This window comes from Scleropages formosus, chromosome 18 (assembly GCF_900964775.1).
Source record: "Scleropages formosus chromosome 18, fSclFor1.1, whole genome shotgun sequence".
NCBI lineage: Eukaryota > Metazoa > Chordata > Actinopteri > Osteoglossiformes > Osteoglossidae > Scleropages > Scleropages formosus.
This window is the reverse complement of record NC_041823.1, coordinates 3,588,499-3,658,433: the sequence shown is the minus strand read 5'-3', so window position 1 is coordinate 3,658,433 and position 69,935 is coordinate 3,588,499. Positions and strand designations below refer to the sequence as shown.

The window sequence follows — 69,935 nt, the reverse complement described above, 5'->3', positions numbered from 1 at the left end:
ATCCAGCTGGCTTTCTTACAATAAAAGTTCAGCATAAAAGGGCCAGCTGGGCTGAAGCACAAAATAGCTTGAACTCTACAGTTTTTTTTAAATTAATGCTGTATCCAGGGTTTCGCTTGAGTTCCTTTGAAGCAGCTTAGCAGTTTTCTTTAACGCTTGTAAAATGTTCATTTTGCCAATAACGCAGCATCGGTTCACGGTCGTTCCTTACCAGTATGGCAATATTTAGAAGAAGAATACAAAAACAGTCTCTTTGTTGTACATTAATCTGGTCTCCAGTTAACTCACTGATTTATGGTTAATATGTGACTTTTATATGTAACTTGATAGTTATGTGACTTGAATTGTTCTGTTTAAGAACATTTTAGTACTTGTCATCAATACTGAACATTAAAGCTGATCTATGCTTTAAAAGGCAATCAGTCCACGAGATGCTATTTTATTTGATTTTCTGTGAAAGCTCACAGCAGCAGTGTATGAAAGTTTCGCTGTGAATTCCCCTTTCATCCGTCTACTTTTACAAGGTCATCACTACAGTTACTCATTTAGCTGATGGGCTTTTTTAAAGCTGCTCGCAATGTAAAGGTACCTACAGTTATTCTTGCCCTTTACACAGCAGGGACCTGCGACCTCTGAGGCCAAAGGCAGCAGCACTAAACCACCACACCACCTGCTATAATGATGGGTTTGCCAATGGTGACTTTTCTCACTGAAGTCGTTGTCATGTGTGGAGACGGAGGGTCATTTACCGGTTAGCTGGTAGCGGAGTGGTTAGAACTCCTGCATCTGGATCCAAAAGTTGCAGGTTTGAGCCCCTCCTCCAACTGTGGTACCCTTGAGTAAGGTACTTACCCTGAATTGCTCCAGTAAAATTACCCAGCTGTATAAGTGGGTAAATAGTTTTAACCTTAATACTGTAAGTCGCTTTGGAGAAAAGCATCAGATAAATGTAAATTAAATGGATTTGGTGATTTCTCTGAAATCAGCATCTCTGCCTGCTTGATTCTCACTTTGATTTGTTTACTTGCAGGAATACGCGTCTCCTGATGGATGCAGCAGTTTCTTTGTGACTTTCTCCCCAAAGAGTTTTTAAAGGGTCACAGCTAGTGACTGATTACTAAAGAAATGCAATAATATTCTGGAGTCATTGCTTTTTTTCTCATGCCTGTTATTAGTTGAAAAATTGCTCATAAAGAGTTTTTGTGTTGTATTGTTCGACTTTGAGTCACGGACCTTACGCATTGATTAATTGGTAACGTTTGTGTTCAGGTTCTTTCAGGTACATCCTTCACTCCCTTACCAAGGGATTCACTTCCAATACCCAGCAGAAAAGGTTTTTGGATATGTCTCTAGTATTCCCAGAAAGTTGTATAAGTCCCATTCCAACATGTATGGCTTATATGCATGAGGTCCATAAATACTCTATGAGGTGTGTTAGGACTCAGCACTGCAGCATGTACACTTCTTGAGATACGCTTGAATATGTCCTCTAACCCCTTTCTACACCTGGTTATAATAGTCTTCATTTCAGGTTAACTGGCTTCTTAAGAGTCCAACAACAAGGACTGCTTTTGAGTTGGTAACCTCGAAGTCCAGGATGTCCAATTTCTCAACGAATACGCCATCTGCTGACAAACGGTAAGACCGAGGAAGGTGGAGGCAGCTGTTTCTGGAAATTTCCCAAGAGCCCCTGTTTCGAAGCGCTGTGCAGGAAGGTCTTAGATTAGTGTAACATGACCCCCTACCAAGACGAACAGGAAGGTATTTGGTGTTGGCGTACTGGCAGATTTTTCCCAATTTATCAAAAAATACATTGGCGTTTTGCATTTTTGAGAGCCCCATTGGCAAGGCTTTGCTTTGAAGTTGGGTGCTGAAGGGGATGTGGATCCTTGTGGAGGCAGCTGGCTTGCTGCTCATCTCCATGAACACTGTGGAGGCCAGCGAAGAAGCACTCCCGTGAATTCCTGTGAAGTATGGGGCACTGAAGGAAGCTTGTCTCTTCTCCTTACTCCACATTGTCTTATGGACCTTCTCTTTAGCACCACATCCTTGCCAGCAGATGCTCCCATAGTGGATCTTTTGCTTAGTTGCCAGGCTTTATTTGGTGGGTTTAGGGTTCTAATTTGGATCCATGATATTTCTAAGGGCTGAAGTAGAAGGATTTCATTGCTGAGGGACAGAATAATGTGCGTTTGGCAAATGTCTGGGGAAAAAAACAAATGTTGGCCTTGAAATTTAATGGTATGAGACTGAGATCAAATCCATCTGCAGTAAACCTCCTTTTCGAAGTCCAAAGGTTTTTTTTCAGTGACCTCGTGGCCACGCAATGTCATTATTTTGGTATCCGTGTATATTTTTTGAGCTGCAATGCGAATCAGCACAGGATATTTAGTGATGCGCTTAATTATCCCTAATTTATTTCAGTATCATGCCTACCATGGAGAACGACAAGTTAGATGGTGATCAGAAGCTGAGCAAACACTGACAGAGAGAGGAAGAGCTGTGGGGTGAAGATGGGCCAAAATGTGATTAGTCTTGCATGGACAGCTGAGAAGACTCAAATGCCAGTCTCTCATACAAAAAGCAGCCACCCAGAACACAGTGCTGATGGGCTGAAGCCTTTCGATGAAACTTCGAGTGCCTGTACTATAAAGATTGTTCAACTGGAACTTAATTTGTCACAAAAACACATTTTAATAACATGCTCCTGTGAAACACCATTAGCATAGAGCTGTGACATTTGAGCCTTCTTTGGCCCAAAACAATGTTTGGGTCTCGCAGAATTCTGAGACCCATTTGTTCAATAGCAGAGAAACATGAGATTAAATTAAGTCTGTACCAGGCAGGTGTGCCACTTCATTAGGCACACCTGCCTGGTACAGACTGGTGGTAGCAGTGTAATGATGTGGGGAATGTTTTCTTGGCACATGTTAGGTTTTCTCAATACCAACTGAGCAACAGCTGAATACTGCAAAGTCCCAAAACATTGCTGCTGACCAAGTACATCCCTTCACGGTCATTCTAGCCTTTCTCAGATTCGTACTTCCTGCAGGATAAGGATCACTGGCCTGCACAGTCTGCACCTTTCCAGCCAGCCTTAGGGATAAGGTGGAACATGGTGTTAGCTGAATAAATGTGCTGCCAAAAAATCAGCAGAAAGTGTCTGAAGCTGTCAAGCCAACATGGAATAATCTTATGGATACCAAACTTTTTTCTGTTAATGAAAAATCTTTATGTTCATCAGCTCTTTCCCACCAAAGGGATGACCCTGCTGGCTTTCTATCTTTCTTTGTCCAAACTGAAGACAGAGCTTTAAACCTCAGCCTTTAATCGTTATTCTGGTGACACACCCTTTTCGCTGATTCCTACCAGTCCAATAGTCAGGCACAAGCGAGGGTGGAGCGGGGGATTTGTTTGTTAAACAGTGGCCCTGTAAAACTGCAGAAATGAACGTGTCAAACGCTGTCAATTAATACCTGGTTTTCCGCCGCACGCTTATTTACCTTGACTGGCAACAGGCGAAAACGTGAACGGAAATTGGGGGGAGAGAGTGTGGACGTGTGTCGCGCCTGACACGTGAGGAAAGGTTAATGGCTGCGTATTTCAGAATTGTAATTCAATTCTGTTCCACCTTATCTGAACCGCGGCTCCGCTTGGATTTGCATATCTTTGAATTCATTAAGGGCCGATTAATACGGAGCCTCGTTACAGGCCGCTTTATTGTCCAATTCACAATCCGGGAGCCCTTTTGTTCTTCAAATGCCAAACACTTAAAACAGCCGCTGCCACGGGTTTAATTTTATTTTATTATTATTATTTTTTTCCAGCAGCGTTTCTGAAGGAGGTCAGACAATAAATTGAAGCTAAGTGAGACAGATGCCAGGCCTGATCAGTGGAGGTGCCAACTCCTTGCTGCAGGCAAAACAGCCGGAGGGGAACTTTCATGTGCTTGTAAGTAAAAGTATAAGCCAAGTCCCCAGCGAGCATCGTTTTTATCTTGGGTATACATTGGTGTGTGTGTTTTCTTAAGATTAGCCCCAAAAGTACCCTCCGTACAACAGATGAGAGATCTCCAGCCAGGGAACGGATTTCACTCTCCTCCCGGACAGGGATGGAGCCGATCGGTGTTCCTGGGAATGGGCTCAGGAAGTGACGATGAATCAGAACAGCTGGAAGAACTTAATTTGTTTTCTTCCATCACATCAAGTTAATGTACTTCTGTGGAATGGTGGAGAATATAGTCACCCAGATCAGATCTTTTTTAGTCCCTTAATGTTGCTTTCAGCTGGGTATGAATTTTCAGGAAAATCTGTATGCAACTGAAGCATGGATCCAGACCTTGTGCAAGTGATCCAAAAAATGTGTGGATTGTGGAGTTGATCATGCATTTGCATACACACACACAGGCTAAAACTGCTTGTCCAACCAGGGTCACAGTGAACTGGAGCTTAACCTGGCAACACAGGGCACGAAGCTGGAGCGGAAACACCCAGGATGGGATGCCAGCCCATCAGAAGGCACCCCAAGCAGGACATGAATCCCAGACCCACCAGAGAGCAGGACCCAGCCAAACCTGCTGTGCCACTGCTCCATTGGTGTATATACATGCATAAATTTGTTATGCATTTAACAGATGCTTATGTCAAGCGACGCACAGTTCAAAGTAAACAAAAGTGCATTGGCGACAGGCCAGGGACTAAGATGGATACGGCTGTTCAATCTCAGCTTGTTTGTTTGATACAGATGTTGCCATAGCGCATGTATTCCAGTGACTACCTACTGAAAGGGTGTATGAATAGCAAAACAGGTGAAAGGGAGCAGGTGGTGAGGGACTAGCGTATGAAGGTTTAAGGAGCTCGGGAGAGAAGTGGGTCTGAAAGAGAAGGTTTGGGACCCTTCTCGGATGCTGGGAGGGATTCAGCAGCTCTGAGGGGCAGAGGGACTTTGTTCTACCACACTGAGGCAGAAACCAAAAACCAATTTTGGGTCGCTTGCGAGGAGGGTGAACGGGCAACCAGATGTGGATGTGCACAGTGCTCTCGATCGGTTGTGACATGGTAATATTATTGACGTGCAGGCAGTAAAACGTGTGCGTGTTAGAATGAGAAGGTGTATGTGAGAACTCCTCCTTCGGTTCCTTCTACATCTTCCGTCAATGACCCCCAGCTGCCTCCCTTGTTGGTCTGAGTGACGATGGTGCGCAGGACCTCTGGGGACTCCCCCCAACCCTACTGAAGTGAAGCAGTGCCACCTCTCAGAGCAATGAAGCTGTGTTTCCTTTTGCCACTGATGGAAAATGCAATGATGCAATGTGACACCCCATCCCCCACCCCCTGCACTCCCTCCCACTGAATCGCTCAGCACTGACTTTGGATGCACTTGAAATGATCTGCAACAGCAAACTGCACAGCAGACATCTGCAGAAATGCTGTGGTAGGGAGACCCTGGGCCGCGTTCTTCAGGCTTCTGCATCAGTGCAAAATTTGCACCTGTTTTCCCCTCAAACTTAATAATGATAATAATAATAATAATAACATCACAAACGACAATTTTCATGAAAAGTAAAATCTGTTTTTAAAATTTGGGGTTTCTGTTTGGATTTATGCTCTGCTCCTTGGCATTCGCATCGATCAGGTAAAAGATCCTCTTCTTAAGTAAAATTTATATGCTTTCGTTGCTTTTACTGAACTTTACGCAATTTTCTTACGATTTTTTGAGGCAATTCATGTATGCAGAACCTGGTCTCTCAGTACACCCCAGCCAGGCTGCTATCCTCCTCCACTTCCCATTTGGGGTTTCCACACATAAGGGTCCGAAATCAAAATCCCAAAGGTTTTCGGTGCTGGCTGCAATAAGGTGGAATGATCTCCCCCTGTCCCTCAGAACTGCTGAATCCCAACATTCAAGAAGGGTCTTAAACCATCTCTTTCAGAACCATTTCTCTCTAGACCTCCTACCTGCTCCATAGACCTCACTACTTATCTGTTTGAAAAACACACACACAGTCTGAAACCGCTTGTCTGGTGAAACCACTTGACTGGTAAAATGCATTCCTGTTTACTCCGAGTTGTACATCACTCAACATGGAGAAAAGCGTCGCACAAATGAATAAATAAATGTCAAGGGTACAGGCCCTCTGCTGGTCCTGACATCACCTGGCCCTCTGCTACATGTTCCCAGGGGGACTGTTTCACTGAAGCATTTTGTGCTGCTCGGCTCAGTGGTACAATAGCAGGACCCCTCCTACAACTGGCCGTTGGCGCTCCTGTTGACTTCACCGCGAAATTGAGTCCCTCCAGTGCTCGCACCAAAGGTATGACAGTCAAAGGCATCAGGGTTGTGGTAAAATAATGATTAATTGGTTGTACAAAATAAACTCAGCCGAAGGTCACTCGGTGACCCGCTGTCCAGCGTCCAAATGCTTGTTTGACAAGACTGAACCCGTCCAGTCATCAGACATTTGATTCCACAGCATTTCGATGCCGGAGTTCAAGGACGCAGATGCATAATGTGTCAACGGGAGACGTGTCCCATGATGCACACGAAAATGGGGACATCCGTATTGGAGAGCTCGCTGTCCCCCACCTTGTTCCCAAAGAGACATGTCCATCTGATGTTCGGTTCCTCCGACCCTGGCATTTCTCATGAGAATACTGGGCATAGATGGACGGTCCTGCTTGGTCGATGGGGCCATGATTGACCTTTATTGACCTTGGAGTCTTGCTTCTGACCTGTTTGGGCTACTGGTCGTGTTGAAACACTTCAGTGTACACAACCGACCCCCGGCAAGGCATCATGAGCCACTAAATGACCATGCCATTGATTTTATTATAATCTTGACCCCCTCCACTTACCCACAATCCTCTTCTATCATGCGTCAACCTTTCATAACCCATAATGAAACCAAGCTCCAAGGTCCCTCTTTTTTCTTCGTCATTCCCTTAATAAACATCTATCCAGCCCAAATTTCTTGGACAGACAATTATGGGCTGTTCACCTCTAAATACATCCTTCAAGTGCTCAGCAGAAATATCCGACCCTGATTCGGTCTTCCCACCCTCTGGTCCAGTTCCTTAACTGTAACTCAACATTCTCAGTTTTAAAAAAGGGACATTAAGAGTGTAAAATGAACCAGTTAGACAAATAAATCACATCTCCTTTGAATTGCAGAGTGCTTATTTGCCACTGCATCCCAGACTCACAGAGCTTTGTCAAGAGGGTTTAATTTAATCAATCTGCTATAATTGCAGTCTCTGCACTATTAAAATATTTGTTTCCTGATTTTATGCATAGGTAATTTTGTGCTTTTATGATGCTTTAACTGCTTCTTCTCCACAGGTAAAATGACTTTTTACTGACTTTCTGCAGTTTTTTCCTCTGGCTGTTTTGTGGTCCCATTCAAAAGGGTCCAAAACCAAAATCCCCATGATTTCTTGATTTTTCTACTGATGCCGTGTAATAAGCTCCCTCTGTGCCTCAGAGCTGCTAAATCCCTCCCACATTCAAGCAGGGTCTCAAACGATCTCTTTGAGAGCCACTTCTCTCCCGATCTCCTGACAGCTCCATAAATGAGTCCAACACCATCTGCTATCATTATTTATGTATTTTATACCTCAATCTAACTTCCATAGGTAGAGTCGAGTGAGCTCCCTCTGCCCCTCAGAGCTGCTGAATCCCTCCCATCAACACCAATTTCTGGTTATCTATGTATTTGCTATTTGAATGTCACTTCTGTAGGAGCTACTGGAGGGATATGATCCAGCAACCTGGTGGTATCAGACACACAAGCTGTGTGTTCATACTCCCGTGTCTGTGCCTAAAGCTCTTCATCTGTTGCCTTTTGTTTACTACAAGTTGTATGTCACTCTGGAGGGAAGCGTCTACAAGTGAATAAATGTAAATTAGGAGTAAAGAGAGCTGCCTTGTGTTTATGTCTTTATTGCTGTTAATGTACCAGCGAACGCGGTAACAGTAACATTTCAGCACTCAAGATTGCACAGTAGGGAAAGTGTCAGGTGACTGAACTGAAGTGGATATGTGCCACGGTGTAAATGGCATCTTAGACTGTGTTCCTCCTTAGTAATGGCTCTACTTCATCTAAATTATGTTTTAAGTAGGTCAAAGACATGACCAGCATGATAGCAATTACCCGCTCTGACAAATGGTACGAGATGGATTACCGAGCTCAACCATTACTTTGTAATGCACTGGTTTTGTTTTGCAGATGATGGAAAAACCCTTTCATAATATAATGAGAAAGAACTGTCGGTTCTTCACGAGCAAAATAAACAGAGACAAAAAATAAATTGTAAACACCGGCCAGCTTCGCCCATGAAATAAAAGGGTAATTGAAGTTTTTTTCATTACCGAAAGAGGGAATGATACACGCTCCCCTTCGAATTCACTTTCCCGGTGAGACAGAGGAAGTTACGAGCCTGGATGGATGTCTCCTATGTTGGAGGAGTGTAAAGACAGTCGAAGTGTTGCATTGAGGTCTCACACGGTTAACGATGGCAACATCTACTGTAAGATATGGCTGATTGATCCCTTCACTGAGGGGCAGCAAGTGGTGTAGAGTTTACATTTATTTATTTATTCAGCAGACACTTTTCCCCAAAATGACTTCCAATGAACTCTATGTAGTGTTATCAGCCCACACACTTCATTCACCGCGGTGACTTACACTGCTAGATACACTACTTACACTGGGTCACTCATCCATACATCGGTGAAGCATATTCTCTCTGTCACGCAACCTGAACAGCATGTCTCTGGAGTGTGGGAGGAAACCAGAGCACCTGGAGGGAACATGCCAACTCCACACAGACTGAGCGGAAATCGAACCCAGGTCTTCTCGCACCACCCAGGCACTGTAAGACAGCAGCGCTACTCGGTGTGCCGCCGTACTACCCAGTTACAGCATTCACCTTGCAATCTGAAGGCCCTAAATCCCGCTCCTGCTGTATCCTCTTCTGTTACATACTTGCTCTGAACAAGCACAGCTAAAAAGTTACCCACTGTAAAAGTGGGTAAATCAGTGTGAAGTGAAGTCACTCTGGAAATCAGTGTCTTATTAATAAAGGTTAATAATAGGGTCGGTGGCACAGTTTGACCAGCAGGACCCCAGTGGGTGGAAACACCTCTGCTTTTGCTGATGATTCACAGGTGCCTTTTAAAGTCGATCGCCAGGTTACGCTTTTCAGAAGTCAACGTGTAAGAATCGCTCTTACCTGCCCTCGCAGTGGAGCTGTGTTTCCCCACGACGCGGAAAAGCAAACATTTCCATCACCGAATTAGTGTGTCGGGATCTGGGAGGCTCCTGTCCGTGCGTAAATGTTGACATGGTCTGATAAAGACTCGACCGGTGTTTTCAGAAATGACACATGAAGCAGGGCAAAAAAACGAAAGCTGAGTTGAGAATCGTGGTTATTGTGTGTAACTTTGAGTCGAGTACTTTGACAGTGTTACACACAGCGCATCGATTTATCTTTACTGAACAGAACTGAACTTATGGGATGTCGGCAGAATTCTGTACAGGCAGTCCCCGAGTTACAAATGTCCAACTTACATACAACCTGCAGTTATGAACCATTCCCGTAAAGTCTACTGTATCAAAAATTCGAGTGACATACTCTGATTCTTAATAACAAACGGTGCTACTTTGCTACTTTGCAACGCACATCAAAACATTGTGCAAGCGATGGTGATGCATCTAAGAAAAGGGAAACAATCACGAGTGAAACTAAAGTGGAAATAATAAAGTGATCGGAAAAAGGTGAAATGCCAATGAACACTGGAAAAGTGAACGTTAAAGTGTCTTTAATATTTTTTATACCTACACACACACACACATTCTCTTGCTCTCTCCTCCTCCCCCTCTATCTCTCTTACAAATACTGTAGTTACATTTATTATTATTATTATTATTATTATTATTATTATTATTAAAGATGTTTTACTGTGTCCAGAAAAGTTTTTTTTACTGTTTTTTATGCAGAGAAAGGTAAACGATATATGATATATTAAGACAAACATTTGACAAACTGACATTAGATACCCACGTTCTCAACTGTTCCGACTTACGTACAAATTCGACTTAAAGACAGACTGAGGACACGGAACTCGTTCGTAATCCGCCGCCCGTACAGAGTTCCTGCTAATGGGCAGCAGGTACCATGGCGTTTACAGTCCTGGCCTTGCTCTCCAAGATGCTGGGTTCAAACTCCACTTCTGCTCTAGTACCTTGACCAAAGTACACACACACACACACACACACACACACATTTTCAGAACCGCTTGTCCCTTACGGGGTCACGGGGAACCGGAGCCTACCCGGCAACACAGGGCGTAAGGCCGGAGGGGGAAGGGGACACACCCAGGACGGGACGCCAGTCCGCCGCAAGGCACCCCAAGCAGGACTTGAACCCCAGACCCACCGGAGAGCAGGACTGCGGTCCAACCCACTGCGCCACCGCACCCCCCTTGACCAAAGTATTAACCCGGAAGTGATACAGTGCGAATACCCTGCTGTAAGTGGGTAAATCACTGCAACACTTTAAGCCGCTTTGGAAAAAGGCTTCGGCTAGAGGAATAAATAATAATAATACTAATAATAACAATGTGGGACGGTGGTGTTTCAACACCTCAGAGTAAACATGCGCACCGTGTCAGGCGTGTCGAGAGCCATTAACTGCCTCCCTCCTCCTAGTTATCCCTCAGTCTGCTGCATCCACAGGTTTTCGCTCTAAATCCCGCAAGATTAAAAACAGCGATAATGTGCCGTCTCCCCGCGGGTTGAAATATACCGGCATTGAGATGTAAATGGAACAGGCCGAACACAAAGCTGAGCTCGACGGTAATGGAAAAGAGTCGGTAATTACGTTCCCGAGCGGCGGCCGACGGGCCTTCTGAGGAACATAAATTGTTCAAGCTTGTTCCTGCTTTCATTTGTGACCGTGCTGCAGAAAGAGCTCCTGCCAGACACCAGGAGCAGAGACGCATTCTACAGAATGCTAATGTTCAAGGCGATTTGTGGGACACCGCCGCGTCCAGTAGGAACACCGTTAAATTTATTTGTCAGACACTTTTCGCCAAAGCGACTTCCACTGAACTCTATGTAGTGTTACCAGTCCACACACCTTATTCACCGCGGTGACTTACACTGCTAGGTACGTTGCTTACACTGGGTCACTCACCCATACATCAGTGGAACACACTCTCTCTGTCACTCACACACAGAGGGGGAACCTGAACAGCATGTCTTTGGAGTGTGGGAGGAAACCAGAGCACCCAAGGAAAACTCACACAGAGAGAAGATGGAAACTCCACACAGATCAAGGAGGGTTTGAACCCACATCCTCTCACACCACCCATGTGCTATGAGACAGCAGTGCTGCCCAGAATGTTCCGCCATCAAGGCCCCAGCAAGGATTAAACGCACAATCCCTGGTTTATAAGGCCAGTGGTCAAACCACTGAGCTACAGAGCCCTTCTTGTTTTGGCTAAAGCTCGGTTGGCAGGTATATACTTATTTGCGTCATATGGAAACAGCAGAGATTGCGAAGCCGCCCAGTGATAAACACTGGTATTCTGGAACTGACGGCCACATCATTTCTATGCGTCCCAAATGTGGCCACGAGATTTTGTGTGTGTGTGGAATCAGCAGCTGGATGTCTTTGGGAATAAAATTAACTACGGTCGTCCTCCACCCTGTGAAAGTAACATTTTCCCAGGAAAACTCTTCATTAGGTGAATCTCTGAACTCAGACATTTTTCCCATTAAATTCAGCGGTGAAAATGGGCCCCATAATCGACACCCGGCTATTCAGAAATATCATCTAATCTCATAAAAATGCTCAGTGACTTCAATATCTAAGATTAGTAATCATGACACAATACTGCAAGGCAATTTTATTAATTGATTAATTTTATTAATTTATTATAATACTGTATGTCTGCATACCTGAGCTCCTTTGACCCAGCTATTATGTACCATACACTTACCATACTACGAGCCTGTGGGGGGTCTGACCCAGGCAGGAGGTGGGGGGGTAACAGGATGGACAGATCAGAGGGACCCTCCCCTGTCAGCCTTTTTGATGTTGACAACCAGCTGCTGGCCTTTCGGGACCAGTTCCATGGACTGTAAAGGCAGCTGGCCTGAAGACCCAGGCAGTGGTGTTTTGTGGGAGAAGAACCTGCGCTCATGACCTTCAGGATAAGTGTTTCATTTCATTCTTGCCTCAACTGTTGCCTTATTCCAGAAGGATCCGTTTTGTTTGCCTTTGTTGTCAAAACCCTGCTGTTTCTGTGCTTAGTCCCCCCCAGCCAGTGGCCTCCTCTGCCCCACAACCAGTCACATTACATACGCATGATACTCAGTGTTTGTCTCTTATTTCAAATCTCAATGGAAAAACAGAACAGTAAAGACAAACGAAATCACTGCAAACACACACACACACACACACACAATGCAAATAAATTCAAAGTCACTGAACAAGTTGTTGGGTTTGATCCCGGCTCAGTCTCTGTGGGCTCTGCGTGTTCTCCCCATTTGCGTGGCTTTCCTCCGACAGTTCGGAGACGTGTGTTTATCTACAAGACCTAATAATCTGCAACACCCCAACAAGACCACTTCGCTCTTCCACATCTGCCACTTGGTGGTCCCACGCACGAAAGGTAAAGCACGGAGGTTCTCGGTTCTGGTTCTGTTGTGGTGGAACAACCTCCCCCTGTCACTCGGAAATGCTGAATCCCTGTCCACATTTAAAAAGGGTCTTAAAACTCACCTCTTCCAGACTCACTTCGCCCATCATCTCTTAAGTTCGTGTAAGGTGTAAATGTTCTTGCTCTATAACTTTAAGATCATGTCCCGATAAACCTTTACACAAGCTACTCCTGTAATGTAGTGTAAATGTTTATATGTATCTCAAAAAATTATTACTAGGAATGTGATTTGGATTCGTTGATATTCTGATAAAGGTTTTAAACAGCTACTCCTGTGATGCACATTGATTCATACGGTGGAAAGAAAGAAACTGTACTTCAGAATCACACGTCTGCATCTAAGTGTCTCTTCCTGCTAATGTAATGAACACGTTGTATTTTCTATGAGATGTTCGTCGCTTTGGAGAAAATCGTCCGCTAAATGAATACATGTAAATGTAAATGTTTTCCAGCTAGATCGACGACTCTGGTTTGCCTCTAGTCTTTGTGTAGTAATGTCGCGAACTTGGTCCTTGTCAACATGAAGAAATGCCTAGTAACACAAAGCAAGGACTAAATGAAAGTCTTCGCAAAGCCACCTTCTCGTAACTCCAGTGTGTGTATCTTGGGTGTCACAATTGACATATTTTGCATTTTGTACAGATGAGTAATTGTTGACTTTATGCAGGAGTGTCATTTCATTCACTGCTCTAATGCTCCCTGGTCTGACTTATTTTTGTTTATTTTTTTCCAACCACGATTTTCCCGCAGAGATTCGTTCGTGAGAACAGAAATCAATTGAAAGCTGAGCTGCAGCAATAACACTCGGTGTCTTCCTGATGCAGGGTTTAGAAGCCCATTCCAGAGCAAGAACTGTTTCTCAATAGAACTCAGGCCCCAAAAATCTGTCCTTTAAAGTTTGACCAAGCTGAAGGTTGACCAGACTAACATGGCCCTTGCAGGGTCTTCATTTAGTTTTTTCTTTTGTCTGTCTCCTGAAGCTTTTTCTGTTGTGAGCACTGGTGCTGGGTGATCCAAATGAACAAGTTATGAACTCTCTGATATTCTCCTGGTGTTTTACTTATTTTCAATAGCATTTTATTGACTTAGTTTCTCTATGATGGAGCACGTGCCACCTGCATTTACCTGCCAAGCCAATAGATGGCAGTAAAGCACCCAAACAGAATGTGGCCATGCAACTGGCTACATTTACATTCATTTATTTTCCAGATGCTTTTCTCCAAAGCGACTTCCGATGAACTCTATGTAGTGTTATCAGCCCGCACACCTTATTCACTGCGGTGACTTACACTGCTAGATACACTACTTACGCTGGGTCACTCATCCATACATCAGTGGAACACACTCTCACTCTCTGTCTCTGTCACTCACACACAATGGGGGAACCTGAACAGCATGTCTTTGGAGTGTGGGAGGAAACCAGAGCACCCTGAGGAAACCCACACAGACAAGGGGAGAACATGCAAACACCACAATGACTGACCAGGGCTCAAACACATGTCCTCTTGCACCACCCTGGCACTGTGAGACAGCAGCGCTACCGTGTTGAACCCTGCTCACTTTCCCAGTGTTTACAGCACGCGCCTCGTGTTCCTGAATCTCACCCATCGCTAACAAGATGACGAACGTCTCACAGGTCCTTAAGATGAATCGGTGAACAGCTGGTCCTGCGCAGGAGTTTGTGGAGACGGCACTTTTAAGTCATTTTAATTTTAGTTTTATTTTTTTTTTTAATTTTAGTTTTAATTTTAAGATAACTTCAACTTTATAAAATATGAAAATAAAAAATATTTCAGTCATTTAATTTATTGTTGTTATTATTACTTTATTTTATTTATTTATTATAGCTGTAGCTTTGTACGTAGCCCAACCTGTAAATAAATCAGGACGTCTGTATTTCTGATGTTGTTTTAATGATGACTTAGCGGGAAAAACGACTTGGGTTGTACAAATAAAGCAAACACGAATGACGAACAGGCTTCTGGACCCGCTATTGTTCGTTAGCTGAGGAACCAGGGGTTGCAACGCAGGGTCGAAATGATTACAGGGGTGTCGGTTGCCCCTGGCGACCGTTTACGTTTACGTTTACTTTCACTCACTTGTCGGACACCTTTGACGCACAACTCAAAGTGAACACAAGTGTGCTTTCACCAATAAGAGGGCATTCTTTGGCTGCACCACGGCTGCGCGTGTGTACCCTGAACCCGACCGAAATCGAGTCGACGCAGATCGTTATTAGTGGCCTTTGGTGGCACCTCAATTCGAGGGCAAATTTTGCGCCATCCACAAAGGTGCAAAATGTGCTGACAGCCATGTAAGCCTGTGATGGAATCACAGAGTGTTGTAGTCCAGAAATAACTTTAATTAATCCTTCAGTGCGTGACCTTATGCTACAGAATGATCCTCGTAAAAGTGCGTGTAGTAAATAGGTTTGAAACCCACAAATAATGCGCTCATGATTACGGGTTGTGCACCGTTGTGGGAAAATGCCTTTTGAAAGAGTCCGATGCACTAAGAAGGGAGTTTGTGGATCCAGCGGGGAAGTTAATTTGCATAAATAGGAATGACGACGAGGACGACAGACAGGAAGCGAAGTGTCTCTTCCGATGGGACGCGGGTTCGAGTGTCTGAAGACGCTGCTTTCCCGGTTGTTTCGATTACTTTTTCGCCCAAAGCAGGATACATTTTACTGAACGCTTGCAGCAACCCAATATTTTGTGCATTCATAAAACTCGAAGCTGTGAACGCGCAAAGCCGTAAGACTTTATCGAAGAGGTTCTGCTAAGCGCGTTCCCGCGCGGTCGCAAATCCAGGTCCTTGAGCGCCCTGCTACCCGGTGCCTTTTCAATTTCGGCGGAGGAGCCGCTGTGCTCTTACATCACAGGTAATGAGCCAGGATGTTTCTTTAGGTGGCGAGAGCGCAAACAAAAAGCCCGACAACCTTGAAGCCTGGCAGAAAGGTACTGCACCCCCCCTCCACCTCCCCCGCTCGTTCTGCTCACCTTGGGGGCGCGAGGACCGCAGTGCCGAATGCGACACGTGCGCCGGGGTGAGCGGGTCCACGAGCGATCCCATCGCCCACCGGGCTCGTCCGTGCACGAGAGCCGCATCGCCCAAGCGGCCCCTGAAAGCACGCGCTCCCCCGGGGTGGACGTGTGGGGGGTGGGGGTTCGGCCTCGTCGGCAGATGCTTGCGGCTGCGAATTTGCAGCGAGGGAGGGATGCGCCAGGTGAGCACGTCTCACGCCATTACAAAGAGCAAACGTGAGGTGCGACATTATTGGCCACTGGGGAAGCAGGATAAAAATTCATGCGCCGTCACCCGGGAGGACACGCTTCGTTCCCAAGGGAAGCAGCAGGTCGTTTGCAACCCTCGCTGCTCTTGCTCGTTCCTTTTTTCACGCTTTCTTTTCACCAAGGTTCTGCGAACCTCTCGCCTCTCGGATTCAAACGCCACCCGAGCTCATCTCGGGGTGATCTATTACTTCTGGGGCTCGAGGGCTGAAGGCTTTTGAACGGCCGCGTTACCGCTGGGAAACGGGAGAGTGGCAACAAGAGCAACTGCCGAGAAGGGGGAGGGCGGAGCGAATGAAAGGATGAGGGATGGCGTGCGCTGGGAGGAGGCACTGCGGACTTCACTGAGGCGCACACACAGGATGGGTTCAGTGATCCATCTGTCTATTTTCAGTGACCACGTGTCCAGTGCGGGGTCACGGTGGCCCAGAGTCTATCCTAGGAGTATAGGGAGTGAGGCAGGGCAGGGTACACCCTGCTTAGGATGCCACTCCATCACACACGCAAAGCGAAATTTGGAGTCACCAGTTCGCTTGAAAGAAATATTTGGACAGTGAGTGGAAACCAGAGCACCCCGAGGAAAACTATACAAATGCCACGCAGAAGGAGGCAAGTTCGAACCCACATCCAGAACCCAAGGGCTGCGAGGCACCAGATGATGCTTTTAGTTATTTATGGCGGCACGCTGCCTTCGGGTGGGTGCTGCAGACTGTCGATCCCGGGATGCCGTGCTACCAGTTGATCCGACAGGCTCGTGGACCTGGGGATCAGCAGAAGATGAACCCACGGTCATCCATGACATCCCAACAGCCCGTTGGTATTTCAGAATTTATCTGTTCAATTAGATGATCTGGGTGAAAACTGAAATGGCGCCGAGATCCTCAATAATAGTGCCGACCCCAGATGAGGCGTCTCGATGGGTCTTCGGCTCCCATAATCCTCCAGGGTCTTCGGGGCAATCTTTCGCTTGTGCACAACCGCATGGATCAAGACGTGTGTCAGGGATGACGGGCGAGGCAAACGCCGGATCATTATCTCATGACACTTCAGCGGAGGTGTACCTTCCCTTAATCCCTTTAAGCCCCGGCGCGTTTGACCTTTTGTTTTATTAGCATTTCGGCTTCTGTGCAGTGCGGGCGGAACCGAGGCCGGCGAGTCGGAGGAGTCGGAGGAGTCGGAGGAGGAAAGGAAACGCAGAAAATGTTCTCGTGGGCGTGCGGATGGGAGTCGCTGCCTTTACGCAGGGAGATGAGGGCAGACGAGCCGCTTCCATCGAATACACGCAGCCGTGTGAAGGAGCGAAGGTGCAAATTCGCTCCAGTTCATTCCCGAACCGTAAAAAGTGAGACGGTGGCACATCAGCGGTAATGGGATGGTCCCTCCTCATGCAGGATGCACGTGAGTGCCCTCGCGCTCGCACACGCCCATTTCTGTGGGTCTCTCATCTGGTCTCTCTCTTTGGTGGCATCCGTCATCGCCAAGATGGTTTGGATGTGGCCGGAGCCGCCGGGGCGGTCGATGGAACGAACCCCCCAGCCCTTCTAGGAAAGGAGGAGAAACAGGCTCTCGGAAGGGGTTCGGCAACCGCAGTGACTGCACTTAGTGCACGTGGTCCTGGTGAAAAGAGCCAAACCCTTAAATCCTCTCGACACAGAGCCATTCATCCTTGTCCACTGTAGAGGACACACATTTAGAGGTGTATCTCCCCAACTCTCCACCCTTTCTGTACACTCTACAGATATGCGCACCGGACCGTGCACATTTTTCTGGGTCCTCGTGCACCTTATAGAGGACATTCAGTGCTTTTAACTGATGTCATGGTATATGATATCACGGTATACTGTAAAGTTACAGCGTGCACACATGTAAAATGCGTACCTGCGGTTTCGACGCTTGCTGTAATGTAAATGTCTAAATATCTATATACGTATAATGAGCGTGTTTACTTCAAGGTGGGCTTAGAAACTGTTTCATTCTATGTGAAAGATTTACCTTTTGAATGTTATCTGATTTTATGCAAATATCAGTGTTAATAAACAATTTCCTGTACCGTACAATGTTTTTCTGAACCGCCTGTCCCATACGGGGTCGCGGGGAACCGGAGCCTATCCGGCAACACAGGGCGTAAGGCCGGAGGGGGAGGGGACACACCCAGGACGGGACGCCAGTCCGTCGCAAGGGACCCCAAGCGGGACTCGAACCCCAGACCCACCGGAAAGCAGGACCGTGGTCCAACCCACTGCGCCACCGCACCCCCTTACCATGCAATGTTTTATCCCTTGTTTTGCAGCTACAAGAAGGGCTTTATCTGTTAAAATTATTCAAATATTCAAACTGAATTCAAATATGTATATCTTTCAACTGCTTGTATTTATGAGTATTCATGCCATAAATTTATATGCAAAAGTTGCAGTGTTTCTATGCCTCACAGGCATGTTGCAGTCATGTGACGGTCAGCTGAAAAGAGCCTTGGAAAATTTTGTCCAATGTCTAAAGCACACGTAGACTTTACAAAAATGGTAAAACGGTGCCTAATATCTGAGATGTTGTGGTATGTTTTGGTCTGTATAACATATCGCTGTAAGTCGCCTTGGACAAAGGTGGCACCTAAATATGGAAGAATAATGTCACGGGTTTGGGGGCGGAGCTTGGACCACTTCTGAGAAATCTTGGGAAAAAAATTGTTAAAACCTGCTTTTTTGGTCTCAAGAGGTTATTTACCAGCTCTGTCACCTGATAGCGCTGCCAGTGCATGTCGGGGGACAGACGTGTGGCATTTTTTGAGACGTGAGCCTACAGGTGTAGCTCCTACGTTCCGTCGCCTGTCGACACACTTTCATAATAGACCAATAAACAGCAGCTGGATATGAATATAAGAGCTTCATGGTTCGACGCCTTTCTCAAAGGTACGACGGCAATTTTTCCGCCGGGATTTCCACAAGTTGACCCGGGTCGCGACCGCATCGGAACCCTGGACCGTCGTGGGAATTAACCGGATCATTTGAGGCTCCTCTCCAGCTTTGCTGCACCTCTCTGCACTCACGACATTGCATTATACGCTTCGGGAGGCAACAACTTGTCTCGTTTACTCCTCAGTTAAAGGGGGTGTATCGCTTCGCCGGATGCGAACGATGCCACTGTTGGGAGGGTGGAGGAGCTTCGCCGGGGGTCAGCAAAACTCCGGGATATTTGTAGCCCCGAAGTGCTGAAGAAGTGGCGGGTTCGCAGTTTTCCAGCACCGGTGTGTTGAAGTGGCCCCGGAATGTGCTGGAAAGTGTTTTCCCAGTGAAAAGCGTAAGGGGGCACCTGGGAAACACCTGTTTGGGACGTGTCTGACATCCCTGGGAAGGGCTGGGAGGGAATGAGGCCTTGTTTCCTGATCAAAACTTCCAACCAAACACCTTGCAGAGGGGGGACAAATATGGTGTCCAGCTATTGGACTCACGCTTTTCATTTGTACCGTGTTTTCTACGGGCGTGCGGTTTCCGAAGAGCATCCTGTGCCCCTGCGGCACGTTTCGGTGCCGGAGCTTCGAGACGCTTCGTCCGAGCGGCGCGGCGAACGCGGGATCGGCGGCGCGGGAGGCCTCTGCGGATCAGCCGAAGTCTCGGGTCGGAGGAGACCCGCGGGCTATTTATAGCGCAGGCGAGCAAAGTGTCTTCCAGGAAATAGGAAACGGCGAGAGGCCGTGCGGACTGGAAGATGATCCAATCAATGTGGCTTCGCTCTGGGAGTATAACCGCACACAGCAATCCCGCAGGTGTCCTTTCGTGAAGATCTGAGGCTGCAGCACGCTGGGCTGAAGACGGCGACAGCAGGGATCATCGCAACGGACCCCGGTTCGGTATCGCCTCCACGTGAAGCGATCCGAAACGGTACGGCTGGAGTCGTGTGGGGCGGGGACCCCCTCCGTGGCCCCGGGAGGGGACCCACATGTTTGCACCTGGGAAGAACGAGAGCTCACTCGGACCGTGGAGATGAGTCGAGAAACCAGCCGCAGGTCTGATCACTTGATCCAGAGTTAATTCATGGTAAAGGACCCAGGCAGAAGAGCGGGGTCTCTGGGAAAGGAGTGGCTGTTCCTGGAAGGCACTGAGGCTTTTTGGCAGCTCTTCCTGCAGAACAAACCCATGAACAAGCTTTACGATACAATGGGGGACCATACTGAACAATAGCTTCGTATAAGCATATTCTACAGAGCGTAAATTACAATACACTCTTTATATTTCGCCATAAATATTTATGAGAACGACGTCCTTCTTTGAGAATAAAACTGTGGCGCATCTCGTCTTCATTGTTAACCCTTCAATGAAGACTCGTTGCACTCGAATGAATGGCTGCAGCAGCAATCAGATTCACACACAATGCAGCGAATAATTGGGGCTTTGAGTGAAGAATGAAGCAGTGATTGGTTTTTAATCTGAACCACAGCGATGAGAGAGCAACTGCGAAAAGCTCTCTGTGATTGGTTAGTGCTTTCAAACCGCTCTCTGTGATTGGATAGTTCTTTTAAAGTGCTCTCTGTGATTGGTTAGTGCTGTAAAACCGCTCTCTGGGATTGGTTAGTTCTTTAGAACCTCTGTGTGTGAATGGTGTGTACTTTCCAGTCTTTGTTATTGAGCTCAATGGATAGAATACTGGTTTTGTAAACCGGGGTCGTGAATTTGATTCTTGCTAGGGCTTTAACTGTTGAACACTTTGGGCAGCACAGCGAGTGGGTCTGCTGTCTCACAGCGCCTGGGTGCTGGACACGGGTTCGATCCCCGCTCAGTCTGTGTGGAGTTTGCATTTTCTCTGGGTGCTCTGGTTTCCTCCCACAGTCCAAAGACATACTGTTCAGGTTCACCCATAGTGTGTGAGTGACAGTAGTGGTTAGAGCTACTGGCTTGGGCTTTAAAGGTTTGATCCCCACACCTGGCTGTAATACCCCTGAGCAAGGTACTTATCCTAAACTGCTCCAGTAAAATTACCCAGCTATATAAATGGGTAAATAATTGTAAGCTTGTGATAATTGTAACATTAACAGTATAAGCTGCTTTGGAGAAAAGTGTCAGCTAAATGAAAAAATGTAAATGCACTCCGTGTGATTGGTTATTTCCTTGTAATCAAGTGTTGCAATTGGTTAATTTCTGCAACCATGAGGGTTGTAATCGTGGTCCGTCTCCTGCATCGCTTTCACGTTTGTATTGAACAAGGGGGAATTTGCAAGGATGAACATGACAGCTCTCACATAAATAAAATAAAAAAGGGAAGTTGAGTCTGCACATTCAACCCATGGCTGCATTTCTCCGCTTGTCGTCGATTTTTTCTCTTTTTTTGTGCAGCTGTTTGTGCTTCTGAAATGAGCCTTGTCATCCTGTGGGCCGGTGCTGCACCGGTATTGATGACAAGTAAATGTACCGCTGGACTTTGCATCTGAAGTGGCTCCAAGGAGGCAGCAGACGGCGGGTCCGATTGCCAGTAGTTTTCTCCGTATAGATTTCTTCGGGGCTGGTGCAGGTCAGCGGGTCTTGGTGATGTTTGGCCGGGAAATTGGACCGAGGAGTGGCGAAGCCCGCAGCCACAGCCAGCACCCGACCACTGAGATGTGTAAAATGTGCAGAAAAGCAAAAACCTTGTTCAGCATATATATGTATTTGTATATATAGACTCCAGGACAAACTAAGGTTAATGTAAAACAATGTAAAGGTATATAATATTTGTCATAAGTGCACACACATGTGTTAAGTATACGCACATGGACAATAAACACAGCACAGGTCGTGTAAACGCTGAGTTGCCACGAAGAGTAGCAAATAGAGCCTTGTGTGTGTGTGTGTGGAGACCCTGGATGTCGCCTACAAAAGCATCAACAGAACTGCTCCCAGCAATTTACAGGTCTTGATCAACTGCTACACCCCAACCAGACCACTTCGCTTATCTACTTCTGCTCGATTGGTGGTCTCACGCATGCAAGGTAAAGCACGGAGGTTCTGGGTTCTGGCTCCGTTGTGGTGGAACGCGCTCCCCCTCTCACTCAGAACTGCTGAATCCCTGTCCACATTTAAAAAGGGTCTTAAAACTCACCTTTTCCGGACCCACTTCGCCCGAGATCTCTCCAGCTCATGTACGGTGTAAATGTTCATGCACCGTAACTTCACGATCATCCCCAGATAACCCTTTACACAACCGCTACTCCTGTATTGTAAGTAAATGTTTGTGTACCTTAACCTTCCTACAAATTTTTCTTTTATATCAGGATTCATCCATCCTGCGTTTTATGCACCTACTCGAGCGATGAACATCGGTGCATCAAGTGGAAACAAAACAAAACAAAACAGCTTTGCTTAGGAGTCACATTTCTGCAGCCGTGTCTCTTTCTCTTAATGTAATGAACACACTATATTTTCTCTGAGATGTACGTCGCTTTGGAGAAAAGTGTCTGCTAAAGGAACAAATGTAAATGTAAATGTAATGTGTGACGGCTGAGGTCTCTTCTATGTGTGCTAACACATCACCTTCATCTTAAATTCCAAATTCATTCAATACAGATGATGATAATAACCCAGATAATCATTTATTTAGAAAGGTGTATTTTATATTTCAATGACTGTGGGACACGTCTGTCCAGAGGCGTTTGTGGAGATTTCGGCTCCGCTCTTCACACACTTACATAGCTGGGCGTTTTGATTTGGGCTGCAGATGTTGCCTGAGGGTCCAGTTGCAGGGAGGATCCTTGGGACCCTTGGATCACCCCTTGCTGCTCCACAGCTCCTCCATCCATCCACTCGCCTTGAAATAACATTTATCAGCCCTTCCTGCTGCTTTTTCCCCTAACTAAATTTAAGATTGTTACGCACCGGTCCCCTGTTGCTCCTTTCGCTCGCCATATCTGGCTTCTTTCTCTTTCTGTATGGTCAAATCCACATGTTGCTCAGCTCTTCCCTCCTCCCCCTGGCCGTTATCTGGCCACCTCAAGTTTATCCTTATTGGCAGTTCTGCCTTATCAAACCCTAAATATGTCTCCTAGACGATAAAACTCGTTCGGCTGCAGCGGTAATTATCAGCCGGGCCGATCTGAGCTTTGCCCAGACTGGTGGTGCGATGGTGTCGCCATGCCAACGGGTTGGCGGATGAGTCACGGGCCGAGCGGTGCGCTCACACTCGCTGTCGACGGCTCAGGTGCCCCGGCCTGAACTCGGCGTGGTGTTGCCGTGGCGATGAGACTTGCGAGCGACGGCTCGCCAGCAGGTGACAGTCGTCATAGGGAGGCAGCTCATCAAAAGGTGCAGGTGGGGGGCGCGAGACGTTTTACCGCTCGGGGTTAACACAGAAAGATCCAGACTTCGAGATAAAACGGAAATGGTAGTTTCACACCGTTTTGCACGCAGTTTCAACTTGATCAAACCGAATAGGGTTTACAAATTTTAAATTTCAGCGCCACAGCACCGCCTCGGGGGCCTCTAGATTTTTCCACAAGTTTCCCATGATGCTCAGTGGCACGCACACATAGTGCTTGTGCTCCTCAACAGGCTGCCGTGGGGGTTTGAGCCACTGTTGCGCAACGTCAGCTCCGCATGCGAGTCCACTGGAAGATCCCTTCCGGCGACGCCCTCCCGATGCGATCAGCGGCGTGATCCGTATGTCGGCATTTGGTCCAGGACCTCAACACCTGTACGCCGCGAGGAAATTCCCAGGTACAATACACACGGGCGCCGTGAACACCGTGACTGGCGTGACGTTAATCATTTTAATGAACCCTCCAAGCTGTGTCTCTCAAGGGGACACCTCCAGCGGCTTATCCCCCACCACATGTCTAACTGTCCCACTGAAACGGATTTTACCACAGTTCTCTGGCAGGAGGGCGAAAGCTCATCAAGACCATGGTTTCAGTGCCTGGACCAGCTCACTTGCTCTGTAAGGACCCTGGGTCCTGCTACTTTTGCCCACACATACTCCACTGCATCTTGTTGCTGGTGTCCTTTACTGCTGTTGAGTCTGTGTCAGCTGTTGGCGACCACAAGTATGGACCTCCTCCAGAATTTTATGGCCTCCACTTGTGCCCTTAGTGCTGAAAAAGGTGTGTTCATCGCCTCTGCGATTAAATACATCCATCTGTTTGTTGCTCGCCCTCTCTTTCCTTCTTCCTCCCGCAGTTTTAGCAAGCATCACCATCTTTTCGAGGGAATCCGATCTTCTTATGACGCGTCCGAAGTGTGACAACTTCAGTCTCATCGTTTGTGCTCCTAGTCCGAGTTCTGGTCTGATTTCTCCAACGTCCGTCTCTTTGTTTTCCTAGATGTCCATGGCGTCCTTAGAACTCTCCTCCAGTACCTCAGCTCAGAGGAGCCCATCTTTCTTCAGTCCTGCTTTCCCACCCATATGGTGTTATAGAAATGACCAGTGACACTTCTAATTTTCAACTTTGTGGTCATGTTGGTACATTTGAGGACCTTTTCCAGATATAAAACAGTGTTGTCCTGCTTTCTGTGAATTTTAATTGTTCTTGCTTTCATATTTGTGATAACTGTGCAGCATCCCGTCACCTGTAAGAAATGAATACACAAACGAAAATGCAAAGCACTGATTACGAGCGAAGGATCTTCTAAGAGGGAACGCAACCTCCACCTTTCCATTCACCGACAATGCATGCTGCACCTGTACACTTTGTGTGAGATGATGGTGTGAGACGCAGAGAAACGGTCTCCGCAATAGCATGGAACTGAGTAATTGAGCAGAGAACCGAGCTGTGATTGGTCCGTTTCCAGAGAGAGGCGGAGTTTCAGGATGATGGGCGTAGAAAGGCTGTGTCTTTGATCTTTTTTTTAAAAAAATCTTTCTCCGCACTCAAAATCCACTCTTCTCCCGTGTTTAATTTTATTAAGGTAACAAAAGCCCAATCCCAGCCTACCTGAGGTTTTGACACCCTGCAAATCATACTGTACTCTGGTCTGCTTTGCTTTCAAAATGCTTGTGCAAAAAGGCTAATTCATGAAAATCATCTTACTTCTTCATTTTAGACTATGAAATCCATTCAGAAGAGAAAAAGCATGTAGGGGATAAAGATCACTGCGATATCGCCGTGTCAGCGAGTGGTTCCTGAGATATAGAGTGAAATGAAGCTTGAGCTTCTGTGCTGAAGGTGAGGAGCTTATAGCTTCTGTTACACCATGAGTTCATTCACAATAAATGGATAAACGAAAACTGCTACCGGAATATATTGTCATACTGGTAAAAAATTACGTGTTTTCATCCGTTTTTCCCCAATACAGCTTGATGTTACACAGTGTTTTTGAACCCTTTGAAACACAACACCCACACTTTTACATTTATTTATTAATCGGACACTTTTCTCCAAAGCGACTTCCAATGAACTCTATGTAGTGTTATTATTCACCGCAGTGACTTACACTTCTAGATACATTACTTACACGGGGTCACTCATCCATACGTCAGTGGAGCACACACGCTCTCTCTGTCACTCAACCTGAACAGCATGTCTTTGGAGTGTGGGAGGAAACCAGAGCACCCAGAGGAAACCCACACAGACATAGGGAGAACATGCAAACTCCACACAGACTGAACAGGGATCGAACCCATGTCCTCTCGCCCCACCCAGGCATTGTAGGACAGCAGCGCTATTCACTGTACTACCATACTACCCATTATTAAAGCATGCATCGCCGTTAGTGGAAACGGTAACTCGGGGAGCGCGCCATGCCGCTAATACCATTTTTAGATCCTCTGGTGACTCTGCGCCGAAGGATTAATTATGCAAATCAGCCGGAGTCCAAGCTGGAGAAAATTACACTGGAAATCATTCCTGTGGCAATAAACAAGTCATAACCATGTAGCACCAAAATGTGTGAGCCTGGGGGGGGGGGGAAATGAAGAGGCCAAAGGAGCTTTCAGAACTAAATGGTCAGTTTAGGCTCCTATTATTCGGTGATTACATATTCAATTTAAGGATTGTTCCGCTGCTGCCATTTATGATATTTGCGTGAACACACGAGGACAAATCCCGGTCTGGCACGCCGGGACGGCCGCCTGTGCCACGGCGCTTCCGCGCTTAATCACAATGCGAGGGAAGCGCTCGTCTCTGGGCCGTCTCTCCGCCACCAGCTGTCCCGTTTCCAGCGCGCTGACAGGTTTCATCCGCGGCCCTAATGGGCGACGCAAAGAGCCGCGGCCGAGCCCACGCTGGAAGCCCTGCCAATAGCAAATAATTATTCTTGTCGACAGCAGGCTATCTCTCCTAATTTCCAGATGACTGTATGGGCATATTTTCATTTCGCTTGGATTAAACAGCAGAGGAAATGGGAGCGAAATCTGTTTCCCGAATGAAAACACAGCGCTGCTCTCGGGATTTGCTTTTAATGTATTTGATTTTTTTTTTCCCAGGGAGAACATTCCTATCGGTGCGGTTAGGCGAGATTGCCCACGGTTTCTAAGGAGAGATAACTAAACCATTGTTGGCTTATACAAATAAACAGAAGCAGAAGACAAAAAAAACAGAGAAAAAAAAATCCAAATAGTCAGGGAGACGTGTAAACATCGTTGTTAAACTGAATTTTACGATCACTGTGTGTGTTGTGACAATAAAGAACAAAGACGCTGTTGATTCTGATCTGAGGTTCTTTACTTCTGAAGTTATCTGTCTCTTTGGAGCGCAATAGAAACGATTCCCGAACAAGACTTCGCTTCCCTCAGCTCTGAGATTTATACAGCACAACTGCAATCAGTTACATGGAAAATATAATTAATCTTTAATGAATCCCATTAACACACGAAAAACAGTGAACATATTCCTGTGCGTTTGTTGCTCTTATTTTGTATTGATTCCAAGGATTTAGTGTTTAAATAAAAAAACAACATTAATGACATAAGTAACTGCCAGAAAAAAGACCACAGAGCTGGCTGAGGATGGTCATACCGCAAGATGATATTATTATTCTTATTATTATAGAGAATATCAGGTCAGGTCAGTATGCTACAGGATGGACATGCCATTATCCCTAGACTGCCCTTAGATTCCAGACTGCTGTGTGTGTTTCTGTGTTTTGCAGACATATATCAGCTTTTTAGAGGTCACCGCAAACTGTTAAGCGTTTGTAACTGAGCCATAGGAGGGAGAAACTGCGCTGTGCTTAGAGCGCCCCCCTATGGAGGGGAGGATGAAACTGCAGGGCATCATGAGAAAAATTCAAAGGTAATAATATAATGCCACTTTAGTCTAACCTAGACCCCCAAAAATGTGTGAAAAACATTAAGTGGCACCGTGTGCAAAATGATCATGTTTGCTGCTCGATTATTACGCTGTAGGTTGCCTTTTCAATTTCCCCACCCTCTTCCGTCGCCTTTTCCCACAGAGAACCAACCAGCGCTGTACAGGAGCATCGCAAGATCCGATAGGAGGAGCGACACGTCCATCAATACTACGCAGCCAATGAGAGTGCACAGAAATGCTTCTGAAACATGTGAATGAAACGTATAAACTGCCTGTATACGTTGGCTGAGAGGAAGGGAACATATTTTTATATTTTAGTTTCTCCTTAAACCTTTTCGAAAATAGTCCAAAGGTGTTATAACAGTGTAACATAATCATAACTTCTGTCTTAAGTGGTTTTTTTTGTCAATGTTATCTCAAATCCTGGTGTTTTATTCTGGAAATTGTGATTTATTTTATGTTGAACTTGTGTTTTGGAGGGAAAGTATTTTACTGTGTGTATTGTGGTAATAATGCACTTTATAGAGGTCTCATTGCTCTTAAAGCACATATCCATAATGTACCATGCAGTGCAACACAGCATTGCATCTCTCCAACTCTAGTGCACTAATTCCTAAGGATTGAAATATTATCGACAATAAAAATAACTAAAATAATAACATCAAATTAGCGTAAGACTTGGCACCCGCTTTACTTCTTGGGGTGACTTTACACAGGAGGGAAGGTAAAGTAACCGTGTTCATAAGTTGTCCGTCTTCTAGCATCACAGTGACAGGTCACTGCGGTTGGACAGCGAAGGAGCACAGGATGCCCCAGTGGTCACTAATGAAGCGTCCGCACCGGAGTCTCTCCGGTCCAATGAGGCTCATGCTCTCCGGGACCATCTGGGCGCCGTCCCTGGCCGCCCGCAGGAAAAAGCGGTCGAAGCGGAGCTGTACCCGGTGGGGAATTTCTCTGTTGTCATTGGTCGTGGTGTCCCACGTGTACCTGCAGTCCTCCGGGCTCCCGAGGTCCTCCCAGACATCAGAAATGCCTTGAGGAAGACCTCCCAACTTCTGAACCTGTCCATGAACCCAGAAAAAGTGACACACAGACAACTTGAGGAGAGTGAAATACAATGATCAGAACAGCCATAAAATATGACCACTGAATAATATTCATGGCTGTCATAAAAAGCCGATTTTCAACGAAAAATATATTGGCCCCTTATTGAAGAAAAGGGTTTGATGCCCTTCAACCGTCCCCAAAACGTCTCAGTCCTTTAGAGGTGTGATTCGGACTGATGATGTTTGGAGTACCCCACTGTTGCAGCGTCCATTTTTCTAGAAGAAGCCCGACGCCGAGAGAAGACATCCTCACCTCCCAGTCTCTCAGGTTGGTGTCGCCGCCAAATATGACGGTGACGTTATCCGGTGCCTCCTTCATCCTCTTCCACATCCTCCTCAGCTGGTTGAGGCGCTCCTGAGAGTTGGCCCTGCAGCTCTCCAGGTGGGAGGTCATCACACAGAGCTCACGGCCAAAGAAGTTCACCTTGCACACAGGGAGGGGAGATGGACACATTCAGATGGACAGAGCACATGGGAACGATGTACATGTCCCTTTTAATAGCCTTTCCGGCTGTAACCAGTGCAAACGTCTGGAGTTTTCAGCAATTTCCTGCCCTTTTTACCATCCCTGTTTACTTGCTGGAGCGATTTCATTTCTGCTGCATCTCATGAAATTATCGCTCACTTGGAAACACCATAATTCACCAGAATATAATTTCCTATCTACTAGTATGAGCTAAACAAAGGTCGGCTTTAATTAGTTTAATGGCAGCAAATGGGCTAAAGGAGCACTGTGATGGCAACAGGGTGCCCTTTTCTACTGTCACCCCTTTTACAGACCATTTTGTTATGTGATATACTGTGACATTATCAGATTCTTCAACTGACATGGCTGGATGGATAGATAGATGGACAGACAGATGGAGTGATAGACTGATTGATTGACTGACTGATTGCCTCCCACAGCCATCCTACAGAGGATGCATACATTGGCCATGAGCAAGTTCCTCCCCATCTCCGTTGTTGGGTACTTCACGATGTTGCTCTGCAGCAGCTGCACTCGAGACTTCCTCAGCATGATGCCAGTGAAATACGCAACTTCGCTTCCTGAAATACAGCAGAGCTCAATAGACAGTCTGGTATGTTTATCAGTTTTGCTCATGAAATCCATTATATTTACAAATGACAGGCTATCAGTGTTGACACACTGGTTCCTCAAGGTAGAAAGGCAACTGGGACCAGAGAGCCAATCACAACTCAAAAGTTGCTTTTACCTGTTAAGTCACAACCAAATAAAGCTTAATAATACAGGGATCCCTCAATATATTTGCACATTTCCTTCTGCGGAAACTTTGGAGATAGCTTTAATACTTGAAAAACCACTCTGGGAAAACTTAAACTTATCAGCTACGGTCTAATTACAAGTAATTTTTAAAGAGTGAAAAAAAAGTATACTGTCTGCAGAAACTCCTATTCAAGAAAGATTTTTAACTGATTTATCCCATAAATGTGTGCGCTGTTTTTGATCTTCCCATTATTCATCTTTCTTTATCGTCTCCCTTACTGTGTCCATGGTAACAGTGTCTCTTAGTACTGGCACTACTGTAATCATCGGTAGTGATGAACACCAGACCTATGCTGTAAACACTGTGGAAGTGAGTTGAATTAGTGGTCCCAGAGTCCTATTATTTTCTGATGCTCTTTGCCACCATGTACGTACTTGGCAGCTAAACGCAGTTTATGTTCATTCGGTTACAAACAGTCAATAAGTTAAAAAATTCTGTCTAAAAAATTATTTTTGTTGTTAAGTGTTCATAATACTCTAGTCCATGTGTTGAAAAAAAAAAGATTTTTCATTGATCGATGAACAGTTTGAAATAAAATGTAAGTGCTTAAATAAAAATGATTTTTAGAAAATTAATAATGGACTTTTCATACCTTGAAGAAAGTCATAATTTACTAAACGTTCCTTCAGGGTTCTCAGATATGATGGGATAAGTTCCTGAAGCAGAATGACATCTGGATGGTACCTAAGTGAAGAAATAAGAAAATGAATGAGTGGTGATGAGCTGTCTGCTGTGAGAAAAGTGACATGTTCAGTGAATTTGTTGTCCCTCATCTTCCTTATGGACTTCAGCCTTCATAGATACCGAGGGATCTTTCTGTGCCACGAATGCCAGAAATGTTTGGTGAGTGAACTGATGTGTTTGTTGAAATTCTTACTTCTTGATGTTGGAGGTTAACCCATGGACATGCATTCTGATGTCTTCAGTGTCCACCCCATCAAGGTTCCAGGTCAACACTGATAGCCTGTCCTGGTCCTTCATGTCTTTCTCAAGAGGTTGACCCTGGAGAGACTCAACATGTGGGATTGGACCCTCAGGGGAGAAATCGTGGTGCAACTCATCCTGGAAAGACCGACCTCCACAAAACTGCCTCTGGACAACTGGCCCCTTGGTAGTCTCCTGCTGTGGGGAAGGACCAGGTGGCGGTTGTCCCTGAAGTGACTTGCATGGTTTCTCATCTTGGGTGGGTATGTCCTTTGGCCTCATTTGCACCTTGATTTTCTTCACATTCCTGATTTCAGACAGCATCTCCTCCTCCTCCACCTTCTTTATTCCAACCCTAGGTTGACCCCGGAATTGTTTGTCTACCTCTGACCTTGGTCCTTTGGAACTCAGGCCTTCATCTATGTCAGTCTCCACAGGTTTCCTCACACTGAAGGAACTGCAGCCTCTTTTGGAACAGAATAAACAGCATTACTTAGATGCACAACAAGGCTACAAAAATGTATTTATCATGCTTGATTCTCTGGGAAGAGTATAAATATTATCAGTATCATAAATATCAATGGCATCTGGGGAAGAGGCATCCTTAGGAGTTCAGTCCCAAAATAGCTGCAACATGCAATATTATTTCCTTAAATATAGGGATCACAACCCTAGATTGTTGGTCCTGGTGTGCTGTACTGGCCTTTCACATAACATAAGCAGTCAGTGCTTCTCCACCTTTCTTCTCACTGGTTGGATGCACCTGGTCACCTGTTCTAAAGACACTGAATTCTTTTTCCTCAACAATAAAGAGACCAGACAACTTCACGTATGGACCCCCAGGACCTCTGCTTTGAAAGACACTTTGTTCCCCTTGACCTCCCTCCATCCAACCACAAGTCCTTAATCCACCACTTTTATGGTGTGTTTCAATGCCTGGGGATTCTCAACTGAAAGGTGGACATGAGGGTTGAAACCTTCCCAACGAATCTTCTCAGGAGGTTCTCCCTGCTTGTTTTAGCCTTGTGGGTCCATCCAACTCTACATGTAAGGTCCTACTCGACACACATCGGTCACCAATTCAAAGTTGGCCTTATATCTGTTAACAGAACTATAAATCAGATCACTGACCTTTGGCCCAAGATACCAAATGCATCTATAGACCCTTTTGTCTTAGAATAGCCGAAAGCTCCTCTTTCTTCTCTATTAGTCTGCTGACCAGTTAGAAAATTTCCTTATGACATCAACAGAATTTACAGCTCTTTGCCGTTTCCTGTCATGCTGGGCCGAGAGAACCAGGACGGCAGGACCCAAGTGCGAAGTTGTTTGTCTGGATTCAGGGGATAAGGCAAGTTCTCAGAGTCGGGGACAGGCGACTGGTCAGTCGATCGGCAATCGGAGTCAGAGCAAGGATCCATGGACGAGGTCAGGGAACAAAGTGAAAGGTCGGTCAGTTGGCGGTCAGCGTTTAAACAAAGATCCGTGGAAGTGGTCGGGAAACAAAGCGAATGGACAAAAACCAGCAGACGAGCCCAAAGAACAAGTTTTGAGTGTGCACTGGCCGTCACGAGGGAGGGCGGTTGCCTCTGACGAGATTCCACAAAGGTAGGGGAGCTGAGGAGGGTCTTTTAAAGGGTGAGCAGTTAGCCAGGTGCTGGACCAGAGTCAGGTGCTGTCAGTTGAGTTGTGGGCGTGGAGGTGACATTTCCATATTATTGTCACGTCCATGCCCACAACTCAACAGACAACACCTGACTCTGTTCCAGCACCTGATTAACCGCTCACCCTTAAAAAGACCCTCCTCAGCTCCCATACCTTTGTGGAATCTCAACAGGGACAACCGTCCTTCCTTGTGACTCCTCGCTCAAACGCATCTCCAGTTCTCAGTTCACGTTCTCCAGTTTTGACCCCTAGCTTTGTTTCTTGACCACGTCCACAAATCTTTGTTTCAACTCCAATCGCTGTTCGACCGACTCTTCGCTTTGTCTCCTGACCTCGCCCATGGATTCTCGCTCTGACCCCGACCGCCAATCGACCGACCCTCCGCCTGTCCCCGATACCGAGAACTTGCCTGATCCTGACTCCAGACGAACGACTCCACACTTGGGTCTTTCAGTCCCGGTTCTCTCGGCCTGTCGTGACAATTATACATTCAAAAAAGTAATTAATTGTTTCTCAGAACAAAGCAGATTCAGGTTTCAATGCAGTTAGTTTACCTGATGTTGTTTAAAGTGTCTTGAGGCGGGACAGCGAAGGTGCACAGGATGCCCCAGTGGTCACTGGTGAAGAATCCACACTTGAGTCTCTCCAGTCCAACGAGGCTCATGCTCTCTGGGACCATCTTGGCTCCATCCCTGGCCGCTCGCAGGAAAACACGGTCGAAGCGAAGCCGCACATCGTTAAGAATTTCTTTGTTGTCATTGGTCGTGGTGTCCCACGTGTACCTGCAGTCCTCCGGGCTCCCGAGGTCCTCCCAGACATCAGAAATGCCTTGAGGAAGACCTCCCAACTTCTTAATCTGTCCAGGAACACAGAAACAAACAAAAATTCTCATCACAAGCAAAATGAAGGAACTTACCTTAAATGGTGTTTTGAAGTACCCCACTGTTGCAGCGTCCATTTTTCTAGAAGAAGCCCGATGCCGAGAGAAGACATCCTCACCTCCCAGTCTCTCAGGTTGGTGTCGCCGCCAAATATGACGGTGACGTTATCCGGTGCCTCCTTCATCCTCTTCCACATCCTCCTCAGCTGGTTGAGGCGCTCCTGAGAGTTGGCCCTGCAGCTCTCCAGGTGGGAGGTCATCACACAGAGCTCACGGCCAAAGAAGTTCACCTTGCACACAGGGAGGGGAGTTGGGGGACATTGACATGACTCTTCCACCCCACTAAGTTCCCAAATTGTTGTTCAGATCAATAAAAGATCAAGTGCAGTTTTATTCCTTGTAAAGATCATGTGCTGTCAGCTCTGTTCGTTATCAATAACGACGAGGAAATAACAGAAAGAGCAACGCAAGGCGCTCTCGAACGTGTGTCTTCCGAGTCACCGAGTTCTTGTTGTCCTCCCAAAGACGCGAGAAGACATACGTTTGCCATGAGCAGGTTCCTCCCCATCTCTGTTGTCGGGTAATTGACAATGTGGCTCTGCAGGAGTTGCACTCGAGATTTTCTCAGCATGATGCCAGTGAAGTAAAAGAGCTCACTTCCTGGAATACAACATATAAATATTAGTATAAATACATTAATACATGTATACAACATATCGCATAAAAGTTTAGAAATAAAATTAAGAAAAATCCACCTAATAGTCATTTTTATCAGTGAAGGCAAATCTTGTACCTTTAAGAAACTCATAATTAACAAAATGTTTCTTCAGGATTCTCAGATAGGGATCAATAAGTTCCTGCAAGAGGATGACATCTGGGCGGTATCTGTGGAAAAGGAGAATCAGTGTTACACCGCGGTACAGGTTATATCTTTGACCACGCCCGTTGTAGTTGACTGGTCTGGCTTGTCCTCGGCCCCTTCATTCCTTTGCTAGCTTTCCACAGATGGTGCCATGTTCAAAATACACTCTTCATCCTATGGACACAGTTGAGACCAGAAGTTTGTTTGTAACTTGTTTTGTTTACAACTCCAGAGTCGTTTCAACCACTAAATAAAAAACTAATTTAAAATGAATGCAAATAACAATATCATCACAAGCTCCTATTCAGCCCTACTGTTAACCAATTGTCCCATAAACATGTGAAACACTCGTAGTTTTTTATTTATCGATAACACTTGGCAATAAAAGACAGTAGCTGTAAACACTGTAAAAGTGAGATGAACTGAAGTGGTCCCACACTCCAATTGTTTGGTGCTCAGTACTGCCATCTATGGGCTCGGAGAGGAAACGCAGCTTGTCTCCGCTCTACTACAGGTAGAAATTGGAAAAAATCTAAAAGGGAAGAAAATGTTCTTAGAAAATTTATAATAAATGTCATGAAAATATAACAAATTCTTGAAATATCACTGAACCAGGCTGCTACTCCTGTGTTAGTGCACACCTAATTGCCACGCCCACGCTACCAGCACAATGAGATGCACCTGGGAACCAGTCAGGGCGGGAGCATAAAAGGTAACAACGAAACCAAGTCTGATGCGGAATCTTGTTTGTCATGTGCCCAAGCTTCCCATGAGACACTTGCTCTACGACTCCTTGCTCCTTGTTCCCCGATCCCTGTACCCTCTTACCTGGCTGGCTTTCCTGTGTACCGGCCCCTCGCCTTCCTCTCGACTTCGCTTCCTGGATCATCCCCTTGAACGACGTTAGCCCCTCGGTGACCCCTGCCTGTCTGAGATTACGACTTTTGGATTTCCCTAATAAACTTCCTGTTCGCCCTGCACTCGGGTCCGTCCTTTCTCATCCGGACACGGAACATGGCACTAATGTCAACATTTCCCAGCTTTAATGCACAATATGTTTGTTTAGCATGCCGTGTGACACAGAACAAAGGGTGTTGGACTGGGAATAAGCACTTTTGCTTACTTAAGATGTGTGTCATCAGGTCTTGTTTCTTACTATAACTTTGGGAAAACATATTTGTCAAATGTGGAACCTCTTCTCCCAGTTAGCTGATCAAGCTCAACCCAAATAATGAGCAACTGCAATAATATGATAGCAAGTTCTGTGGTCAGTTAGTGCATTTAAGTCAAAGTGCACAAAGCTGGTCCTCAGAGCCTTCAAGTTTTGAAAGATGTTGCTTAGCAACAGCTATATAACTTTGTTAATTATGCACATATTTTAGTAGTGTCACCTGATCTCATTAGGATGTGTTTTAACACCTGTGAACTCGGTCGCTTGAGGGTCAAAATTGTGAGTTCTTGATCAGCCCAACAGGTGTAGTAAAGGTCTTACTTTTTGATGTTGGAGAACAACCCGCCAATGCGTTTTTTGAGGTCTTCAAAGTCCAGCCCATCAAGGTTCCAGGTGAGCACAGTGAGCCTGTCCCTGTCCTCTGTCTCACAGTGGAAGGGTTCACCCAGAAAATACTCAACCTCTGGGTTTGGACAGTGAGAAGATGCATTTTGTGTGGGAGGACAATGTGAAGTTTGTCCCCGAAGAGATTTGCTTGCGCCTTCATCTTGGGTTGCCATGCCCTCCAGCCCCTGCTGTTCATCCTCCTTCTCCACCTGCTTTGATCCAACGCCTTGTTGACCCTGGAAGATCTTTTCCACCTCCATCCTTGGTATACCCATGTTAGCTTCTGCTGGTTTCCTGTCACCGGAGGGACTGCAGTCCATTTGGGATGAGAATAAAGAGTGTCCATAAGAAGACCTCACCCCAACCAGTCACATCTGATTTAATCGCAATGGTCCTACAAGGAGCTCTGGGTCAATCTACAGCAACAGCCACACACAAAAACACTCAACACAAAACAATGTATATTTCAGGCTGGATTTGTGACGAATGAACAGTTGGTTTCAAAAATCTGGGGATTTAATGAAAAAAGTTGACAGACAGTTCTAACTTTTTTAAAAATAATCTCAGTATTTAAAATAACATGTGTTACAACAGAGCATTATTATTGTTATTATTATTATTATTATTCTTATCCTAACCCCATGGTCAACTACAATAAATGACTCACTTACTTTGCTTCCCTTTCACTTTTGCTCGGTGTCCCAGCCAACCTTCCTATTTAACTGTGTCCCATGTAATACAGTCACATACAATGTGTGACCCAGAGCAGTTCAGGTGAAAAACCTATGAGAAGAACAGACTGTACCTTCTCGCAGCTTCTGCCTCATTCTCCATATGTCCAGAGTGGGAGTTTCCTTGTACCAGAGTAAGAGTCAGCTTTGGAGAGGCGGGCCGAGCGTCACACACACAGAAGGGAGTGCGCAAGGAGAAACGAAACCGAGACAAACACTGCTGCAGAAATTAAATATGTGTGTCTCTGGAAAAGCTTCATATCATAATCCAAACACACAACTCCCCTAACCTGTGTTCCTGCTGCAAACGACTTAATAAATACATTATTTTCCTTAAATCAATAAATAAAGAAAATTTTGATAGGTTACCCTGCCCTACAGCCTGCTGTTTATCACACCGCTCTTATTATTTCATATACTAGAGAAGGTGCCATAACTCCATCAGAATGATGAGACACTTTCGCTTTCGAGCTCACAGCCTGAATCGACAGTTAAAACCAGGTAAAAGCGGAACCGAACGCGCACTTCCGCAGCGCTTCGACCGGCTTCGGCGACACCAGCGCGCGAGCGTCACGCGCGCCGCCACGTGTCCCGCCGCCCGGTACCTTGGCAACGGGGCCGCCCGCCCCCTAGCGACGACGTTCTCCGCAGCATCCGCGCGCGTCGCCGCGCAGATCCGTCCCCACGCCCTGCGAGCGGCTCCGGGGGCAGCGACGGTGAGCGGCGGTGACGATGAGAATGAGAAGTGATGGAGACGATGATGAGATGACGAAGACGAAGACGACGACGACGACGACGATGACGACGACGATGCCGCCGTCCCTTTGAGACCTGGACCAGGCTCCGCTCAGGTGGGTGTGTGTTCGATCGCCTCCCTACCCGGGCCGACGTGGCAGCTGCTTCAGATGCTCGTGCTGTCGCTTTTCTTCACTGTGACTTTCATGAAATTTATTGTATCAGATTTTTTTAACAATTTTTTTTTTAACAGAACTGATGTCACGTCTATAAATATATACAGTATTGTCCATATCTCCCCTGAATGATTCTAACTCATTTAATAATGTGTTGTTGAATTGGGGTGGCGGCTGTGTGGGAAATCACTGTTCAAACAGAGGGTCTGTCGCAGGCCTGCGCTGCTGTTTGTCTTTCCTATGCAGTACAGTTATTACAGTAACCAGGGTATCACGTAAACTAATTAATCTATTAATTAACCTTCCATAACCGGTTCCCTCAAAGGTTCACACTCTGGGCTGACGCCGGTGTTTTATTTGTCCGGAAAGACTGCCGGGTGCCGTGGGTTACATTATGTCCAGAGACGTAGTCGTCTTCTGTGTGGCCTGTTACACTCAGCAGAAGGCTGTGTTTTTACCCTGTTCCACAGCAGAAGATAAGCATCCATGCAGCAATCGCAGAATTCACATCTCTTTAGTCTTGAGGCAAGTGGACAGAGAGAGATGTGGTTCAGGGTTCCCAGTTCTTAAGGATTTGTTTTTGGCACCAGAACGAAAAATTAAGAACAGTAGATTTATTATTATGATACTTTTTACCAAAGCAAGTTACAATTTAGAGCTACTTATGCTGGGTAATTTTTTACTGCATCAATCCAGGGTAAGTACCTTGATCAAGAGTACGCCAACGGGAGGTGGGAATCAAACCTGCAACCTTTGTATTCGGATTGTGCCACCTACTCCCTCATTATGTGCCCTTATCTCTCCATTCTTGTACCCTTACCCAGCCCACAGGGGGTCTGTGGTTTGCCACTTGTCTGGGAAAAGCAAAGTTCTATCAGTTTTGTGGTACCCAGGAGGCTTCAGGGGGTGTAACGGTTAAAGACATCACCTTGCAATCAAAAAAGCCCTAAGTCTTCTGCTGTAGTACCCTTGAATCGATGCAGTAAAAATTACCCAGCTGTGTAAATGGGTGTAAATCATTGTAAGAGTACAAACCCAGTATTTTAGGTTCGGTCAGATAAATCAATAAGTAATAACTTTGTGGAGAATGAGACTGCAGAACGCTGTGTGTTGGTGTTCGTTGTCTTTTTATCGGTTCGTTTTTGCGAGGAAGGGAGAGAGGGAGACTGAGTAAGGTGGGGACGTCCTGCTTATTGTCACTCCCCCCACCTTCTTTAAGAGTGATGTCTTCACCAGGGTATCGAACACACAGTGACCTCACGCTAGAAGCTGTTTCACACAGATATCAGGCCTATTTGCCTGATGTCCCTCATAACTGTTGTCTTTTCAGTTTCATCATTTTAAGAATGAGTTTAAAATTTTAAAGAAATATTTGAAAGTGGAGTTTTCACACACTCCCTGCGCAGTTAATCCAAGTGGATGAAACCAGTTGTCATCCAAAAGCTTAAAAGAGACCCAAGACCCCTCTGGCCATGTGACAGGTGTTCACAGCATCCCTCCTCCTCCCACCTCCACCTGTTCTCCCTCTTTCTGATGTCCTCACCAGGAGGATGGACAAATTCATCTAAAGGGCCACATTCCACCCCTGCAGCAGAGTCGAGCCCAAAGGTGACTCTTCCACTGTTGGTGCTGTTCCTGGGTTTTCAAGATTGCAATCCTGGTCCTGACCCTCAGGGCTGAGGTGAGCGAAGCAGCGTGTTGCAGCGGCCAAATGAGAGAATGGAGCTGAAGAAGGCAAGCGGCACTTCTCCCAGAATCTGCAGCATCATGGAAGTGGCGCCGTGCATGTTTCTTATCCTCCTTGTGCAGCATGTGGACGGTAAGGATGACTACTCTGTGGTAGCAGTTTGTCACTGGGTGGTACTGGGCGATACAGCGGTACAGCGAGTGGCGCTGCTGTCTCAGCGCCTGGGTGGTGCGACAGGACGTGGGTTTGATCCCTACTCAGTCTGTGTGGAGTTTGCATGTTCTCCCCGTGTCTGTATGGGTTTCTTCTGAGTGCTCTAGTTTCCTCCCACACTCCAAAGACATGCTGTTCAGGTTCACCCATAGTGCGTGGGTGACAGAGAGTGTGTTCCACTGATGTATGAATGAGTGACCCAGTGTAAGTAGTGTATCTAGCAGTGTAAGTCACCGCGGTGAATAAGGTGTGTGGGCTGATAGTAACACAACATAGAGTTCATTGGAAGTCACTTTGGAAAAAAGCATCTGCTAAATAAGTAAACGTCATGGACAAAGCCTGGTGACGCACAAGTACTGTGTGTTATTATTTATTCATTTAGCTCACACTTTCCTCCAAAGCACAGAAGTGGAATTTAATAATATGTCTTTGGATAATATCCCCTAAAGAAAGCATATATATGAAGAAGAGTAATGGACCTGAAATAGTGCCTTGAGGTACTCCATATTTGACCATATTTAAGGAAGAGTTGTGATCACTAGGTACATCAACTGGAAACAGGAGTAGAACAGTGTGATCAGTGCTTTCAAAGGCTGCACTAAGGTCTGGGAGGAAGAGCATTGTGGGAAACTCTGTGTCAGCAGACCAAAGTTCATCTTTTCTGACTCTAATCAAGGCAGTTTTCATACTACGGTATTGATGATACCCAGAGTGAAAATTTTATTCAAGTTGTTGGTGTTGATTGAAGTAGGAGTGCAGTTGTTAGGTTTGCATGTTATGTTACTGCAACCATTCACCCATTCATAGAGCAGGGTAATTTTTACTGTATCGGTTCGGGGAACTATCTGGATCAAGGGTGCTCCAGTAGGAGTGGGTAACGTAACATAACCGGGGTACTTTGATTTCAAGGTTCCGGCTCTAGCCAGCACGAGACCGGATGCCCCGTTGTTTCATCCACCTGTATTACCGCAAAAACATGGTGTATGCCGCAGTTCAGTGCACATTCGGTGGTTCGGCAGCTCAGGAAGACATGGAGAGCAAAGCGGCCTTTGAATAATTGATGGAATCTGTTCTCTTCCTTTCGACAGCAGATGCAGCCACCTGTCTGCTGCTCACGTGACCTACAGCGGTGGTGCCCTTGCCATCAGTTTCCCTAAGGGTCACGTTATGATCATTACGTTAACGTAGCCGAGCTGTCAGTCTGCACGAGGTAAAGCAGAAGTTTACCTCTGTGTGCGTGTTCTTTTTTGGTCAACGCCGATCAGCCCAAAATCTGTGCTTGTGGGAATAATGAACGTAACAAACAGCTTCCTGACAGGAAAGTGGACTGTGACGTGTTACTTGCCGCGTTTTTAGTCAACATGGTGTGGATCTTGTCGGGGATTGATGCAGTTCTTACAGCGAACGCTCACTCAGACATATTCACACCTGAAACACACACACACTGCCCAAACCGCTTGTCCCATACAGGAGTCACAGGGAGCCGGAGCCTAACCCAGCAACACAGGGCATAAGGCTGGAGAGGGAGGGGACACACCCAGGATAGGACGCCAGTCCATCACAAGGCACCTCAAGCAGGACTCAAACCCCAGACCAAGCAGAGAGCAGGACCTGGTCCACACCACCGCGCCACCGTGCCACCGCACCACCACCTGAAACACCCAATAAAGACGAGTTCATGGATGGTGGAAATTACCTTCCGGTATCGATATGCTGGCGGTCCTCCGCTTACAACGGAGTTCTGTTACGACAATCTTGTTCTAAGTCGACTTTGTCACAAACCCCCTTATAACTCTGTTATATGAACCATAAGGATAAACAATGAACATGCATTAATGCTACATATTATAGTCGGGCTTCCTTGTATTTTTTTCACTAATTTCACACATTATTAATGTTAATTCTGATACATAATAATAATAATGATATCAACGCAGTACATTATTATTTACTGTGTTCTTTAAAATAAGAAGAGATAAAGTTCCTTACATTAACCACTGCAAAAAAAATAGAAGTGACTTGAATGGAATCACAAAGGAAATGTTCTGTAAATATACAGTAAGAAATATGGTGCCTTGCAGCAGTGCGGCCAACCGGTGTTATTGTACAGGAAATGGAGCCGTTGTTCTTAGATGTCGAAATTCGAAAATGATATAATGACATCAGTGGGACAGCTGTCATGAATCCGGGTTGTGGCGAGTCAAGGACCACCTGTAATACTATATATTAAAATAAGGGATCACTGATTTGCATATGAGGGGGGTGCGGTGGCGCAGTGGGTTGGACCGCAGTCCTGCTCTCCGGTGGGTCTGGGGTTCAAGTCCCGCTTGGGGTGCCTTGCGGCGGACTGGCGTCCCGTCCTGGGTGTGTCCCCTTCCTCCTCCGGCCTTACGCCCTGTGTTGCCGGGTAGGCTCCGGTTCCCCGTAACCCCGTAAGGGACAAGCGGTTCTGAAAATGTGTGTGTGTGTGATTTGCATATTTATGTAGGTAGATATTTTCACTGAAACGGTTTGGGTTCAGCACTCGGTACAACAGCGGTGCCCTTCCGGCTCTTTCTCATTCTGTCCAATCGCTGTCCTCCCACCATCCTGCCCTGCAGCTGCAGTTGGTGACCAGTGCTGGCAGGGGGTGACGTTCTCAGAGACCATCATCTCTCCCAACCTGAAGAGCGGCAACATCCTGCGGGTGCCGGAGGCGCCGTCGAACGCGCAGTGTGCCGAGGCCTGCTGCGAGCTGCCCAGCTGTGATCTGGCCTGGTTCTTCGAGCGCCGCTGCTACGTGCTGAGCTGCCTGCACTCGGACGACTGTCAGCCCCGGCAGCGGCCCGGCGCCGACTCCCACGTCACCTTCCTGCGGCGCGGCCTGCCCCCGGCGCTCGTGCTGCAGTCCCTGGTGCGCGGGCAGCCCTACGCGGGTCGCTGGAGACCCCTCCCTCAACCCAAAGGAGCCGCCACCCTCAAGGACCTGGCTCTCTTCAGTGGGATTCGGGACTTCGACGACCTCGGCCCCGTCGATGCGGAATACCCGGAAGGCTACAGGAGCATGGAGGACAGTGGCGGTGTCGGCTCCGAAGGGAGAGCCGGGGCTGAACCGGTCAAGGTTCAGCAGAAGGAGAGTTCCGGATATCTGGATTGGCCGACGGTGCTCGGGAGGGAGGGGCTCAACCTTTCGGAGGCAGTGGGAGGAGTGGTGGACAGGGACTCTCTGCAGGACATGTCCCCGGATGACCTGCCTTTGCATAGCCCCTCCCCTACGGACATATATGAAGATGGGGTGCCGCCCACCGTCCCAAGCCCCGCCCACAGCTCAGTGCCATCGCTACTCCAGGACCTTGGCGTAAGTATCTGCTCATGGTACCCGTCAGTCCGCACGGTAACTCCTTAACCTGTGAATCATTTCCGCAACCTTTTATAAAGAGGAAGCGGTCATCGTCCTGCTGTTTCCATATGGATCGATACTAATGAGTTAACCTCAGGTTGTCGTAGTTTTTCACAGCTGTAGACGAACAGCATTAGCATTAATTTCCGTGCAGTTCCGACAAATTTTACCGGATCATTTCATCGGGTTTGAAAAGAAAGTGCAGGCAGTCCTTGGTGTCCTCGTGCTGCCTTTCACACGAGGAAGTGCCACAAATAGCCCTAGACGGATGGACGCAGATTGACCATCTGTCAGTGCGCTGACTCAGCTGTTCTCAGGAGCTCCAGCTACCGCATCGCCGTCGAGGCCACGAGAGAATCAATACACTCTGTCGGACGTGTTCATTAACCGGACTTGGGGAAGTTGGCGAATAGCCTCCGCCTCCTACAAACAGCACAAACAAAACTCGTCGAGCTGCTTTGCACCGTGAAAATTATAACCTCTGCCGTTTGTGCTTTTAACATAATAGCAATTATTATTTTCAGACTGGGATGTCGTCCAGCCCTTCTGTAGCATTGACTCAAAGCCGGGTTCATTAATTTGTGCTGCCGTTTAAAGGGACACTGTAGCTCTTTTTTGACATCCATGCATCCGTTGTAAACAACCGCTTATCCCAAGCGGGGTCGTGGCGAGCCGGAGCTTTACCTGGCAACACAGTAATAATTTTTAATTATTTCCATACTGTGAAATGGGGAAGGGGGGGTGGAGTGATGCCACATCTTCTACTACTAACCATTAACAGGGGGCAGCTAAGAGTGTAGTGGTTTGGGTTTCTGCATCTGGACCCACAGGTTTAAATCCCACCACCAGCTGTAGTACCTTTGAGAAAGGTACTTACCCTAAATCGCTCCAGCAAAATTACCCCGCTGGGTAAATAATTGTAGGTACCTCAATGTTTTAAATCACTTTGGAGAAAAGCATCAGATAAATATAAATTAATATCTCATAAAGAGATACACTGTTACTTTAAAAGGTACAAAGTGGAACAGATGAAATATGCAGGATCTTTGTTTGCGCTATTTGTAGGTAGCCTCTTCGCAGAACTCTGCTTTTGTTCTCCTAGCTCAGAAGATACAGCAGAAGGTCAAGAACGGAGAGGATTTTGACGCCTTACCTGTGTTTCTCCTTCAGAACAGCAGACTCTCTCAGAACGACTCCTCCTCCAGCAGTGCCCCGCCCACAGCTCCGCCTCCAAACAGCACCTCTGACCCCACCTCTCAGGGCCATATAAGGACTTCCCTTCCAACTGAGACCCCACCCCCTGCAGCCACTACAGCCCCACCCACTGCTGCCCCACAGCAAGGTATGGTATGCTAAATGAGAGAAAAGGACCTTCTGTCTCAGATGCCCCATCTGCCCCCATGCACTGACTAGGATGTGCCCCACCTACAGTGAGAACCCTGCTGGTTTCGGTGGGAGACCCTGTGCAGGTGACACTTCCCTTGAGCACAGTGGAACTGGAGGCTTCTGTGACCCCTGAGCCCCAGACAGGTAAAGACCCCAGGTGTCCCCTGATGCCTCCTCCATGGGGAAGATTATGAGCGTGAATGTTAACATTGTTACTATTTACTTGTCTTTTCAAACATTTACAGCCGAAACGTAAAGTGACTGTAAAGGGAATTTCACCCGAAATGCTGGAGTCTTCATTTTTGTGTCCCAAAGGCACCTACGAATACGAGTGGAGTTTGCGCCGTTTTCCACCCGGCCACCGGGGGGCGATAGAGGGCCAGCACAGCAAGTCGCCGAAGCTCTCCGGGGTATAAAGCACTTTGACATGGGCACAGATTTCTCATGTGTTCTCCTTGTGTGACTCAACCAGTTGTCTCGGCTAATTATACATATGGTGGGACCTTTCACATTTTGAAATTTTACTGTTGGAAATCCAGTCCAAGTTCTTGATCGGTATCTTTGCGTATTTATGCATATTTATACAGTTTGCGTGAATATTTCACCGGATTCTTGATTAGGCTGTTGTGCATGTGTGCAGCTCTCTGCAGGTGAATATGTGGTGAAGGTGACTGTGACCGGGGACCACGCGTACGGAGAAGCACTGGTGAACATCACCGTAAGGCCTGGTGCGTAGGGGATCCTGGACCTCAACCTCTGGAGCAAATATACCGGGAAGAATGGGGTAAAGCCGAACTGGGGTGAATTTGACATCCGGCTCTGTGTCGCCCTGCAGCTGCTCGCGTGAACCGGCCCCCTACTGCAGTGGCGTCCCCCCAGACGCAGGAAGTCCTGCTCCCGGCCTCGTCCGCCACCATCGACGGCAGTCGTACGCCTCTTTTGCCAAGATACACCTGAAAGACATATCAGACACCTGAAGCGTACCTGACAAGAGCCAACAGGGAGTCCGGTGGTGAAAAGCTCAGACTGGTAACCTGTAGGTTGCTGGTTCAAATGGCAGGAAGGGTCTCTGAGCTCTCGACATCTCTGTCTGGTTGCCTCAAGGTAGAGAATAATCGTCAAGTGCGGTCCCTGAAGAAAACAGCGGGGAGCGTGGTTGTGAGAGGCACAGACTGGTGATGTATAGGTTGCTGGTTCATATCCCATGTGGGGTCCTTGAGTCAAGGCACTGAGCATGAACTGCTTTAGTTGTACGTGCAGCTGTTTGGAAGCGCGAGCATGTTGGTAACCAGGACTAGCGATGGCAACCTGGGTGCTTTTTCATCACCGGTTCATAAAAAGCTTATCGACTGTACTAAAGTTTTCTCGTTTCCTCGACCCATAGCACTCATGTGTTCCGGGGTAATTTTACCCTGCTGAGCTCTCTCTCTTAGGGAAACGCGCCTCCTAATCCAGGGAATGGGTTCGATGGGCGCATTGCTGTCTCATGCGTTGGACCCTACAGCGCTGGAGGAAATAAAGTGAGACAGACTGGATGTTATTTCGTTGCAGGAAGCACAGACGATGCTGCGGTGGTGGGGTACCGCTGGGAGCAGCTGGGGGGTCCGGTGCTGGAACGCGGGATCCAGGTGGACACGCCCTCGCTCCACCTATCCCATCTGCAGCCAGGGGAGTACGCTTTCAGGTACACCGAGTTATGCTAGTGAGTTGGCTGGATCGGGTCATCACCGGAACTGCCGATGGAATGGTTTACATTTGGTTATTTGTTAACTGACACTTTTCTCCAAAGCGACTTCCAAAGAACTGTATGTAGTGTTATCAGCTCACAAACTTCATTGACCGCGGTGACTTACACTGCTAGATACACTACTTACACTGGGTCATGCAATGCCAGTCGATGACCGTTTCATTCTGTCGATAAACGTGACCATCATGTTCCTCATCTTTTTACTGGTCACCGACACTCTGAAATGCCAGACATGAGCTGTGAACGCTGTGAGTGAGTCGAATTTAGGAAGTGCTGTGAATCACACACTCGCACTCCTGTTCGGATGCTCCGTACTGCCATCTGTCAGCCCTGGGGTTTGTCTTTTAGTGTTTTAAAGGTGCTGCCATGCAGTCTTTGTATTAGTTGGTTTTACTGATTCTTGTTTTATTTTAGATTTTGTTATTGGCATGACACTTTTTAGGATTTATTTATTGAATAAAGATTTTGATTGTTGGAAACGATGAATGGAGAAATTTTTACCTGTCGAGTTGGACAGCGTGTGGAACCAGACACCTTTGGTGGGCTGGTAATCCGTTCTGATCCGTGGAAAAAAAAAAACAAAAAATCCGTCAGCTCGGCAGGTAAACACAAGTCACGTTCCCTCTTCTAGAGACAGAATTTTTAGAAAATACTTCACTGATGAAAGAAAGAAAATAAATAAGTGAACTGGAAAATGTTTTTCTTTAGAAAAAAATTGCATCTTCAAGGTTCATAACACAAGGAGTTTGTTACATATAATAAAACGCATTAGTATGTATCCATTTAACACAATTGTATAAATTCCGTTAATGGTGTCTTCTGAAGGGGGTGGGGGGGGGCATGGTGGCACGATGGGTTGGACCAGGTACTGCTCTCCAGTGGGTCTGGGGTTTGAGTCCTGCTTGGGGTGCCTTGTGACAGACTGGTGTCCTGTCCTGGGTGTGTCCACTTCCACTCCTGCCTTATGCCCTCTGTTGCTGGGTTAGGCTCTGGATCCCCATGACCCCGAATGGGACAAGCGGTTCAGACTGTGTGTGTGTGTGTGTTTCCTGAGTGAAGGGTTTAAATTCTACTGTTACAGCAGCACGCAAACTGCCGATGATGGGGTGATGGAGACGGTCGCTCTTGTGTTTTTCAAGGTTCACCGTAACAGATTCGGAGGGGCTGGCCGACTCGACCGTGGCCACCGTGAAGGTTGTGAAGCCTGCAGACCACCCCCCAGTGGCTGACGCGGGGCCCAATCAGACGGTCTCGCTGCCCTCTGACCACGTGACCCTGTACGGGAACCGGAGCGACGATGACCACGCAGTCGTCGACTACCTGTGGACGCTGGATCCCAACAGCCAGGCCAAGGAGGTGACCATGCAGGTGAGGAGGACTGAGTAGGTACATTGTAGCATGGAGATGACCTCACAGATGATGTTTTCCAAATGTGTTGGTGTGGAGCAATTATGCAAATTATAAACAGTCATTAGAACATTCATTAGTGTTGCTGTGTTTCCCTCGGAAACAGTATTTAACCTGAATTTTACCATTAAATGTGTCAGCTTTATAATGGTAAATACTACATAATTGCTTGGGGCCAGTAGGTGGTGTTGTCACCCAACAGTCTGAAGGTCTTGGGTTTGAATCCCCACTTCATGTGTGGAATTCTGCAGTATTCAGACAGCTGCAAGAATACAAAGAAACATGATTTACAATAAATGCATCCACAGTACATATAGAGTGTACACTATACAGTATGTAGCATCTGTGGGGCAGCAGGTGGCATAGTGGTTAGCGCTGCCACCTTGCACTAGATGGACCTGGGACTGAATCCCACTTCCTGCTGTAGTACCCTTGATCACGGTGCATACCCTGAATTGATAGAGTAAATATTACCCTGGTATATAAATGGATAAATCAGTGCAAATGTCTTAATGCAAATATCGTCTGCTTCCCATGTGGTTTTTCAGAGTGTTTTGGTCAGCAAATCTGTGTAAACTTGACTGAAAAAAACTGTAATGCCCACTGTAATTGAGCTCGTTTCCGGAAATATCCATAAACACCGCCCTCTCCGCCCCACAGGGTACGAGGACTCCATTCCTCCAGCTCTCGGACCTCCGTGAGGGGGTCTACACCTTCAAGCTGACCGTCACGGATTCTGCCGGCCAGCAGTCCTCCTCCACAGCCTTTGTGATTGTTCAACCAGGTGGGGGGGGGGGGGGGGGTGCGCACTCGAACCCATGTCCATGAGGTGTGGAAGGGGTGTGGCAGGATGGAGAAGCCTGCAATGAATCGCAGTATGAAACAACACCAATAAACCTTTCTTTCACAAAAAGAAGGTAGACGGTACCATAGTGGTTAAGGACATGAGCTGGAATGTTGCGGGATGTAACCCCAGGTGGGACTCTGCTTTTGGACCCCTGAGCACAGTACTTTGCCAAAGTCACAGGGGCAGCAGGTGGGTAGTGGTTACAGCCATTTACCTTATTATATGAAGGCCCCAAGTTTGAATCCCACCTCCTGCTGTAGTACCCCTGGTCAAGGTACTTACCCTGAATTGATACAGTGAAAATTACCGTGCTGTGTGAATGGGTGAATCAGGGTACGTAGCTTAACCCTGCAAGACACTTTGGAGAAGATGTTAGATAAAAAAAAAGTATGAAATTAAATGTCCTCTGCGGTGTGTGTTCCAGGGAGCAATGGTGCCCCCCGGGCCGCGGTGGGTCCCGACAGGCAGCTCACCCTCCCCGTGAGCGTCGCCCAGCTAAACGGGAGCGCCAGCACAGATGACCAAGGCATCACGAGGTTCCACTGGGAAGCCGTCAGGTAGCCACCACCCCAGCACTGAGCGATGCTCTGATCTATTAATCTATTAATGGTCTATTAATATACAGGCGGTCCCTGATTTTTCGATGGGGTTACGTTCCACGAAACCCATCATAAGGTGAATATATCGTACGTCGAAAATGCATTTAATACACCTACTACAGACCTCTGCTTGACAAACTGGGAGATGCGAAGCGCTGCCGCTGCCCAGAATCGCGAGAGACTATCACTCCGTATATTGCTTTCCTGGGAGAAAAATCAAAATTCAAAATTCGAATTTTGGTTTTTACTGAATGGCTATCGCCAGCTCTCCATCGTAAAGTGGAAAAAATTGTAAGTCAGACTATCGTAAGTCGGGGACCACCTGTATTAACGGTATCCAGGGTCACTCTGCTTCGTTAGTGAACAGAGCTGTGTCACAGAACGAGACACCACGAACATGTCCTCGACCACACTGTGGGTCTTCGGGGTGGGAGGTATAGCGGTACCCAGAGCAATCCGTTCAGGCATCGCTCGGTGCCGAAGTAGCTCTAATCTGCCCTCTTTCCTCAGCGGTCCTCCCGGTCTGAAGATCGAGCACGCTGACAAAGCCATCGCCATAGCAACTGGCTTCCGGACAGGGAGCTATACCTTTCGACTAACTGTGGAGGACCAGCAGGGGGCGACAGACAGCGCCTTCCTCAACATCACGGTCCGAGGTGAGACCAGAGGCGGCGAATGAGGCGGAGTCTGTGGTGTCGGTAACGTCCGTTCTTGTCCAGCTCGCTAGAGGCCTTTTTCATGCCCTTATGGTTGAGAATAGGATTAGGGTTACAGTCAGCGTTGGGTTTAAGATTAGGTCTACGGATAAGGATACGGTTAGGGACAGGGATAGGGTTAGAGATACGGATAGAGTTAGGGTTAAGGACAGTGACTGGGTTAGGGTTAGGAATAGAGCTATGGTTAGGGATAAGGCTAGGGCTAGGGTCAGAGATGGGGTTAGGGTTAGGGTTAGTGTTGGGAATGGGGTTAGGGTTGGGGTTAGTGTTAGTGTTAGGAATGGGGTGGGGGTTAGGGTTAGTTAGTGTCAGGGTTAGGCTAAGGAATAGTGATTGGGTGTGGGTTAGGGTTAGTGTTGGGAATGGGGTTAGGGATTAGAGTTATGAATAGGGTTAGGGTTAGTGTTAGGAATGGGGTGGGGGTTAGGGTTAGCTGTGAGAAGCTGTAACCTCTGTGACTTGTTAGTGGAGCGGACAGGTATCGTGTCATGATCCCCACCTCATCCATCTGGCAGGTGAAAGTTCTCCCCCAGTGGCACATGCTGGAGGCAGCCACACTCTCGTCCTACCCAACAACTCCCTTGTCCTGAGAGGAGGTGCGTCCAGCGCAGACCCGGCTGCCGTGTCTTTCTTGTGGGTGCGGGACGGACAGAGCCCCGCGGCGGGGGTAAGTGCGGAAGTGTGGACAGGTCAGGTTTCGGGGGGGGGGGTGGGAGTCTGACGCAGGCTGTGTGACTTACCAGTGTCCCACAGGACGTCCTGTACGGTTCGGAGAGCTGGCCCTCCTTGCACCTGGCCAACCTGGTGGAGGGTACCTATCTGTTCCAGCTGCGCGTGAGCGACGCCCAGGACCGTTCGAGCTCGGCCACGGCCAGCGTGGAGGTGCTTCCTGGTAGGACTCGGCACCCTTCTTCACCGCACCTGCCATTAAGGGGCGGACCATATAGGGTTAGGAACCCGGTAGGGGTCCTGATCCTGGTGCGTGTGCTCTTCAGACCCCAGACGACAGACCGAGGTGGAGCTGGAGCTGCGAGTGCCCCTGTCCCAGGTGAGCTGGCAGCAGAGGGACACACTGAGGAGGCAGATCGCCGCCCTGCTGCACGTGCCGGACACGGACGTGGATCTGCGAGGGCTGCGCGCCGCCTCAGAGATCAGGCGAGCGCCGTTATCCCTATTTAATGGGATTTCACACCACACCTTTAGGACTCCCGCCTGAGCTGGGGTTTCACCTCTGCTCCTTTGTTAGCTTTCTGTGGTGAAAATGTTTTGTGTGTGTGGGCACATTCACAGCACGGTGCTCCAGCTCTGTGTGGGATCCCCGGGGAAATCAGTCGCGGCCCCTCAGCTGGCACGGCGGCTGCGGACACTGCTGCTCCAAGAGAGGGCTGACCTGCTGCTCTTCCGGGCACTCCGTGTGGAACCTACAGGTGAGTGGCCCCGCCCCTTCAGATGTTGGCTCCGCCCCCTTCACTGCCGAATGCATCATCATGATCATCATAAGAACATCCAATTACAGCAAAGTTAAAGTGTTTCATTTCAAGATGTATGAGATGTGCGGTACGTCCATTGACGGGAGTCACGTCACTTGCAGCTTTTCGGTAATCGTGTAAATTTCTGAATTGCAAAGTAGGGCTCTCTGCCCTATCCCTAATCCTATCCCTAACCCTATCCCTATCCCTAACCCTATTTCTAACTCTAACAACTAACCGTAAGCCTAACCTTATTCCTAACCCTAACCCTAACCCTACAGGTGTGCATATAGGAGGGAATCACAGTACTTTTCAGGGTCACTGTCCATGGTGACACACGCTACTCAGAGCTGGCACCCTGCACTCGAAGGACCCGGGTTCGAATCCCACACCCTGTTACAATACTCTTGATCAAAGTAGTGATCCTGAATTGAGACACTAAAAGGACCAGGCTGTATAAATGGGGAAAACAGTGAAAGCATCTTACCGCTGTAAGAACAGTGTGTTACGCTGGAGAAAATGAATAAAGAACTAAAGTAAATAAAGCAAGAGAAAAGGGGAAGGTTAGCTTTGCTAAGTGTGAGTTTTTGCATCCCTTTCCCATGATGCAGTGTGCCTGCTGAGCTGTTCAGACCACGGTCGCTGCGACCCCCTCACCAAGCGCTGCGTCTGCGAGCCGTTCTGGATGGAGAACCCAGTATGGCGCCTCCTACAGGACAGTGAGAGCAACTGCGGTGAGACCTTCATTAATGTACCATTAGTGCAGATGGGGCTCCAGCCAGTCTCCCGGCATCCCTTCTGCTCCTTCTTCGCCGTCGGCGGTAACTTGTGATGTAGAAACCTGCAGTTCGCACAAACGCCTCCAGGAGGGAAGCGTCCCGTCGAGAAGCTGCTCTGATGTGTGTTCCTGCCCCGTGTTCTTCTGTGCACCAGACTGGAACGTCCTCTATGTCATCGTCTCCTCCTTTGCGGGCGTCGTCCTGATCCTCTCGGTCGGCTGGGCCTGCGTCTGTTGCTGCAAAAGGTACCCGTCCTCCTGTGGGCGTGTTGCGCAGGAAGTGACATCACGGCGAGACTCTGGGCTCCTCGTACAGTGCGGCGGCGCTGCCTACGGAGAACAAGGATGACCAGATAGATGAACGCAGAATGACTCAGAAAACACGTCACCGTCGATGCTTTTAACGCTGTCATACCTGCACGTTGCTTTGAGTTGGGTTCTTAAAGAGGTCAGAGATTCTCGACGGTTCTGACATTATTCCAGGTCATTTATTTATTCTAGCCTGCATTCTCTTCACTCATCGCTTTGCTAAAATTCACTTCACAGCAGAGTAAACGCAGACCTGGACCATAGTAATTCAACTGAGTTCCGCAGTGTTGACAACTCGTGTCTGGTGTTCCTGCAGTTGGCGATCAGTAACAAGACGACGAGTGTTTATGGCATTAATTGGTCAAAATGAATCTTTGTGGAGGTCACATTTTTATTTTATTTTTAGTTTGTCATTTAAATAATGATAATAATAATAATTTTTATTATTCAAATTTTTTAAAAATTTAATTTAAAAATAAAAACAATATATTTTATTTTATTTATTATAGCTATATCCGAGATTGTGCCTGAGCCTAATCAATAATTAAACTGAGCAGTGTCTACTATTATCTTTTCAGTGATTGTGACCGAGGAGGTAGACGTGACTTTGGAGTTACGCACAAAATGAATTACAAGCCACCTTTCTGTCCTGTTTATTTTTCCTGGTCGAAGAGTCACGCTGTTTTATTGCGTTAAAATGAAACGATCGATTGTACATTTTCATATGTTTTTGGTCAATTCTCAGGAGGAAACGAACGAAAGTGAGGAAGAAAACCAAGTACACCATTCTGGACAATATGGATGATCAAGAGAGAATGGAGCTGCGGCCAAAATACAGTGAGTCTTCGTCCGTTAATGCGGCGAAGTGCTTTTGCTCCAACGTTACACCTGATGCCTTTTGTAATCTGTGGACTTTGTCGGGAATAAGGTAGAAAAATATAAAGTGGCAGCAGGTGGCGTAGTGGTTAGAACCCCATTGCTTTGTTATTGGAAGGACCCAGGTTTGAACCCCACCTCCTGCTGTAGTAGCCCTGAGGCAAGGTACTTACCCTGAACTGATGGAGTAAAAATGGGTAAATCGGTGTCAGCAGCTTAATATGTAACATTGCAAGTCTTGCAGAAAAACATCAGACACAAAATAATGTTAGATACCAATATTAGATACCAATGTTAGCTGACTTTCCCATTAATTAATTTTTACTGCGTCAATTGAGAGTGAGCGCCTTGATCACGGGTATTACAGCTGTATAAATGGGTAAAAATTAAGTAAACAACTGAAGATATTTGTAATATTGTAGCTGCTTTGGAGAAAAGCGTCAGATAAATGAGAAGTGAACAACGAAGTAATACTTTGGCTGCTGACGCACATGGATGCGTGACACGGTGAGACCGGTGGCTGCTGCGCCGGTGTGTGGACACTCCACGTGAGCACGTCGCAGGACACGTAGCTCTCATGTTTGTCTCTCGCCCTGCAGACCTAAAACACCGGAGCACGGAGCACAACTCCAGCCTCATGATGTCCGAGTCGGAGTTCGAGAGCGATCAGGACACCATCTTCACCCGCGAGAGGGGCAAGAACCGGTCCAACGGCGCCACCAGGAACGGAGACGCCTTCGGCACCCGGCCCGTGGACGGCTGACGACGGGGAACTCGTCCAACCTCGGCGGCAGAGGACCGTCCATCCAGAGACCCACTGAGACACGGTGGACACGGCTCGTGCGAACCGGACCCTTCCCAGAATGCCCTGGGAGCGCTGACTGATGAATGTAGATAAAACGCCAGCTGGCAGGTCCCGATACCTTTTTATTGCTCTTAACTGCTAATCACTTGTAATGTTTGAAGAAAATTCAGGTCTGTCCACTGGCGGGCTGCTGTTCAGGAACTAAGCTGTGAAAGAGTGAGTTTTGGGGGTCGTGTTGGACGCAGACGATGAGACCCGTCGGCAGGGAAGATGAGCGAAGACAGAATGAGTATCGAAGGAATGAATATTGATCATATACGTGTAGGGCTACTCTTTAAATATCTGTTTGCACTCATGATGGAAGTGTAATGAGACCAGCGGCAAGACCTTGATGGATTCAGGACTTCGGAGGAGCCTCGAGGACTTGAATCACGCACTGTAGACGGGCCCGTGCTCCAAGGCCAGCCTGTGACGTGACCCTTTTCCAAGAGAATGTGGCTTCATGTCAACTCCATGGATGGTGAAGAAGCCTAGTAGGAGGAGCATGTTGCTTTCAACACCCATGCTGCTGCTGCTGCTGCTTCGAAACAGAGGCATTATGGGAGAGCGATGCGCTGGACTAACAAGAGATGATGGAGAAGGGCGTTAAGAGCTCGAAAAACGGGTTCAGGTGACCCGATGTTTACAGATGTAACCCGAGCATTAGAATTTCTGAACACGTGCAAATAAGTCATGAAATATTAATATCAACGCTAACCTAATATTTCTGAAATATATAACCCCCCCCCTCCCCATGGTGTCCATTGGTGGCCACCACTCTTGCAGTGCAGTTTGAACATTTACCAGTGGACTGCGGTACTGCTCACGTCTCACTGCCCTGCTGTACTTGTCTCGGTGTGCTTTTTCGGATTTTTCTTTAAATAGAAATGCATAGAGGTGCTTGATTCGTAAATCTATTCAATTAAAAACTAACTGGCTCCCATCACCAAGTGCGACATTTCAGGTGTGTACATAGCGGCAAGTGGAGTTCAAAACTCTCTTCACCTCAAACACAGTTATTTAAAAAAAAAAAAACACTACTACTACAAGGTGTTAATAATTCACTTTATTTATATTAACTTTTTATTTTAAAACAGAAGAACTCATATGGCACTTACAGGACTTCCAGAGAACCAGACGGCAGACACCGTGCTCCGCGTCGGCATGGCTCTGCGTGCGTCTTCCCCGTGGTCAATCACAGTAAAATAGAAACTCGATCTCACAAAATTCATGTAAATCCAAGATGTACTACATTTAAAAAAAATGATCAACAGGAAAATATATCCACTATAACCAGCGAAGGGTCGAGGTTAACCGGTCATACACAGGCATTCATCATAAATCAGTACAAACATGTAAATCACATAGTGAAACATCTATTTTATGAATATATCAACTTTTCAATTAGCACATCACTAATTAGTGTTTTTCTCTGCATGCTGATGAGGTTTCTGGGACCATTAAATGGACAGCGAGAGTAAACTGCACTTAAGACAAACACGATGACCCTGATCAGCAGCATCTTGTAGGTGAGGGATCTAGTTTTCTAACACTGATTTACCTTAGAAAAAGGTACAAATCTGTTGCTCACATGTCTTTGTAATCAGTAGAGCGAAGGACAAAAAAAAAATTCTGAAACATATTTCACTACGGCTGGACTTTCTCTTCATAACACATAGAGGGTGGACAAATTAGTGAAAACATGACATGAAAAAAATCTCAGACTTGAGTAAATAAACCAAATACAAAGGCAGCTGTAAAAGGAAGCTGAGTGGCTGAGGTTCACCCTAACCCTAACCCCTAACCTTAACCCCAAGTTACACGAAGTTGAATTGACTGAGGCTGTTCCCAAGGCAAAGGGAGGCCGTACCTGTCAATGCTTACTTCATATTCGCATTATCATTTCCATTGTGTGTCATTTCCTCAACGAGCCCCGGAACCTCGGCGCGCTTCGATAAACTGGTTGGATGTCAGTGCAGGTGTGTGTGAGGAAAACGGCTAGCGGAGTGAATGGGGGTTGCAATTCGACACAGACATCCCAAATTTCCTTGGAGTTCCCAAAGTTTTCCGGAAATCACTGCCTCCTCCTGCAAGTATTCATAATTTGCCCAAGTTTTTCATGGTAGGGACACCCCCTCCGGAGTATTTTTTTTTTTTTTTTTTTTCCAGGATGTCTGTGAAGTTCCTTTTATTTGCAAGGGGGGACCCAAGAAATATTCTTTCAGAGGGAGCAGAATTCCTAGCTACAGCCCTAGTCAGGAACCTAGTTAAGGTGGCACTGACTGTCATGGTGTTTAAGGTCCATGCTGTCACCGCTGGCCATAAAAAGCCACCATTAATTCCGAATTAGTTGCAGGAACATGGAAGAAAGACTCCTTTCAAACTGCTGTGCATTTACGATTGAATGGTTTGTGAAAAACCACGAGGGCTGAACCATAAGGGAGGGAAAAACATCTGAAGCCAGTCCCCTCCCCCCCCACCCAATGTCCCACCCACCACCGCAACGCTGCCCCCGGTGGTCGTTCAAAGGGTCAGCCCTCCAAAGCACATGTATTTGATATCCAGGTACTCCTCGATGCCGTACTTGGAGCCCTCCGTGCCCAGGCCGGACTGCTTCATACCCCCGAAGGCGGCTTCGGAGGTGGAGAGCAGGCCCTCGTTGACCCCCACCATGCCCACCTCCAGCTGCTCCGCTACGCGCCAGATCTGGCTGACATCCTGGGAGAAGAAGTACCCTGGGGTTTGGGGGCGGAAGGAACAGTTACTCAGAGGACACATCAAAGACAGAGGAATTCGGAGAACAATCCGGAACATGGAGCCTGGCACCGAACCGCAGCGTTCGGTTGCTCAGGGGAAAAACAAAACATCATTCATTAACTTAATTATGCAGAAAACTCCCAGTTCAGGTGGAAAACAGAAGACAAGACACGATTACCTGCCAAGCCCACATGGGAGGCGTTGGCGATGGCGAGAGCCTCCTCCTCCGTGTTGAATCTGAGACGAGAAAACGTTCAGTACAGAATTCACACACAAAAATTGTCTTTTCAACACCATTTCAGTTACTGGTTTTATGTTTGTGTTTGTAGTTTTGGCAGCAGGGGGCATAGTGGTTAAGGCCTTGCAACCTGAAAGTTCCCAGTTCTGTTCTCCAGTGCTACTGTAATGCCCACAATCCAGGCACTTATCCTGGACTGATACAGTAAAAATAATCAACTTTTCAATTATTTTAACATTGTTATTAATATTACTTAGCCGATGCATTTCTCCAAAGTGATTTACAGTGATTTACCCAGTTATCCAACACTATCAAAGCAGGGTATGCACATGGATCACACAGCATAAGGTGGGATGTGAACCCCAGCCCAGCTCTAACTACTATGCCACCTGCTGCCCAAAGCCACTCACTTTGGACCAAAGCACCAAATTAATTAATGTTAAATACATACAGTGCTGATATCTGGCTCCAATCATTTGGCTAAACAAGAAATATTGTTTCATGAAACCTAAAAGGTTATTTTTGTATCTAAACAAGAACACAGCTTTATAATACATTCCTAATAAACCACAAAAACTTAAGGTACAATGGCAGGGTCCCTATGGGACTCGAACCAGCAATGTTTTCCTGCGCTGCCACACTTCCCATCCTCTGACACTCGGTTTGAGTTTGTTTCAGTCAATCACTTGTGCACTTTGCCCTGCACTGTCCCCTCACCAGCCCCACCCCCTCCAATTGCCCCACCCTTTAGAACACCTCTCACTTGAGGACGGGAACTAGGGGTCCGAACGTTTCCTCCTGTGTGCAGAGCATCTCCGTGGTGACGTTGGCGAGGAGGGTGGGCTGCACGAAGGAGCCCTCCAGCCGCTGCCCCCCACGGACCACGGTCGCCCCGTGGGCCACAGCATCGGCGATCTGGTGCTCCACCTGGGGGCGACAGGACCCCGGCACCACGCAAGGGCCCCTGCTCAGTCCTACTTATGACAAATACTTCTCTATACCTCTGAAATACCTCTAGCTGGGTAGCAAACGTACATCACATGCAAGAAAAACACAGAACTTTCTACAGTTCAAATCCCTTCAAAATCCCCCAAAGGCACATGTTTGAGTTTTAGCAAATTCTGGAAGAGACGCAGAAGATTTGAGACCCAAATGAGCCAAAGCCGGGTACCTTTTCAGCGGCCCGGACGTTGATGAGGGGACCTTGCGTGGTTGTGGGCTCGAACCCGTGTCCCAGCCGTAGCTCTGCGTCCATAACCTTCGCCAGCCTCTCGATGAAGCGCTTGTAGATCCCACTCTGCACCAGGAAGCGGTTGGAACACACGCACGTCTGGGGTGGAGGCGCAGAAAGGAATGCGGTTAACAGGACTTGCTGGAGGTGAGAGAGCAGGTCGCTGCCTAGCTGGTCAAACTGGGACTCAACCCGGGGGCTCCTACCTGGCCCGAGTTCCTGAACTTGGAAGCCATGGCTCCTGCCACGGCCTTGTCTACGTCAGCGCTGTCGAAGACGATGAAGGGGGCGTGGCCACCCAGCTCCATGGAGACCTTCTTCACGGTGTCTGCGGCGTGCTTCAGCAGGATCTGGGAGGGCAGCAGGAAGAGAACTTAACACCAGCTTTCCAGTTTTGTTTTCGTTCGGGAACCCAAAGGCACCTAAAAGCGCAGCCGCCCTCACGGGATCTGACCCCACAACCTTCTGCTCACCAGTCCAGTTCTTTAACTACTACATACTACCCCGTTGCTCAGACTTTCCCTGACGTCATCCATGGGTCACGTACCTTTCCGGTGGCCGTGGAGCCGGTGAAGGAGACCTTGCTCACCAGAGGGTCCGTGCAGAGGACTTCTCCGACAGCAGGAGTGCGCTCCCTGGAACACGGCACCACGTTAAAAACGCCCGCGGGGATCCCAGCCCGGGTCGCCAGCTGCGGAGGACACACCACGTCAACTCAACGAGACCCTGAGGCTGTGACACAACACACTACTGCAGCCTGGTATTTTCCTGGAGAAATGCAGGGTAGAGTAAGGTTCCCAAGGGTACAACAGAGCCCTGTCTCAATCTGGAACCTACAACCCTCAGGTCCTGTCCTTAGTCCACGTGGCACTTGGTAAATTTTAGGGCAGCAGGTAGAAGGGGATTGCAGCTGCTGCCTTTGGACTCGAAGGACCTGGGTTTGAATTCCACCTCCTGCTGCCGAACCCTTGGTTAAGGTACTTACCCTGAATCTAAAAATTACCTTGTTTTATAAATGGGTACATCACCGCAAATACAAAGGTCACATTAAGCGTTAAGTGTTGTCATAGCAACAGAGGGCCGAACCTCAGCCAGAGCCAGGGCGGAGAGGGGCGTGTCCTCGGCCGGCTTCACCACGACAGTACAGCCGGCGGCCAGGGCAGCGCCCACCTTCCTGGTGATCATGGCGCTGGGGAAGTTCCACTGGAAGGAGAGACATGGTGGGGCTTCGTCAGGTGGGCACACCAATGGGCTTCCCATCACCTCTGGTGGGAGGGGCTTAATGAGATCGGCACACCAATGGGCTTCCCATCACCTCTGGTGGGAGGGGCTTAATGAGATCGGCAAACCAGTGGGTTCTCTGTGTTCCTTTGTACATCCTGATTTATCGACGGACTCACCGGGGTGATGATGGAGGCCACGCCCACAGGCTGCTTGAGCAGCAGAATCTTCCGGTCCTTGAGGGGGGAGGGGACGATGTCTCCGTACACGCGGCGGGCCTCTTCTGAGAACCACTCCAGGAAGGAGGCTGAGTATGCAATTTCGCTACGGGACTCCTTCATGGGCTTACCCTGGAACACACACATTTACATCACATCTATTCATTTATCAGACACTTTTCTCCAAAGCAACTTCCAATGAACTCTACGTAGTCTTACTTTCAGCCCACACACCTTATTCACCGCGGTGACTGACACTGCTAGATACACTACTTACACTGGCTCACTCATCCATACATCAGTGGAACACACACACTCTCATTCTGTCACTCACACACTATGGGTGAACCAGAACAGCATGTCCTTGGACTGTGGGAGGAAACCAGAGCACCAAGATGAAACCCCCGCAGACACAGGGAGAACATGGAAACTCCACACAGACTGGGCGGGGATCAAACCCACGTCCTCCCGCACCACCCAGGCACAGTGAGACAGTAGCGCTACACACACACACACACACACACACACACACTCAATTTAAAGAGTAGTAATTTCATGTAAAACAAAGAGGAGCATTTTTGATGCTTTTATCGCACCGAAGATGCCAAGGACACTCTAACAGTGTGTTATTAGAAAACATACAGTGATCCCTATCGTACATAATTTCTTTTTCAATATCAAAAAGACATGTTCAACTCGATGGGGCCCAAGTGCTGGAATCCCAACTGTGTGCAGTGGGAAACTTTGTACATCCATGTCTTAAATACCAAATCGCCCCATGACATGAATGAAGAGAGACAATCATACCATTTTTCATACTCCAGATCATCCCCAGTTAATTATTTTTTATAACTTTATAACTTGTCTATTAATTTTACTATTGTAACTGTATTTATAATCCATTTACTGTCTTTGTTTCCCAGTGATTAATATTTGCAATCACTGAATTGTATAATTATGACATCACCATCATCTCTCTCTCGACCCAAAGGTCACAGGTTCGAATCCCACCTCCAGCTGTGGTTTGTCTCTGTCTACATGTAAAGTTCTGTGAAAATTAATCTGTTCGTCCTGTCTACAGAACTCCATCCGATACAAATGCAGACAACACCTGGAGTGGAAAAAGTTGATATTTTTGCCACGTAAAAGAGCAACATCTGGACCAGACACGTTCCGTTCTCTCAGTGTCGAACACCGGCGCTCCTGGGGACGTTCTACTCACACACTCGGCCGTGATGAGCTTGGCCAGGTCCTCGCTGTGCTGCACTAGCAGTTCGTACCATCTCCGCAGGAGGACACTTCTTTCCTGAAAATGACGGAAAATGACCAACAAATAAATCACCTAAGAACACCTAGTCTTGTAGCCATGGAAACAGGCAGAAACAAACCAAATTTAGACGAGACTGGCAATCACAGTGTTAAAAGTGCAGTGCATTGAGCACTCTTTTATGACCTTCTGTAATAAAGTGTAAGTCATTATGTTTAATTTCAGGCAAAGCATTCCTGCATCATTGAAAATCTGTCGAAAGAAAATTAAAGAAATTAATATTTCACCATATTGTGGATTCTTACTTATCAGTGATCTGAGTTCTGCCAGGACTCCCATGACTGTACGGCGGCACAGCGAGTAGTGCTGCTGTCTTACAGTACCAACGTGGTACGAGAGGATGTGGGTTTGATCTCCGATCTGTCTGTGTGGAATTTGCATGGTGTCTGTGTGGGTTTCCTCCAAGTGCTCTGGTTTCCTCCCACACTCCAAAGACATGCTGTTCAAGTTCCCCTATAGTGTGTGAGTGACAGGGAGTGTGTTCCACTGATGTATGGATGGGTCATTATGTAAGTAGTGTATCTAGCAGTGTAAGTCACCATGGTGAATAAGGTGTGTGGGCTGAGTTCATTGGAAGTCGCTTTGCAGAAAAGCCTCTTCTAAATCAATAAATGTACTGTGAATAAAAGGATGCAGCCGGATGGCATCCTTTGAACAACTGATTTACAGTGATGATCACCCAGGTTCATCACTGGTTTATGGCTGTTTTAAATCTTAATGTTTGTCTGCACCATAGCATAGTTTGTTTGTATGGAATGACACTAATCTACCTTTGGTCCATCTATGCTTTTTGTACCATATTTTTCCTGCCAAGATTCTGTCTTTGTGCCACTTTTGCCCAGTCATGCATGGTAGTGGCACGTTCCTTACGACATGTTACTCACGTTTGTTTGTTCCTGTTTTTTTCGTGCCATTATGATTACATGTTTTATTTGTGCGATGTCAAGCACCACGTGTCACTAGCCTGTCCACTCCGCGGCGCGTGGCCGGATCGCCTGTGTCCGTGACCTACGTGACACGCACACTCGGCACCAGTGCGTAACGGGCGCGCGCCTCACCTTGGCCGTGTGCCGCTTCCACGCGTGGAAAGCCGCGTGCGCCGCACCCACGGCGGCGCGCGCTTCGCGCCGCCCGCAGTCGGCCACCTCCACCAGCTGCTGCCCGCTGGCCGGGTCGAGCACGGGGAAGGAGGCCGCGGCGGACACCCAGCGCCCGTCGATGAAGCCCTGCGTGCGGAGCAGCTCCGCCGGGACGTCCAGGCTGTAGCTGCGGGCGATCGGCGGGGAAGCGGCGCGGGGGCGCGGTGGCACCTGGAGGAGGAGGAGGCGATGGAGACGACGGAGGGAGCCCATGCTGCGCGCGCGCCTACACAAGTGTGGGTTACGGGTCCAGCTCAGGCTGGCCGTCGATCACGTGACCGCCTTCGGTTTAATTCAGGGCGTCAGATAAGCGCGCGTGAAGCCCTGTGACTGTGTGCGAAACGAAAACGAGGAGGGCAGCCAGCTGTCACCTTTACTGCCAGAGCAAATATCTTTTCGTAACAGAGGACGTGTAGTGAACGAACCTGATTGGACCTGTGCCTCAACATTTAACACATTATGTGCACTTATGCCTAAATTGAAAATACCGTTCGATGCTACTCACTGGGTTCTGCGCTTCCATGGTCCGTGTCCGGTAACCTCTCAATCCGTTCCGGGTCTTACCGGTGCTTCTAGTGTGAGGCAGGCGACACTTGTCATACAAATGGTTGAACTGATTGTCGATCACTAGTTTCGACGCTGCGATTGGCCTATACTTTACTTCCGGTACCTTGCCAGCGTGGTAGGCGGGATACAGGTGCTGTTTAATTTCCGGAAGATTGAAAACTCGACATGGAAACTTACAAAGAAGTCATTTGTTCCTGCATTCTAAAGGTTCAGATTCGTTTATCTGACGCTTGTTATGCGTTATGCTTCTTACGCGGATGTACACATTTTGTGTCATTTCAAGGCAAGTACCTTGATCGAGGGTATTCAGATGTGGCTCTTTTCACAGTGCATCAGCTCTAATCACTACGCCCCCCTCGTGCTTCAAAATGCCATGGTTACTTTATTCTGTACAAAGCAGGATCATTCAAGATGATAAAGGACATTTTTATGTTTTACACATTGCCAGTCTTTAGCACATGCTTCCATCCTTTGGAGTTTAAATTTTAGAATGACTTGATTCCTGAAAGTGTGCTTTTTCTGGTTAAATATTTTTTTAAAGATATGTTAGTTATCTTGGCATTTAGCAAAAGTTTCAGTGTTTCTTTGTCTTTGAGACCTATTACTGTGCTCGTGACATGTAGATTCGTGTAGTACATGTTAGACCAGGGGGATGCAGGAGCTAACAAGAAAAGCAAACTAAGACTGGCAACCAGGATAAAATGACCAATATTACAGGTTGGCAGCTAAACATATTTAGGATAACTGTGTGACGCCTGTCAAGGAGTACTGATACATTCTCAGTTATAATAGTAAACAAATTACTTGTAGAATAAAACTCCCCTGTAACTCTTAACTTAGCTTCAGTATCCCTGAATAGGTAACAAGCCAAGAAGTAAAACAACACCAGATTCAAATAAATTTAATTAAAACCAAAAATTCACTAACAAAAAGACAATGAAAAATTTAAATGAAAAAAGGACCCTTTCAAATAAATGTTCAGAGCTGAATTTAAGCCATTTGTCCTGAATATACAGAGCTCATCTTCTTGCTCCTGGGAGTGTGGTAAATGTATGACATCACCTCTCCAGGTGTCACCTGCCGAGGTAAAAATGGATTGAGACGACTAAGATGTCAACATCATAGAGCTTGTCCACCCAGCAACACTGCTGTTGATGGTGGCTAAAATATTTAATAAAAATAAGACAGATGGACAATTTTATCAATGCTGACAGTGATTCCCCACCCGAAAAAAACTATCCATGTTTTAGGTAGGGTTTTGACAAGTTACATCAATAAAACGTTGACAAGTTATATCAATAAAACCATATTAAAAAAGTAAAAGCTATTCAAAAGTAAACAATACTTCGACAAGTAAAGCATTCCCAGAGTGTTCAACTATGACATGTGGATAGCTGCTTCACTGTTACCTTCTTTCAAACAAAGTATCATGGAGGGGAAAAATGCTTATGAAATCCATTATAATCTGTAACAGACACACACATAGCTTATCCAATACAATTCAGCAGCTGGAATTCATTAGCAAAAGGACAATTCATAGATCAAGAGGAATTAAATAATTTTAACAATATCATTTGACAAAAGGAAGTTGTCATTACATAATTAGGTTAAAGAATTCAAGACATACTGAAAGAAACTGAGAAGATACATCTGAATTTACTCAAAACAGCTATTTATTCACAGCCCGTTATTTCACTGTACAACACCCTCTTTAAGCAAAAAGTAAAAACAAGGCCTCTTGTCATTAATATACAAAGAAGCAAATATAAAATGATTTTAAACAAAAAAAAAATACTTAAGACACAGTGAAGAAAGATTAAAAACTGAGAAAAAAAATCATAATTAAGTACATACGCATTTCTGCCACCGCCAGTATGAAAATCATTCTCGAGCCTTTCAGAAAATCCACAACTTACGTCTGATGGCAAGCTTTTTCAGGAGATAAACTGTTAAAAAAAGCAGAACCACTAATTAGGAGCATAATTAGCATGTTCTTCTGGTGCACAGTAAAGGCAAACAGATGGGGAAAAAACCATGAGCTGCTCACACCAAGTGCAGCAAATAAATTCATACATATAAGCATAAATCTTAAACCTTTAAGTCAGTGCACATAAATGCAGAAAGACATTTTTCCCAAGCTTGAAGTGAGCCGATTTCTCTTCAATTTCACAAAGACCAGTTGTTTAATCTTGTCTAAAAACAATACCTTTTTCACGGTCTCCTTGATGAAAGGTTTCCTGCTTGTGAGGTCGTACTCAGGATAGGTTTCAAACACCTGAAATAGATTAACCACATTTCATTAAAAGAAAAGTTACTGTGGAAACTAAAGTTCATCTCATCATTGAGTTTTATGTTAACTGCATCTCGATCAGATTGAAAAAACAATTTCTCTGCATGCCAGAGATACAGCAATCGAAAGCGGGAAACAAATGGGCAGCACCACCAAATGACCATGAATCCATTAAAAAAAAAAAAAAAAAAAAAACACCTCAACAAATGTGTACCTTCTTGTACATGTGTTTCATGGTGACCTCTTCCAGGTTGGCCTCTTTCAGCAGCTTGTTGATCGTATCCCTCAACTGTTCATCCGTTGGTGGTTTCTTCAGAAGTTTGATCAGGGGCTCTTCATCGGAGCTGTCCTCTACATCTGACCCTGCAGCAGCCACAACACTCACACACAGATCTCAACTCTACAGATCTTACGTCATAAAGCTGACTTACGCTGCTGCTAGTTTTACATGCTTATTCAGCTGGATTGTCCCCCCCACCAACGGTAGATGTGTAAGTAGCTTTCTTTCAAAATGAGCATCTTGGTGTATCAGCCCAGATGCTCCTTGGAAAAAGTCACTGCTAAAAGACTTCAAAATATAAAATAATGTAAACTGTCCTTACTCCATACAGGTCAGCAAAGACGGAAACTGCGGTCTCACCTTTACTTTTGTTGCTCGTCATTTTACTGCTGCTGCTACTGCTGTCTGCCTTTTTGGTTTTGGCGGTTGGCTTCGCTGGGGTCGTCGCTGGTCTCTTCCTCCCTCCTTTTGATGACTGAGCACATAGCACAAGGAAGGATAGCAGGTTACAAATGAGTTTTAATCTAATGGCACCAAACTATTAAGTTTGTGGAGGCAGAAAATCATCAAGAAAAACATTTAAATTGTTTATTTATCAAACACACATTTGACTTCTGTAAAGTTCTCCTTGGGTAGCTTTACTGTTATGACTTATCCACATTCTGACCTCCGAGTGGTCGCTGTCGTTGTCTGATGCTGATAGTTCAGACATGTCTGAAACTTCCTCTTCAGCTGCTTTTGTGACCTTGGCCTTTGCCTTCTGCTTCATGGTTACAGCCTTGATGCTCTCCATCTTCTTTTTTGTAGTAGGGTGCTTACGACTCGCTGGCTTTTTCTTTGCCGCTGGCTGCTTCTTTGCTGCAAATTTCTTAGCAGGTAATGCCTTCGTTTTCTTCCGCTGGGGATCCTTTTATGATTTAGATGAGAGTCACACCTTACATCTTTGCAGCCAATCCACCACATTCTCCACCACCATTACAGAAACCACAAATCATTTTGGCCTAAATCACATTCCTTTCAGAAAAACATGCAGCAGTGAGTCCTTAATTCACTTACGGATAAGAGCTTTGAATTTCTGAACTTTGGCTCAAACAAAAAAAAAAACCTGATGCAAGTTACCGGCCCCCTGAAGTAGATGAAACTGCAATGTGGCATTTCCCAGAAGAGCAATGCAACCACACACATTCTTTTCAGCATTTCAGTAATTCATTTTGACAAGTCAGATTCTTAAAAGATTACTTGTAACACAACCATAAACTTTTATTCTTACACTCAGAATAAAGAATACTACTACAATACGTTAATGTCTGTGGTTCTGAACTTGGGGTGTGTAACAGATCTTTTCAGGGGAGGGTCCCACACTACGCTTAAAAGCTTACTGATAGGAAAAAACAATCAGAATCAGTATCCTAAAAAATAAGGTTAGGTCATTAAACTCCTTCTATGGATATCCCAAGATATTTGTTACTTTTATCTGCTGCATTTCCAGCAGGTGTTAATACTCTGATGGTCATGGCACACCGACTCACCTTATCAGTTACATCCTCTTCATCCAACTTTTCAAAGTCCAATTCACCTTTTCGATCGTTGTCATCAGAAGAGCTATCATCGTCATCTATGGTCTCTCGACTCTTTGGGGTCTTGTCATGGTTCCCATCCTCATCATCGCTGCTTGAATCAACAATCGCTTTGGACTTGCTGCTGGTTGTTCTCTTCCGCTTCTTTGGCAGTGGCTGTCAGTATTTGAAATAGGTACATTTCAGTTTTCATGCTCTGAGAAGAAAGAAGGGTGTTCTCTAAACTTTGTTCCACAACTATCTGACCGATTTTGTGAGATTAAAAGCATCTTTGGCTTCCAGTCAATCATTTCAGTATGATTTCCATGTTCAGTTTCGGTTTCAAATTTAATGTAAATTTGTGTGAAAAGAATTGGGAATTCAAGCCTCAGGAATTATTACGCGACACTGAATTTTATACAACACTTCCTCTTAACAATAAAAAAGAAAGAGAACCTACAGCTTACCCGCTCTCTTGTCTTTGGGTTCAGGAGAAAATTCATAATTCTGTCAACTCTCACACTGTGATTGCCACTGGTCTCCAGATCCAAGATTTTACAGATGCTTTTCAGCCCAGCCATTGTGTGCCTGTACGGGTAACAGAGGTACAATACTAAAGTGTGAAAGACTCTGAAAATCAGGAAACAAGTGTTTGAAGCGCTATAAATTGCCTGTGTGATATGCGTAAATGAGCATATCCTCCTCTCTGAAGCCAGTTACCTTTTCACCACCTCTCTCTTCTTGTTATAGCCATCGCTGTTCACGTCAAATGTGAAGCCGCTGAACTGCCGGATGTTCTTCTTCAGTGAGGCTGCCTGCCGACCAGTGGTATTTTAACTTTAAACCATCCACCCAAATCCTTGGCAGCACCCATCAGTGATCCCACAGAATAACAGCTCTTAACTGTACAATTACACAGCCTTAAAGCACTCTAAATGTCTAATACGCTAAAGTACTCTCCATCCTTACTTTAAACAATTTAAAATAATAATAATTAAAAAAAAAATTTTCCATTTCCAGAACATAGTACCATGTTTCAGTACACTTGCTGTCAAAAAACAGCATATCAAACAATGGTACATGCATACAAATAACTTTACAACTGGTATGGTACATGCAGGCAAATACACCCACAAGCAAAATTTGAATTTAGACCAAATTCAGCAGCTTACTGCTCCTGGCCGATTAAATAAAATCTTGTGAAGGGGCTTCAGCTCATCTGCCTTCATTCTTCCAATGTAGTACGCCACCTGTTCAATGTCTCCAAGCTTTGTTCCTCTGCCTGTGGGAATGGAGATGCAAGTGACTAAAACTACAAATCTACACAAATATCAGATAATTATTTTCAGGTCCACAATGCAACATATGTATCACCAATAACATCTCAAGTTTCACATTAAACAGGCCTCCCATCCATAATGAACTTTATTTGTTGCTGAAAAACTGATAGTAAAGGAAATTCTCACAAAGAATTAGCATTCATTAGCATTTATATAAGGAGGTTAAAAAAAAAAAAAACCCATTCCTAAGCCAGAAAAGTTCCTGACTTTTCTTAAACAAGGAAAATTCCACCTGTATCTTTTTAGCAGAGAAAATCTAATTCAACCCCAAATTCCAAAATATCAGAACAGCTCTGACACTGTTAAATCCAGACTTAAGACACACATTTAAAGCTGTTTATATGTAACATGTTTGCATACTCCTTTTTATGTCCCCTTTTCCTCTCATCTTTTATCTTATTATTTTCTTATTTTACTCTTGTTCTTGGGTGGAGTAGTTACACAACGGGTGCCTTGCAGCTTCTGAAGTTTGCAAGTTCTCCTTCCACGTGTCCTTCCACACCAAAAAGGCACGTGTTTAATACGAACTACAGATTCTGATAAGCTTGTCTTGTATGGTGACATCACCAAGGATCGCGTTTTGAATTGAAACGCCAGTTCTCCTAAGGCATTACTCATAAGTGTTAGTTGATAGCTTGTTATCCGAGCTGACAGCCCACTGAATTTTAGGGTACAAATTGCACGTGCTGTTAAGTCTGAATTCTTGTTATGGGAGCATTCATTACATGAAGAGAGCCTGTAATTATAAACATTCTGCAATCCACACTCAAGACTTTGGAGTAGGTAAGACTGTATGTAGGATTTTGACCCAGAGGCCTGAAGAGAACAGAGCAGTTAAAAAGGAGCCAATAGGTTTGTATCATACATAAGTTGTTTTTCGTGACAAACTACCCAGCAGAATTGCTTACCCTCCTCTATCTTGACAGGTTCTGTTGGTTTACCGATCTGCAGATCCAGTCTCTGCACCGACTTTTTCTCCCTTTTTCCTTCAATTATTTCAGGTTTTTCTGTAGGTGAAAGAATTAAAGCAGCATGAAAGAGCATGGATACCAGCCATACTTTTAGATAAATTTAAACACAAAATCACTGATATGCAATATACATATCAGAAGAACGGCCCAAGAAATAAATTCAGATATTCTTGAGAAAGTGTGTGTCATTGACTTACGATGAAGCTCCTGGCATTCGGGACTGTTCCCTGGACCTCCTTCACCACCACCTTCCAAGACAACCGGTGCAGGGGCCCCCTGCGGCTCTACAGACTTCTCCTTTGCATCCCCAGTGTGTAGCAGCTCCTCTGCGAGTTCCCCTGACATGGCTCCTTGTGAACAAATGGAGATGGGAAAGGCTTGACTGAGTGTGACCTTGGGGTCAAAAGGCACCTCTGTCACAGTAATGATTTGTTTATATGTACCCTGACAGCTGTATAAATGAATCCAACACCATCTGCTATGTTATTTCTGTATTTGATGAAAAGAAGTGATGACTGTCACTTAAATAGGAGCTACAGGAAGGATGTGAACCAGCAACCTGTTGGTATTAGACAGACAAGCTGTGTGTTGATAATCCTATGTCTATGTCTAAAGATCTTCATCTGTTGTTGACTTGCTTTTGGAGATGTGATAAATAAATGAAGAAATCATGTCAACATAATAACTGACCAGCCACAATACTCCTTTTTGACGTGTACTTTGAAATGCAGAACACAAGTAAAGGAGCCAAGACATAACATAGTGATAGTGGGTAAAGGATGGACTAACCTGGCGGTTTTTGATGATTCGAGTCCCACTCTACACGACGAGTAGTGTAGACTGTAGTAGCCATAAATAAAAAAATAAATAAATAACCCAGTGAGTAAACATTTCTAGTCGATTGTCTGATATCCTATGATAAACTGTGCAGGAAGCAGAGAAAAATAATTAAAAAATATGCGTCATGATGGAATGAATTACTTGTTCAGTGACAGTGTCTCTGTGTCGTGAAACTCATCTCATGATCGACACACAGTCACAGACAGAGAGTGCGCTAGTACTTTGATAGCGATGCTCTCCAAGCTTCCCTCAAATGTTGCTACAGCTGAACAAACGACCACCGAAGAACAGTAAACTCTGTGTGCGAACCATGTTTTGTACAAAGTTAACTGCACAACTTGCTAACTGGCTAACAGGCGCGCGCTCGCGGCTCGTGCGTCCCGCCCACAAACACAGACTGTGTGTGTTTACCAAGAAACATCCCAACCAGAGCTGTCACTGTGCCTCTGCATGCCGAGCTCGCCTGTATATTTATTACCTACAGCCAAAAACCGAGCTGCAGACTGGCCTCAGACAGCCTTCTGTGTGCCGGAAAACATAAAATAAAGCAAAAAAAAA

At 46.5% G+C, this 69,935-nt stretch overlaps 4 protein-coding genes across 10 annotated transcripts in view; 1 reads left to right on the top strand and 3 right to left on the bottom strand.

The window, feature by feature from the left end:
- Positions 1-26,621: 26,621 nt before the first annotated feature.
- On the bottom strand, positions 26,622-36,883 carry tdp2a (tyrosyl-DNA phosphodiesterase 2a). Of its 4 annotated transcripts, none has more exons than XM_029259836.1 (12): positions 36,840-36,883; positions 36,309-36,379; positions 35,438-35,812; positions 33,877-33,968; positions 33,625-33,743; positions 33,203-33,373; positions 32,758-33,059; positions 30,495-31,007; positions 30,210-30,301; positions 29,260-29,378; positions 28,585-28,755; positions 26,622-28,286 (listed from the first exon to the last, which is right to left on the bottom strand). In XM_029259836.1, exons 2-12 carry the CDS (start codon positions 36,335-36,337, stop codon positions 28,002-28,004), a joined length of 2,268 nt encoding a protein of 755 aa, XP_029115669.1. In that variant the 5' UTR covers positions 36,338-36,379; positions 36,840-36,883; the 3' UTR covers positions 26,622-28,001. The 4 variants fall into 4 exon arrangements, with proteins under 4 accessions (XP_029115669.1, XP_018618204.1, XP_018618202.1 ...); XM_018762688.2 differs by lacking the exon at positions 36,840-36,883 and adding an exon at positions 36,604-36,780; XM_018762686.2 differs by lacking the exon at positions 36,840-36,883 and having other exon boundaries at positions 36,309-36,780.
- Positions 36,884-37,009: 126 nt separating this feature from the next.
- Positions 37,010-54,348, top strand: kiaa0319 (KIAA0319 ortholog). Its single transcript, XM_018763023.2, has 21 exons — positions 37,010-37,085; positions 38,692-38,964; positions 41,646-42,382; positions 43,595-43,766; positions 43,856-43,954; positions 44,126-44,220; positions 44,451-44,538; positions 44,646-44,738; positions 45,362-45,494; positions 46,697-46,925; positions 47,625-47,748; positions 48,236-48,368; positions 48,921-49,066; positions 49,642-49,793; positions 49,880-50,018; positions 50,122-50,281; positions 50,417-50,553; positions 51,207-51,329; positions 51,529-51,619; positions 52,428-52,519; positions 53,158-54,348. Exons 2-21 carry the CDS (start codon positions 38,865-38,867, stop codon positions 53,319-53,321), a joined length of 3,207 nt encoding a protein of 1,068 aa, XP_018618539.2. The 5' UTR covers positions 37,010-37,085; positions 38,692-38,864; the 3' UTR covers positions 53,322-54,348.
- Positions 54,349-54,460: 112 nt separating this feature from the next.
- Positions 54,461-62,182, bottom strand: aldh5a1 (aldehyde dehydrogenase 5 family, member A1 (succinate-semialdehyde dehydrogenase)). Of its 3 annotated transcripts, none has more exons than XM_029259838.1 (11): positions 62,039-62,182; positions 61,453-61,704; positions 60,290-60,373; positions 59,029-59,199; positions 58,715-58,831; positions 58,176-58,319; positions 57,835-57,978; positions 57,569-57,727; positions 57,161-57,324; positions 56,338-56,396; positions 54,461-56,137 (listed from the first exon to the last, which is right to left on the bottom strand). In XM_029259838.1, exons 1-11 carry the CDS (start codon positions 62,054-62,056, stop codon positions 55,926-55,928), a joined length of 1,524 nt encoding a protein of 507 aa, XP_029115671.1. In that variant the 5' UTR covers positions 62,057-62,182; the 3' UTR covers positions 54,461-55,925. The 3 variants fall into 3 exon arrangements, with proteins under 3 accessions (XP_029115671.1, XP_029115670.1, XP_018618540.1); XM_029259837.1 differs by having other exon boundaries at positions 61,453-61,863; positions 62,039-62,163; XM_018763024.2 differs by lacking the exon at positions 61,453-61,704 and having other exon boundaries at positions 54,462-56,137; positions 62,039-62,063.
- An 848-nt stretch (positions 62,183-63,030) lies between these two features.
- dek (DEK proto-oncogene) overlaps positions 63,031-69,935 on the bottom strand; it is a 6,987-nt gene continuing 82 nt past the window's right edge. The window contains exons 2-13 of one of the 2 annotated variants that reach the window (XM_018762853.1): positions 69,327-69,377; positions 68,735-68,887; positions 68,475-68,573; positions 67,399-67,508; positions 66,947-67,041; positions 66,694-66,814; positions 66,200-66,403; positions 65,338-65,577; positions 65,031-65,145; positions 64,605-64,753; positions 64,307-64,375; positions 63,031-64,046 (exon numbers count right to left, since the gene is read on the bottom strand). In XM_018762853.1, the coding sequence (XP_018618369.1) occupies positions 64,035-64,046; positions 64,307-64,375; positions 64,605-64,753; positions 65,031-65,145; positions 65,338-65,577; positions 66,200-66,403; positions 66,694-66,814; positions 66,947-67,041; positions 67,399-67,508; positions 68,475-68,573; positions 68,735-68,882 (1,362 nt within the window). In that variant the 5' untranslated portion in view covers positions 68,883-68,887; positions 69,327-69,377 and the 3' untranslated portion in view covers positions 63,031-64,034. The remainder of the gene's footprint in view (positions 64,047-64,306; positions 64,376-64,604; positions 64,754-65,030; positions 65,146-65,337; positions 65,578-66,199; positions 66,404-66,693; positions 66,815-66,946; positions 67,042-67,398; positions 67,509-68,474; positions 68,574-68,734; positions 68,888-69,326; positions 69,378-69,935) is intronic. The other variant, XM_029260128.1, reaches the window with a different exon arrangement.

Bases quoted from the DNA above. Each gene is read 5' to 3' on its own strand.
- kiaa0319 (XM_018763023.2), top strand. From the start codon at position 38,865: ATGGAGCTGAAGAAGGCAAGCGGCACTTCTCCCAGAATCTGCAGCATC. The intron at 38,965-41,645 runs GTAAGGATGACT...CCTGCCCTGCAG, and splicing joins CCTTGTGCAGCATGTGGACG to CTGCAGTTGGTGACCAGTGC. The intron at 52,520-53,157 runs GTGAGTCTTCGT...CTCGCCCTGCAG, and splicing joins GGAGCTGCGGCCAAAATACA to ACCTAAAACACCGGAGCACG.
- aldh5a1 (XM_029259837.1), bottom strand. From the start codon at position 61,746: ATGGGCTCCCTCCGTCGTCTCCATCGCCTCCTCCTCCTCCAGGTGCCA. The intron at 60,374-61,452 runs GTGAGGCGCGCG...CGTCATTTTCAG, and splicing joins GGAAGCGGCACACGGCCAAG to GAAAGAAGTGTCCTCCTGCG. The intron at 57,325-57,568 runs GTACCCGGCTTT...TGTCGCCCCCAG, and splicing joins ACGTCCGGGCCGCTGAAAAG to GTGGAGCACCAGATCGCCGA.
- tdp2a (XM_029259836.1), bottom strand. From the start codon at position 36,337: ATGGAGAATGAGGCAGAAGCTGCGAGAAG. The intron at 33,374-33,624 runs GTATGTCTTCTC...CCTGTGTGCAAG, and splicing joins GGAACCTGCTCATGGCAAAC to GTGAACTTCTTTGGCCGTGA. The intron at 28,287-28,584 runs GTGAGGATGTCT...GTTCATGGACAG, and splicing joins CCAACCTGAGAGACTGGGAG to GTTCAGAAGTTGGGAGGTCT.